The 72,089-nt window shown below is 42.3% G+C and overlaps 2 protein-coding genes and 1 pseudogene across 2 annotated transcripts; 1 reads left to right on the plus strand and 2 right to left on the minus strand.

Moving 5' to 3' along the window:
* Positions 1–36,446: 36,446 nt before the first annotated feature.
* LOC147449006 (uncharacterized) lies at positions 36,447–36,971 on the plus strand (annotated as a pseudogene).
* A 2,210-nt stretch (positions 36,972–39,181) lies between these two features.
* On the minus strand, positions 39,182–42,731 carry LOC147449007 (pentatricopeptide repeat-containing protein At2g03380, mitochondrial-like). Its single transcript, XM_086521391.1, has one exon. It carries the CDS (start codon positions 42,307–42,309, stop codon positions 39,529–39,531), a length of 2,781 nt encoding a protein of 926 aa, XP_086377517.1. The 5' UTR covers positions 42,310–42,731; the 3' UTR covers positions 39,182–39,528.
* A 6,216-nt stretch (positions 42,732–48,947) lies between these two features.
* LOC147449008 (uncharacterized) lies at positions 48,948–50,015 on the minus strand. Its single transcript, XM_086521492.1, has 4 exons — positions 49,884–50,015; positions 49,484–49,679; positions 49,090–49,422; positions 48,948–49,003 (listed from the first exon to the last, which is right to left on the minus strand). Exons 1-4 carry the CDS (start codon positions 50,013–50,015, stop codon positions 48,948–48,950), a joined length of 717 nt encoding a protein of 238 aa, XP_086377618.1.
* Between the last annotated feature and the right edge of the window lie 22,074 nt (positions 50,016–72,089).

A 72,089-nucleotide genomic window follows, 5' to 3' on the forward strand; every position in this document is an offset into this window, starting at 1 on the left:
TTGGGGACCCTTAAGACCGTGCAAACAAGCTCTCTACACCTTGTCATGTCATCCTTTGCCCGTGCCACTGTTGTTTGCCGCCCGACAAGGATCACTGCTACCATCTACCACAAAGCTATTGCATGCGTCCCTGACGATGCCCAACAAGGTCGTGCACCACCATACGCAGCATCGAGCGCTGCTATCACCATGGCTCGCGAGCAAGTGCTCTCTCTCTCTCTCTCTCTCTCTCTCTCTCTCTCTCTCTCTCTCTCCCCCCCCCCCCCCCCCCCCCCCCCCCTATTTGCTACAAAGGGCTCACGACCCACTATATATACATTGAGATACTAGCTTATGTCTTTGCATGTGGGTTCAAGGCCCCCTACCATGTGGCATTGCCACGGTTTCCAACCCTCAAGAACCCCCATGGTGGTGGTGGTGGTAAAAAACCACTTCTAAAGTTTTACAAAAATCAAAATTTTCCTTTTACTTTGGGGAGCCACACTTTCCTGCTCACAAACCCCACATCCAAACTGTAAATCTCAACTAGGAGCCTTCCTTTCCGACCTCAAGCCGTAATAATCCTACCACATTCTAACCTTTCTCGGGACTGCCAACCAAGGCACTAAAAAGAAGCAAAAGTCATTAGACACCGTCTCCTTGGTAACTGCATCCATCTTTGACGGGTTTACTAATCGTGGCTCTAAATGACGAGCCATGAAATCTTGTTGACTCCACACAATGTTCCCTACCACTTAGATCTCTGGAAAGGCTAAAAAAATTCCAAACTAAATGCCTACCGAGGCGGTCAACTTGTTACAAAACTAGCCCTCGACAACCCTTCAACTAGCCATAACTTGTCCATTTGAGCTCCGATTGACAATCCATATCTTGAGCACTTCAAGCCTATGCACTAAAATTATCTCTGACCATCATTCTCTACTTGCCCTGTCCGTCGAGGTTCTGCAAAGCCTTCCATGTTTGAACTTTGATATCCTTCACACCATAGCTCCATATAAGGGGCCGTCTAGACTGGCCCATAAAGAGCTTCAAAGATCACATTCCAAGGCACAATTCTAGTCCTTTAATCACCTGGATCTGTCATCCCAATTGTCCCCCTTTAAATCCTTCTTGGCCTAGAAAACCACATTAAACATATATTTTTACCTGCCTGCCCAGTTCCTCCATATCTTTGATACAGCTTCCCATCGGGTGGTTCCTCTCGATTTACACCTCTCTACCTCCCTACCCATTGATTAGCACCCTGCCTCCGTCGTGTTCATGTGGAAAATACACATCTCTCTCTCTCTCTCTCTCTCTCTCTCTCTCTCAACATCCTCGTCAAGCTGTGAGGACAACCACCTGATCATGAGGAACACTGATATGCACACGTCGAAATTAACCACAGACATAAAGAAGAGGTGGGGAATCTCCCTCACCCCCACTGTTCCGGGCCGGAATAGGCGAGGCGAAGGCCGAGCTTGTTCCGTGTTCCGGAACAGTGGGGGTGAGGGAGATTCCCATCCATCATGCCCAATCTCGCATTTGACTGGCTAGAATTATATGTTCGTGATATGACTGGCTGGAATTTCCTCTAGGTGAATTCCATTGGTGGAATCTTGTTGACTGCACTGTTTTTGTTCTGTTCACTGTAAGAATGTTAATGTAATGGACGGCTGAGATTGCTTGATGTGCTGGAATGCAGAGGCTCAAGGCATGACAGATAACGAGGGACACGAAGCTGTATGTGTCAAAACAAGACCACATTGGAAGAGAAATTAAAGAGATTGATTTGTCTCTAAGTTAGATGATAGTCTTCCTTACAAAACGAAACGAAACAGAAGAAATCGACCTTTTACTTTTCCCTGGAATCCTTTCGTTTTCGAAAGAGCATCTCCTTATGATTCTCATTTTGGGCTACCTGCTTATTCCCTCCACTGTTTTTATTAACTAGCCTCGCTTCGTTCCACATTAAAACTAGTGCCTAACAATTTCCTCCGTTTCAACACAATGTAAGGGATCGCTCCCACCGCCCACGCAAGCATTGTCGTCCGCAGGTTGGCTGTCGGTCCCCTTGGCACCACACCTATGGGCCTTGAAAGGCATCGCTGCAATAGTAGCTCACATTGGATGACAACAATTGCAGGCCTTGAACCTTGGCATGGGAGAACATCACACCGAAAAAGCACCGTTTCTTCTTCCTGCTCACAAAAGAGAGGGAGAGAGAGAAAGACTTTGCCTCATGGTTTCCTCTTCCTCTTGGCACCACAGATACAGAGACACTCCCTCGGGATGGAAGTCTAGCAGCCAACGAGAGAGAGAGAGAGAGAGAGAGAGAGAGAGAGATATCTGCTCCTCAGCTCTACTGACTATGCGATCCTGGGTTCTCAGGTGTGAACGCGCTCTTCATCTCCCAATTGCCTTTCATTTGCTTTCCGCCCTCTGTTGTGCGCCACCTACTAGCTGCCATCGCCCTCGCCGTGCCTGCTCGATTGTACTGAATGAACCCATTACTCTAAGATTTTCGAATCTTCATTCATTCCTTTTTGACAATTGAGGTCCCTTTTTGAGTGCTCAACATAGCACATCACCTCACAAAAAGCCAATTATGTCTAAAAATAATGAAACGATTCGTCTCCAAAGATTACATAATCAACTCAAATTCTAGTTTTAGCATCTTTGATTGATTGACATTTTTCTTTTTCAAAACTCACAATGGTGAGTAGATTATATTAGCAAAATCGTAGAATTACAAACATTTTTTATTTATTTTTTGCAAAACTCACAATGGTGAGTAGATTATATTAGCAAAATCGTACAATTACAAACTTCTGCCATGCTCGTCACGAGATGTCATGGCTCGTGATAATCAGTCTTCTTATGAAAAGCTACAATTTTTTATATCTTTGGGGAAATTTAATCGCACAACCAAGGGTATTTTGGGAATTTTGGAGAATTTGAAGGGCTTTTTAAGAATTTATGACAAAATATTGGGGGTATCTTGGGAATTTTTGAAATTTGAGGGGTATTTTTGAAATTTTCACAAATTAGAGGGGTATTTTGGTAATTTTCCCTAAAAGAAAAGCATCTCCAACTCCCTTGGCCATCGCCTAGTGCTCGTACTTCGAAGCCCACCAAATCGTGTCGTGTGTACTACCATGCCAAGCCATGCTTTGTTTCCTATGGCGTACACTGCATCCTCATAGGTCCTTGTCCACCATCTCACAACACCCTTTCCTTTTGCCCTCTCCCCTTTCTTTCATTTCTTTTTGCTTTCATTCACTAACATCGCAAGAGGATCTTGCCACATACCCATTAATGAGACATTTTGGCCTCCCTACTCATCCCTTGGTCTGTCACCCACCACCTGCGTCATCTCCAGCTCGTTTTTGTGTACGCACGTGTCGCCCTCCCCTTTCTTTCATTTCTTTCTACAAAGTGAGGTATCTTGTTTGTGGAGAGAGAGAGAGAGAGAGAGAGAGAGAGAGAGATGGGGTGGCTAAAGGAGAGAGAGGACATTAGGAAGAGGATGGGGTCTAGGAGGGCCTCTTTATTTTCCATGAGATTATGGAGGTAATTAACATTTTGACAGATAGATGCATGCCATGTGTTAGATTATGGAGGTAATTAACATTTTGACAAATAGATGCACGCCATGTGTGCAAGAACGTTGGGTGTGCAAGAGAGGTGTTCGAGTGGTCAAAGGATGCATTTCCCCCCCCAAAAAAAGGGACTGGACAATTTTATGATTTTTGGCCTTCCATAACTCCTACATATGATCTCCAATTTGAGCAGAGATTATGAATCTATAATCTACACGCCGAGCTCTTTTCGTAGATATGTTACATGATATGGTTTTTCTCGGTAGATTTTAAATTTCATTTTGGAGGGAAATTTGAATTCAAATAGACTAGCCGTTTTGCTTGTTTGAATTCAAAAGATATCATTTGATTGCTTTCATAACACTAAAGGTTTGACTCCCTTAAACTACCAAATAAAGAGGTTCCCGATGAGCTAGGGTTTGGATGCCTCCCCTGTTTTGCTTGTGCGCCGCACCGAGCAGCTCCAGCAATGCCGTGTTGTTAGAATGTGTGCGTTCTAGCTGGGAAGGTGCAGAACCTCTAGCTGTGAGAGTTCGTGATGAGAGTCATAAACACTTTGTGAGAAAGTGTTTGTGGAGAATCACCAACCCTCTTTCTAAGGGTGACAGAAAATCTAAGAGCGTTCGTAACAGCAAAGTCACAAACTCTCTTTCCTATCGTGCTTGGAGTTTGCTTGTTCTCGTAGTCGAGATTATGATGAGAAGATCACCAAATCACATTCAATTTCACTTAAAAAGACCATTGAAAAACACTAATGTTTCAGCCATGAAACCTCGATGCTCATACAAGTATAATTCTCAATCAAAACCCAAACCTCTTTCATGGTATCATGTAGCCTCGCCCCCAATTACATAGTCGTAATATCAAACAATTGAAAGGAATGCTCCAGCTTCCACCTTCACAACGACAATTTTCTGATTTTGCAGAGATTTATGAGCTTCTAAAGTGAAGCCCACACACCATTTTGATAAGGGGAAACCCTAATTCACTCCCTCACAAGCTTAGATACCAGATTGCGAAGAGGCGGGACTGCAACACACATATATTGGGCAACCATGGAAGCCATTACACAGTAGTGATAAATTGCAGGTTTTTTTTTGTAAAAAGCAGCCCTCTCTCTCTTACCCACGGCATTTTCAGCTGATGTGTCAATTTTTGGGCCATTTTGCCACTTTGGACCAAAACTAGGTCATTTTCAAGTCATTTTTTACCCAAAAAAATGCCATTTTTGATGCGAAAAATCCCAAACGGAGTTAAAAAAATCCCTAAATTTGTGGGATCACTCTCATAAGCATAAAAAGCATGGATATGCATCATTTTTCATCAATATATCATTTTGAATCACTTTCCATGCAATTTTGCAACTGCGCTTGTTAGTTGCTATTTGTGGCAATTTTTGCTCGCATCAGTCTTTATAGGAGAGATGAGTGTGCCACCATGAAACACTTGGACTATGTACATTGTCAAACCAAATTAATCATCTTATCAAGTGAAAAAGGACGCAAACGTGCCACATCCAGGGCCACGACTCCCCTGATAGGTATGTACATGATAATGACCGCAATAGACACTTCAACATATATCACAGTATGTACATGATTGCTTTTATTTGTATACATTGAGAGATGGCGGAATAGAACCATGAAACTTGTTGTTGCTGAGCATCAAAAATATTGAGGGATGGGAAGCTAGAGCTTGTTAGCCAGTCTGGAATTGTTCCGCTGAGGCTATTGTAACTCAAATCCAAGACCTCCAAGGACCGACACTGTCGCATCCCATCTGGAAGAGCACCATTAATTTTGTTGTTGTGCAGGATCAAGTCCTTGAGAGCTTGCAGATCTTGTATTGTTGGGGGGATTTGCAAACTTAACAAGTTTTGGGCAGCATTCAAGTATTGAAGGCGTGTTGAAGCCCCAATTATATGGGATAGTGTTCCACTGAGGCCAAGAGTGAGGAGAATGTTTTTATTTCACACTATGTATGTGCCACGGCACGACATCCGCCCCCTCTGAACCTACACATCCTCCGGTATGTGCCACAACAACATTTGTAGAGCATTAAAACTCATGGTCAGACGCCATATTCTCACTTTCATCCTCAGTTTGCATATAGTTGGCTTCATCATCCTCTTCACTTGGTTGTGCATCAAATGGATCAGCATTCCCTCTTCTTTTGAATAATTTAATTCTTTTTCCCACAATGGGAATTTTCAGTTCTGTCCCATCCAGTTCACGCAAGGTGTAAGTTGCATTTCCATGCACATGTTTGACAACATAAGGACCAAACCATGTCTTTGCAAGCTTCCTTATTGTAGAGTGCTTTTCTTCAAGGCTACTATCGTACACCAACACCCAATCACCTTCTTCAATGTCTTTTGGTATAAGCCTATGTCTCTTGTCAAATCTATCTTTGTTTTTCAACCTTGCCTTCTTTAGTCGAGCTTTTACAAGCTCAATGTCTTCAGGCCTTCTTTCCAATTGCCGTATGCGCAATGCAAGAAGGTCTTCTCTAGTCATTCCATCTTCCCATGGCAATAAATTCCATGTAAGAACTACATCTTCAATTGGCATCACATGTTTTTGACCATACATCAATTCAACAGGCATATAGCTAGTGACTGAACTATGTGTTGTACAATCAGCCCACAATGCAAATGGCAGTAACCTTGGCCACTCTCCAAGCTTACCTTCACATGCCTTAGCTAAAGCTTTGATTATTGGAGGATCCCCTCTTTCACATTTTCCATTTCCCTCTGGGTTATAAGCATAAGTTAAAGCTAGTTTGATGCCCATTCTAGAGAAGAATTCCCTTTCTTCATCAGCATCCAATTCTCCTCTATCTGTAGTTATCTCTCCCACACACCCATAGAGATAGATCACATCTTCAAGAAGTAATTTACATACAGCTTGTGTACTCTTTGTCCTCAATGCACGCCCTTCAACTTGATTAGAAAAATCTTCTCTTGCAAGCACCAAGTACCTCATTTGTCAAAGTCCCAAAGGCATTGTAACAAAGTCCACAACCCATTTGTAATGCATGGCTAATGGATAAGTAGGATGTAGTCCATCACGATGCCGTACATTTGAATACATTTGGCATGTCACACGAGACTCCACAAACTCAGCCACATCCTTATACATCCCTTTCCACCAATACCTTTCTTTTACCTTGGCAAATGTTGCCCATACACCTCAATGTCCTGCCCATAAACTTTCATGGAAATCCTTGATGATTTGTTGCTGAGTAACCTTATCGCATACTACGTGCAATGGTATTCGATATCTTCATTTAGGATGCTTCCATAAGTAGCCATCCCTCAAGAAGTATACATATGCTTTTCTTCTTATCCTCTTAAATTCTTGCTCAGTCCAATCATCCTGCTTCTGCAGAGTACTTAAGTAGCGACCTATCAAGAGCCATTCATCCTCATATAGTTCCTCTGAAAAGGACTCAAGTGAAGACACACAAAACATGCATGACTACTCTTTGCATGATCAATAGTGTAAAACTTTGCGCCTACATCATCTCCCTCAATAATCATGTGCTGCTCATCTTCATACCTTGGCCTAGATAGCATATTTGTCAGGACAAGGGTCCTACAGGGCAAGGCCCAATCTAGGGGGTCAGGGACCTAGGCCAAGGGCCGGCTGGACCAATGCGGACTGGGGATCCTCTTAGGGCAAGTGCTAGGAGCTAGCCTATATAAGGGGCGGTAGGGAGGAGGATCCCAGGTTCAGTTACCCTAGGTCTTATATTGGTATCAGAGCTAGGGGAGAAGGAGCCATGGAGGAGGGGGGAAGGTTTCATGAAGCATGCAGCATCTCTCTCTCTCTGTGTGTTTCTCTCTCGCAATTGAAGCGTAAGGCATGGTCTCCCTCTGCCCAAAGCAACCCTCTCTCTCCTTGGCGTTGAGAGCTTCCAGGGAGGGGTGAATTGAGGGCAGAACCGCAGGAGGGACCCCTTATATGGGGATTTCCATGGCGGGCTCAAGAAGCCGAACCAGGCCATAGGCAAGAGCCCTTAGCAGTCGAGGGCCGCCGACAAGCAGGCCGCGGGAAGCGACCCTTGCACACAGCGAAGCAGATTTCGACATGCGAATTTCTGCGCCATCGTGGGATTGATGGATGTGCCGGGCAGCGAAGAGCGTTTTACGCTTCTGGAGCGGGTCAAGAAGCCCAACGTAGCGCGAGGGCTAAAGGATTTTCCTCACGGCGCAGCAGACGCTGTGCTGCCGCCATAGCCAAGTGAGTTTTTATTTTTATTTTTCATTAGGTTTTTCCACACAAGGGGGTTGTCTCACCCAAGGGGGCCGCCTCAAGTAAGTATGGCCGGGTGGACCGCCATGGGCATGAAAAGACATGCATGCACCTCCTACGCTTTGCTGCACCATTGGCTAGACAATACACAGCCGGTCGACATGCAAACTCGACATGGTTTTTGGGGTTTTTGGTGGCATCTTCCTCTAGTTCCACAACCCCAATACAGTGGTATTTGTCAGCACCGCTTGAAACTCGGCAGCAGGGAACATCTGCACGGAGATGAAAATTTTAGCATGCATGCTCATGCATCATGCAAAACTTCGACGGCACGGCATGTCGAGTCGCATGATTAACAAGGCTCTGCAAGCCATCCCAGGTGCAGACTTTTTCCATGGTGGGCTCGAACACAAGCTGCACGAGCACAATTGCCACTCATCCATGGGTTTCCATGGCGGATAAAAGAGGCGGGAATTGAGTTCATGGCTTCAAGGAATTTTGGTCGAAAATCGGTACATGTTGAAGGATGTTTGTATCTAGGAGATACTTCACGGTGCATCCTCATATGGATGGATTATGAGGTTCGAGTTTTACCTTCTTGTCTTTTCATAGCTTTGTGTATATGATGGTATTGCAGGAGCCTATAATTATCTTGACCATGGTGCCTAAGTGACTACCATGGTCAGTTCATTCCGTCCAATTTAGTTGGTCGTTACCACAATTCAGACTACAAAGTAGGTCTCCAACAACACTGCCCAGACCAGGAATGTTATGGGCTCCAACAAGGAAAGGTTGCCTAGGAATATGTTTTGGGGGCAGGATTTCGCCCAATAGGTATGTTAACTTGTTGCTTTTGATCAAGCAGTATTTCATAATAGCTGACATTTGATAGCTCAGCGGTAGATCAGCATCGAGCACTGTTACGATTCTCAATATCATATCTTTCGGCAAGGCCCTTGACAGCACGAAGTAGAGTAGTTATTGAGCATGTGCTTGATAAACTCTCGTATGCAATGGAATGTATGATCATGGCTATCATTCATATAACCAAGCAGTTCTGAGATGCATAACTTGTGCGTGTTCTACTAATTTTCACTTACACTTACAATTCGGCACGGTCGACTTTTTGTGCGTAAACGACAAGGTCATCTCTCTTTGCTATGACAGTTGTCGTTAATAGCATTTGTCGGCAACGAGAACAGACAGAGTTCTATGAAGCAAGGCTTCAATTTCTACATCTTTCATTGAAGCTGGCCACGTTTGGCATATTCTATGAGCATACACAAGGGGGAAGGAATAGAAAAAGTGTTTGTAGGTGGATTCAATTTTGCAGGCTATGGCTTTTGTACCAGACGAGTGTATAGGACATACGAGGGCGTCTGTCCAGATATGGCTATGGCCGTTTTGGAATGAGTTTTTCTCCCAACTTCCATGACAACTGGTTGCAGCAACAACGACCAGGTTAGCCAAGTTTAAGTTTTTCCTGTTTCTTCCTGTTTACACTTTACTTGGCAATTACTGTCATTATGCAAAGCAAAGTGCTTTGGCAATTTTATAGGAAGCACGGCTTCAGGGAACTAGCAAAATAGGGGATATCATCTCACAAAATCCCAACCAGTTTAAATCTGCAAGATACTTACAATGTTGGTTCTCACGGTTGAAGCCATCACTCTGCGCAAGGGCTTACCATTCTTTATGCAAGGCATGCTAGTGACGTGAATTCAATTATGCCGCTTCATGAATTACGCTTCCGCTAACACACTAGCAACTCTGTCAAGGACAAAGTACGGATGGATTGTTGGTTTCTATCAACACTCAACAATACTAAAAAGAACCTATAATTGCGTCTAGATTCACCGGCAAGGTGCCCCTTTAAAGTCATCCTCATACAGTCACGACCCTACACGGTAGACAGTCAAGATTTAACTTGTGTTTTCTATTGCCTCTCTCGATGAGAGAGTCATACAGACAGATTGTGGAATGCTTATACGATAAGCTACAATTCAGGCATAAGATGTCTAAGAGCACACATTCTGGGCACACACTCTACAAATTTAAGGAAAGTTCCTCAGCCCAGCATGCTCTTCTTTTCTCTCTTTTTCTTATTTATTTCAAGAATAATGAAACTCTTCTAAGAAGATTTTGCTACACATTCTGCTCGTGCGTCAGCTTGAGCCAAGGTGCTCTAACTCACAGCTAGCACGTGGCTAAGATGCTACTCAAATTAGTCATCATCGGTTCATTGATTAAACACTATTATGCATAAGGGCTATGAGCCAAACAGGCTAAGGGCCGATGTCAGGACAAGGGTAAGACCCAACTATTGGCATTCTTTGGGTGATTGTTTTCAAGACATACCCAAGGAAGTACACATCGACGTTAATGGACACGCAAGAGTCTTGTCATTACGGATGTTTAGGGTGTCATTTTTGCACTATTTGTTTCTAGTGCAATGCTCAAGTTGAGTTTTTGATACTCTTGCACTTACATCAGCTGATCTATACCATGGAGTCTAGAGGCAGCACACAGTTGAGACAGCATGGCTGTTAATACAAGCTAGACATCTGACTTATGTGGATTTCTTGCTCTCACTATAGCACTACGGTGTGTCTATGGACATACTGTTTTGGGGTAAGACCCGTTGCTGCATCACCCCATAGGCATTAAGGATCACAGTTTGATCTGCACAGTTGATCTCTCCCAGTTATACTTTCAAGGAAAGAATTCCGCAATCTACCACACGGTTGACTATGTTGTTTATCGTTATCTGCTAGTTGAGCAGTTTCTACAAAGAGTCTTACCAAGGGGTTTGACTACGTAGATTCTAATCCAAGGGCTTGGATTGCAAAGGCAACACCCAGGGTTCCCAGTGCAATGCTGTTTGTTTTCTTTCAGGTAGGGGACATGCTCCTCTCCATTTGAATACATGTAAGTGTACATTACGTTCAAATCTCCAGGTACGCATCTATTGATTTGGTGTTATTCCATTTTTAGTATGCTTTGCTTGGTTTTTCAAAACGTATAAGTACGCTTGACTATTACAGAGCCATGCCAAGGGCATGTCGCACAAAGTATTTTGGGCCAAGTGTCCAATCTATCTTTCTGTCTTATGCTATTACGAACCTACTCGTAGGATTCAATTTGGCACATGTTGTCACATGGGATACAACATGGTCCAGGAACTCAAGGAGTTCGGTTTAGCCAGTGTGGAGCAAGATAATGAGGGTCCCTCTCACTCTTGTCGCGGAGCGTTTTGTAGTTCCTCCACACACAAGTACATCTTGTACTTGAAGGATGTTCTTTTTTACACATCCTTACATGAGACATATTCCACATGTGGAGAATATGAGTCTCTGGACTGACACTGGCGCCATTATTTCAATTATGTGTCACGACAAAGTCCCTAGGTGTTGGTGTTGAGCCGAAGGACAACACGACCACACTTTTGCAACTATTCATTGTAATAAATTTCTTGCCGACATTATTTTTCATTGAGCCAATCATTTGTAATTAGCGGGACTCGATTGAGTTTCCAAATTGTATTCCATTCAAGTAGGCAAGATAGTTGTGCCCGCATTTGTAAGTAGAGATGATTTCACACCTCCAAGGCTGAGGTATAAAAGCCAACTTTTGTAAACCTAAAGGAAGACTTATCATTAATCAAGAGTTGAGTTTTTGAGCGCCATGATTGTGTCTGAGAGAGAGTGACACAGAGAGAGAGAGAGAGAGAGTCTTATCCTCTTGCTACGTGAGCTACGGAGCTGCCATTAGAGAAGCAACACCGCCATTGTGTTAGCAATGGCGATAGATACGCACGGATACCAAGCGTGCGCGCATTCGGCTTCTACGCGAGGTGAGCTCCCACAAGATTCTTTGTGAGTTTTCTCTTGATCTTTGTGTCGGAATTCAGCGTGCTATATATCGATAAAACCGTAGCGAGTAGAACTACACATTAGAACCACCGAGGTCAAGATTCGGTGACCTGTAATTTTCGATCTGTCTTCATACGCGATTACCGCACGGAGTGTTTGCAAGTTGATATTATAGTTTAAATTCATAGGGTACTGTCCTTACGTGGTGTATAGACTCCCCTTTGAGTTTGAGGCTGATTCGATGACTTTTGATCATGTTTCGGATAGCGTTTGCTCGTAGGACGGATTTCAGTCATTTGTGTTTTTAGAACTTAGATTTGATTTCCTTAGTAGTGATTGTCTCTAGAAGGTCAAGTAGGTGATTGACACCCATCTATTTGTTTCCATGCGCCTACGGGTCAAGTTCCGCCTTCTTCGTCTGACATTCTTGTTTGTTGGTTGAGTTCTGGCTATTACAGCATCCGCTAGCGGCGTAACCGCCCAACATTTGGCGCCGCTGCTGGGGATGAGAGCCTTAAGTAGGTGACCTTAGACTAATCCTACAAGGTGATTCGTTCATTTACTTTGTATATCTTAGTTAGGAAGGATCTAGGAGTGGTGGTCTCGTATGATCTTAGAGAGGTTCTAGGGAGTGTGTGGCTTGTCTGGGTCTTTCATGATAGACAGTTTAATTTAGATTAGATTGGTTTTGTTGGAGTTTGAGTGGTTGTTGACAGGCGACCACATTGGGCTTTATACCCCAACAACCTCCCACTTAAAGTCCAATGTGGTACTTTAAGTGTGAGAGAAGCTACTATACAAGCTAATATGAAAGAGATGTAGAGAAGTGATGTACTACCCTACACCTAACTGCTTGCGAAAATGCGCAAAGCTCTTTGAGGGAAGTCCTTTTGTAAGTAGATCAGCAGGATTTTCTGTGGTGTGAACTTTGACAAGCTGAAGTTCTTATCCTCGAGCATTTCCCTGATGAAATGATACTTCACATCCACATGCTTTGTCTTTGAGTGATAAACTGGATTGCGAGCCAATTGTATAGCACTTTGACTATCACAATATAACACATGCATCTCTTCTTTGATTCCCAAATCTGTTACTAGTCGATTAAGCCAAATTGATTCTTTGCATGCCTCTGATGCTGCAACATATTCAGCCTCTGTAGTAGACTGAGTAACACAATCTTGTAATCTAGAACGCCATGATACTGCTCCACCAGCCAATGTAAAGACATACCCTGACGTAGACCTTCGGTTGTCTAAGTCACCTGCATAATCTGAGTCTGTAAAACCCTTTACACTTAGCTCCTGACTCCCATAGCATATACGCATACTCTTTGTAGCTTTCAGGTATCTCAATATTCCTTTCACTGCCTCCCAATGTTTCTTGCCTGGGTTTGACATGTATCGACTTACTACTCCCACTGAAAATGCAATGTGTGGGCGAGTGGCAATCATTGCATACATCAAACTACCCACTGCAGACGCATATGGAATCTTATCCATTTCAGCCTGTTCTTCCTCAGACATAGGACAATCTTGTTTGCTAAGCTTCACATATGGTGGCAATGGAACACTCAATGCCTTTCCCTTCTCCATATTGAAACGTTGCAAAACCTTGTCAATATACTCTGTTTGAGATAACCAAATCAACTTCTTTGATCTGTCTCTCTCAATGCGCATACCAAGTATATGACTTGCCTCACCCATGTCTTTCATGTCAAATGATTTTGCCATCTTTGACTTCAAAGCTGAAATTTCTTCCAAGTGCTTGCCAGCAATCAACATGTCATCCACATACAAAATAAGGATCAGCCAACTACCATCCTTAGCCTTCTTTGTATATAGACAGTGATCGAACTCACTACGTTTGTAGTTTGAGAAAGCATAAACTTGTGGAATTTATGGTACCATGCCCTCGGTGATTGTTTTAAGCCATAAAGACTCTTTAACAACTGGCATACCCAATGTTCCTTGCCTTTCTCAACAAACCCTTCTGGCTGCTACATGTAAATTTCCACATCTAAATCACCATGCAAGAACGCTGTCTTGACATCCATTTGGTGCAACACCAAATCTAATATGGCAACCAATGCAAGAAAGCATCTCAATGTAGTCATCTTGACCACCGGAGAGAAGACTTCATCAAAGTCAATGCCTTGTTCTTGCTTAAAGCCCTTGGCAACAAGCCTTGCTTTGTACTTTGGCTGACTATCATGAGCGGTGATCTCATACCTGTAAACCCATTTACAAGGTAGAGCCTTTTTGCCCTTTGGTAATTTAACTAGCTTCCATGTCTTGTTTTTATGCAGAGCTGTCATCTCTGACTGCATGGCCAATTGCCAATTCCCGGAGTCCTTCATTTGCACTGCTTCCTTGTAACATGAAGGCTCATTGCAATCAGTCAACATGACATAGTTCATAGATGGAACAAACCTATCAGGAGGTCGCGTGACACGTCCAGATCTACGCAGAATAGGTGGCTCAGGCTCAGCCACAACCTGTGGTTCCACTCTATCCTATCCTTGCTCCTCTTGAGCCTTGACATTTTGTCTTGCACGTGCAGGTCCATCTTCTTGGAAGACAACTCTTCTAATCTCCTCAACCCTCTCTGGTTTACAATGATATTTGGATTCATTAAAGTGAACATCATTGCTGCGGACAACCTTTCTGGATTTGGGATCCCAATGTCTGTACCCCATCTCACCAGAATTACCATAGCCTAGAAAGATGCACTTTCTACTCTTTGGCTCAAGTTTGTTCCTAAATTCCTTTGGAACGTGAGTATATGCCTCACAGCCAAAGACTCTGAGATGCTTGTATGAGGGCATTTTGCCTGACCATACCATCTCTGGCACTGAATCCTTTTGCAAAACCTTGCTAGGAGATCTATTTACAAGATGAACAGTTGTTGATACAGCTTCATCCCAAAACCCATTTGGCAGTTGTGCATTAGACAACATACTTCTGACCTTCTCTTGTATGGTCCTATTCATCCTCTCAGCAACACCATTTTGAGGAGGATTGTAAGGAGCAGTAAGTTCACGTTTTATACCTTTTGACTCACAAAAGTCCTGAAAGGCCTTTGAAACATACTCTCCACCATTGTCAGTGCGTAAGCATTTAAGCTTCTTGCCACTCTGATTCTCCACAAGTGTCACAAACGTTTTGAAAACACTAAACGCTTCATCCTTGTGCTTGAGAAAGTAAACCCATACTTTCCTCGAGTAATCATCTATAAATGTCATAAAGTAAGAAGCTCCCCCTAGAGATAGGTTAGGCATAGGTCCACACAAATCACTATGAACAAGTGCCAAATGTGTATCTCTTCTACGGCTTCTATGCTTATGTGGCTGCTGTGTTTGCTTACCATACAGACAATGTTCACAGAATTCAAAATCATTAAATGAAAAGCCAGGTAAATAACCAGAATGAGACAAGATTTCCATTCCCTTCTTGGACATATGTCCTAACCGGCTATGCCACAAAGAAACGTTCGGTTGCTCGGTTACATTGATTACATTTTTAGAGACATTTGATACAAAAATCATGTAAAGTCCTCCAGACTTTACTCCATGTGCTACTGTCATATAACCCTTGGATATCTTCCACATGTTCTGTCCAAAAATGGTGACGTAGCCAGCATCATCAAGTAAACCTGTGTTGATCAAGCTCTTTGTAATTGCGGGAACATGTCTCACATTCTTCAGCGTGAAAAAAGAGCCATTCTGAAACTTCAATTGAACATCTCCAACACCTAAGATCTCACATGTCTGCTCATTGCCTAGCCGAACATGATCTTTAGTGGTCACATAAGAAGTAAACCACTCCTTGTTTGGAGACACATGAAGTAATGCCCCTAAGTCTATAATCCAGTCACTCAGTGCATTTCCATCAGATGCTGTAAGAAGAGCTAAGTCCATTGTATTCTTCAAGAAGTAGATGTCTCCTGACACTAGACTGTCATCCTCTGCAACAGTGTTTGTCACATTTATTTCTTGAATCTTCACTGAGGACTTGTTCTTCTCACCATGGTCTTCAGCTTTCTCTTTGCCTTTTTCTGCTTTCCATTCTCTGCAGTCTCTTTTCATGTGACCCTTCTTGCCACAATGATAGCATTCTATGTCACTCTTGCCTTTAGCACTGCGGGACTTGCTACGAGACTGATTCCTCTTTCCACCTTTGTACTTTTCTTTGGTCCTTCCCCTGACAACTAAGGCTGTTCCTTTTCCTTTGTCCATTGTCTTTCTATTGGTTTCTTCAGTAAGCAGACTTCCTTCTACACCTGCTATGTTCAAACCATCTGGAGGTGCAGAATTACTCAAAGCTGTGCGAAAAGTGTCCCAACTTTTCGGCAATGTGATCAACAGGAACATAGCTCTAACAGGTTCATCAAACTTGACACCTTGAGCTGACAACTGACTATAGATTGTGTTGAATTCATTCAGATGATTGGACATAGGTGTCCCTTCTTTCATCTTCAAGTCAACAAGATTCTTAAGCCAGTATACCTGTGAAGCTGCACTCTGCTTCTCATAAAGATCACTCAGTTTTAACCATGCTTGATAAGCCGACATCTCGTCTGCTACATTGAAGTAAACGCTTTCTGCCAAAGTCAGCATAATGGTAGAAAGTGCCAATTCATCCATTTCGCTCCATTCATCTTCGTCCATATCTTCTGGTTTTATCCCCTTGAGCTTTATAGGTTTTATCTGCTTCTTTTGTACCAACACATGCCAAATCTGCTTCTTCCACAATGGGAAATTGGTTCCATCCAGCTTCTTGATATTGTAAAGAGCAGTGTCCTGTGATCCAGCCATAGCTACGCTTCACAGTAGTTTACTTTTCTGGGAAAAATTCGGCAGAGTTTCCCCTGTAAACTGACCTCTAAACCAATATCAACCTATCAAATGAACCAAGAAAGCTTCACATTCTGCAAAAATTTTGGCAGAGTCTCCTTTGTAAAATGGCTCTAGTGTACGAAAAACAGACCAAAAAACAGCTCAAAAAACACTGTCTCTCTGACACTGTAAGCTGTGGGTAAACCTGTCCTGCACATGTACTGTCTCTCACTGTCCTGTCACTGTCCTATAAGCATAGACTGCGACAATGCCTCAACGGCAGTAAAGCAAAGATGCAATCCCAATTGTCTAACTCACAGTCAATACATCCTAGCTGACTATCTAAGGGTGCTCGAGGGATCGCTCCAAGACCTGTATCACCGAAAGGATCTCAACATTCAAGAATCCCCCAGCTCAATAAAACCTCACTCGACCCTCAAAAAAGGCTGCAGTAAATCTAACAGTACATAGACTTCCCACAAAGTCATACATCCACAAATTTCCCACTGTATGTTGTAACCGCTGCGGCAGTTGTTTGCTGCGTGACTCACAGCTAGCAAACCCTCAACAGACATACATCATCTCTGACAATACATCCCATGTGGAAGTACCTGCAATGTCAGGATGAAATCTGGAATATCAAGCAGCAAACACAAGCTACCTAATGAACTAGTGGATGTCGCCTACAGTCTGTGTGTAGATGCGCCCGTGTCGTATGTGACACGCCTCCAGGAACTGTGAGCCGTCCTTCGATGTGTAGACAGCCACAAATCAACACTTTGGGAGTGTCGATATCCTCAGCACCTGCAGTCGTAGGCCGAAAACCCCAAATTTGCAGAGTTGGATCTGCACCCGTCGAGACCACGTAGTCGAAAATGGCCTGCGCAGACCTTTGTCGAAGCCGAACGGTGGCCGAGATGACCTCAGAATGAAATTTTGACAACACCGAGCCCTTCGGGTATACCCACGAGATTTGGGGCCGTGTCTTCGCCTGTCAAATTTCACTCCAATCTGAGTTGGTGACTCTAGCCTCCTGCAGTGCTGCCCCGAGCCTCAATCTGAGCTCTGATACCAGTTGAAGGAGTACGAGCGGAAGTGCGACACGAGAGAGAGTGCGAGAAGAAGAGCACGGCGATATGGTGAATTCGCTCTACTGTAATGTGTAGAGCATAGTGAGTTCTTATTAGGTTTTTACAAAATAATATGTGTACATACCTGGCGGCCCGCCCACTTACCTGGGCGACCACATTGGGCTTTATACCCCAACAGAATGGACACGCATTCTCGCTACACTAGATGTCTGTGCGATTCCAGATGGTCCCACAACAAAGTTTTGCGACAAAGCCGGATACGATGTAGTTCCGTACTTCATGATGGGAGTAGTGATTGATAAAGAATCAGATCAGAGTGATACACGAGAGAAAAAGGATGAACGAGAAAAGATAAATGAAGAGGATATGTCTCACAACATTTCGGATCGTCTAGATTGGGAAAATGACGCAGACAAGGAGTCTTCAGACAACTCTAGTGCACAAGAGGAAACAATCAAGGTGTCAGTGAGCGGAGCTATCGACAAAGTCAAAGACCAGCAAGAAGTTTAAGAAGTGATGCTTACACAAAGCTTTAGCAAGTGCGCAGAATCTGCTAAACCCAGTGAAATGGCAGAGAATCTTAATCTACAAGAAGCTGACACAAGATTCAAGGCACAAGAATCAAAGATTACTAAAGCATGCAAGGAGGACATGAAAGACCTGGTAGTGAATAAGAAGATCAAATTCTTGATAAGTACGCATGAAGGAGTCAAGCTAAATTTCACAGCAGAGATTGATCACATTGCCACGACGAATGTTATGTCATATGACATGTGGTTACTTTTAGGTAAACCAGAGCTTTATGAAATTCAAGTAAAGGTTTTTATCTCACCGGGAATAGAAGTCATATGTTTGGGGATAGCAGAGGCGACCCTTAAACTACAAGTTAAAGAAGTAAAAGACAAATTCCTAGTGGTGGACTCTCAAAAAATGAGTACACACTTGATTTTGTCCAAGCAATGGGCGAAAATGTTTGAAGAAGCACCTGTATCTTCAACAGTGGTAAGCCTACAACAACTCAAAGATCTTCGGCCACTATCGACAAAGGAAAAGCTAAAGCAAGTGAAACAGTGTTCTGCAACCAAAATCCTTCACTTCAGTCAAAGTCTTTAGCCCAACCAATTCACGTACACGAAGAAGCCTCTACATCAAAAGCCAAACCCTCGACAACAGAATGAAAACCAAAGCGCAAAGTCTATCAACCAAAGTTTCCATCGCAACAAAGCCTCCACAAAAGAAAGAAACAGGTCAACCAAGTGTTAGTATCCAAGGAGTATATCAAGGACAAAGATCCAATTTGGATACCAGTATCAAAAGAACCACGACAAGCAAAAGTCACAGGTTGGATAGCATCAAATAGTTCAATCACTGCTCAAGGCTACTATGACGAGAAGATCAAAGTATGGGTCAAAAAACCAAAGGTAACAGCTTGGACATACCTAGCATGTGGTATCTCTTCACAACAAGATCAACAGGGCATCAAGAGCAGGTCTAACTGTTCATACACGAGTAAAAACAGGTACAGGAAGAAGAAGCAAAGACCTTCCAAGCAACAAACATTGAAGCAGTTGTGGGTACCAAAGTCAGAGCTCTACGGTGAAAATACCCCACAAAGTCAAGCTAAGGTTACACAGCAAGCAGTACAACGAATGATCCCAGTCAAGCTAGTGGAAGCACAAGGATACTATACAGGTAACACTCAAATTTGGTTGCCGAAGATTAAAGCTTCCCCTGAGATCATGAAGAAAACTCATGTAGCACAACGTGCCCAACAACGACAACCCAACTACACAACCATGAGTGCTACAACTCCAAGGTGGATCCCTCGTCATTTACTACGGGAGCAAGGCTTTTACAAAGGTAACAGCAATATTTGGACACTGAAGCCAAAGGACCATCAACTCGAACAAGCAACAAGGCAAGTGGAAAAGCAGGTCACACAAGGACCAAGGACAACTTGGATTCCAAAACCGATAGTCGGAACTCAACAACAGAAGCCCACAACTAGTCTACAGCCTCTTATCAACAAAGGTAAATCAAGGATACAAGAAGAAGTCATAGTTTTAAAGAACACGGTCTGGAAGAAGACTTCATCAACCATTGCTTTAACCTCAAAACCTGTCTCACCACGCAACGTCAGTGTGCTACCAAAGCATGAAGAGCACGTATTTGTCAATGTATTTGACAAAATGGCATCACAAAACCAAACCAAAGAGAATGGCCTAAACCTCAATAACATATGGAATTGGATTTCAGGACGTGATCAGGTAGGTCCAAGTCGCCATTAAAAATACATGGCATAAGTGTCTAGAGTCAAGCAGCTGAGCCACTAAATGAGCAAAGTGTCAGACCCAAGCTTCAAGTCTAATATTTTCTCTGTGGTCTATGAGTCTAGCTAATAGATATAAGCTCAAGCTGGAGAGTTGAGCATACATAAATTCATGTCTCTCATGCTGGAAGAGGTGAGCATAAGAGTCGAAGTCTATTATTTTGTACGGTGGAGAAAACGGAGTAGTCCAAAAACACTCACGCACTTGATGCAGTGAGGAAGAGTGGAGAAACCTCGTCAACAAAAACCCTTCTTGTGCGAAGTGATAGGTTTTGCTACACTTGCTCTAAGAAGAAGCCCTCAATACTCTTCTCTGGCACCGCATCTTGTTTAACATGCATAACTTTGTGCAAGCATATAGATGTCCTCACATTGGACATATGCATCAAACACTCTTTGGTGTTCCACCCATGCACTTACACAAAAACAGGATGATGACTCGGAATGCAATGGAACTTCACAAGCAGTTTAACCTTATAGAGATCAAAGCAACCATGGAGTATCTCCGGGTTTGGACAACCAAAAGTGGGTCTAAACATCCGATTCGGCGGCAGACACACAAAGTGTCATTTTGGCATAACTGCCAAATTTGGCAACCATTCGCAACAAAAATTCGCGAAAAGCTTCGAATGACCATCAACGACGAATGTCAACAACCAAAATCCAAGGCAGAGCCATTTCACTTACCAATGTGGAAAAAGATGCTTTCGGGCAACTAAATGGCAAAAAGTGTCCGATTTTGACCCCCGGACAGGTCTATTTTCAGCTAGTAAAAGGTGGCGATTCAGGTCAATTCCCGCAATTGCTAACCGTTTTTGCGAGATCTACAACTTTGCAGAAGAAACTTTTTGCAAATTCCTCACTAATTTTCTGATATTCACAGAATATTTGAGGTTTACTGAAAATTTCAGGTTTTCCGCTTTGGCGCAGTATGCGAGTTTGATGCACTTTTGGAAGAACGAGAAGTGCTCAAAATTAAGTGCATAAATTATGAGCTAAAAATGTAATTTCAGCTTCCGTAGAGCTTGTGGTTTGAGATTTTGTGGTAGATTTGGGCAAAGGATCACGGAGACGTATATACACCAACAGTGGTCTCTTGAGAGACGCGGTTTTTCGAAACACACAGATACAGCTTCTTTCACAGGTTTCGCAGGACACTTTGGCAAAAAGTGGTGTAAAAACAATCAAGGTCAACCTGAACCACATACATGACTTCCCAACAACTCACACAAGCTCGGGATACAACTCTCGAGGACTAAGATAAAGAAAAGTCTACTTTGAAACCAAAGACAGACTCGAAGACTGAAATGCCTACAAAGGGGGCTTTTAGCTAAACTTGTGATTTTTAAAGTTGAAAACTAGCTACAAGGGCTTAGGGCACAAGCACAGCACAAGCCTTGCATGAAAAAAGCATTTTTGACAAATCAAACATCGTACCCATATGATGTCTCACAGCATTTTTGCACATAACACTCCACTTCTGAGTTCATATTCACTATATACATGCTAAGACCATCCAAAATATAAAGTTATAGGAGATTTGGAGCTAGTTAATCGATTGCAAACCCAAAAAATGCAAAGAAGGGCATAAAACCGACATATGACCCTAGACTTGCAAAAATAGCTCCAAATCAAGTGAAACTTTGTAGGAGTGGTGTAAATAACATGCACAATCCATCTGGATATCAAAAGTGCAATTTGGCCAAAAAAGACATCATACCCATATGATGTCTTTTCACTCATTTTGGGCTAGAACTTAATGTTTTTCATCATATTCTCATTATACACATAGAATATAAGCCACACAACAAGTTTGGTACCATTTGGACAAGTATATGGCCACATTAGTCCACTTAGCGGAAAAATCCCGACCTAAAGCCTATTTTTATCCAAATTCATCCATATTCAACTTCAAATGATGATTTGAGTACAAACAGTACTTTACCACCATGTAAGGAGCTCACAGAACCAAAATCATGCAAAAAATCCACAAAAGACATTATACCCATATAATGTCTCATGGAGCAATTTTGACCCAAATTCTTTTCAAATTCCGTAAGATCATTGCAGAAGCCATTATAAAGCCAAATCCAAGCCAAATTGGGCCATATGGACATTATATGGGTATGATGTCTCCAAGGCACTTTGGTACATTTCAGAGCTATTTTGACCATGCAGAATTGTTCAACATGTGATATGAGAGCCATCTACAAAGTTTTATCCCATTTGGACCCCAAAATCCAATCCTCACTCAATATCTCAACAAAAGCCTAATTAGGACTAAAGTGGCCATAACTTGACCAAATGAGATCCAATTGCCAAATCAGGCATATATCTATGATGTACATGCTATCAACTATATGCATATCAAATATCAAGTGATTTTGAGCACTTCGACATCATACCCATATGATGTCTCTAGCATGAAAATGCACCCAAAATTCATATCTTTCCATATGCATTGCATCCTTAGGCCCTGAATAGCTTATGTTTCAATTTTGAAGTCATTTGGATAGTTAAAAGCTTAGTTTTGGAAATCAGTACGAAAAAGACGCTAACTTTTGAAATTGGAGTTACAGAAGCTATGGATACAGGAAAGTCGCCTACAAAGTGGAAAAGAACCACACTCAAGGAAAAAATAGCAGAAGCAGAACCCAACACTGAAGCCTACGAAGACATGGATGGAAGAGGCAATCCTTGAAGAGCAAGGAATCAAGGTTTATCAAGGGACATTCAGAGATCCTAACCATCGGCAACCAAAGAGCCATCGGGATTCCACTGAAGCAAAGTTCAAAGACGTCATGTCAGGGACGACATGAACGCGTAGGGGGGGAGTGTTGAGCCAAAGGACAACACAACCACACTTTTGCAACTATTCATTGTAATAAATGTCTTGCTGACATTATTTTTCATTAAGCCAATCATTTGTAATTAGCGGGACTCGATTGAGTTTCCAAATTGTATTCCATTCAAGTAGGCAAGATAGTTGTGCCCGCATTTGTAAGTTGATGATTTCACACCTCCAAGGCTGAGGTATAAAAGCCAACTTTTGTAAACCTAAAGGAAGACTTATCATTAATCAAGAGTTGATTTTTTGAGTGCCGTGACTGTGTCTGAGAGAGAGTGAGAGAGAGAGAGTCTTATCCTCTTGCTATACGAGCTACGGAGCCGCCATTGGAGAAGCAACACCGCCATTGTGTTAGCAACGGCGAGAGCTACGCACCGATACCAAGCGTGCGTGCATTCGGCTTCTACGCGAGGTGAGCTCCCACGAGCTTCTTTGTGAGTTTTCTCTTGATCTGTGTGTCGGAATTCAGTGTGCTATATATCAATAGAACCGCAACGAGTAGAACTACACGTTAGAACCACCGAGGTCGACATTCGGTGACCTATAATTTTTGGTCTGTCTTCATACGCGATTACCGCATGGAGTGTTTGCAGGTTGAGATTAGAGTGTAAATTCATAGGGTACTGTCCTTACGTGGTGTATAGACTCCCCTTCGAGTTTGAAGCTGATTCGATGACTTTTGATCATGTTTCAGATAGCGTTTGCTCGTAGGACGGATTTCAGTCATTTGCGTTTTTAGAACTTAGATTTGATTTTCGTGGTAGTGATTGTCTCTAGAAGGTCAAGTAGGTGATTGACACCCATCTATTTGTTTCCATGCGCCTGCGGGTCAAGCTCCGTTCTCGTCTGACATTCTTGTTTGTTGGTTGAGTTCTCGCTATTACAGCATCCACTAGCGGCGTAACCGCCCAACAGTTGGTCACATCTGTTTTCTAGACCATTTTTAGCACGACGTATCAGGAGCAATTTCGTGGCCAAAAATTGTCGGATACTTAGAATGACTTGTTAAGGTACAAGTACTGCTAAACAACATTACAGATGGTTGTTTATACATATAGCAAGGCTATAAGTTCTTAATGAAAAAGTTTCATTGTCTGTACCTAGAAGTGATCAATGTTTCACCTTCTATTGTGATTCAGACGTTTCAGCAAGGCTTGCAAAAGATTGCAACTAAAAGTATTTAGTTTCTTTTCAGAACTATTTACATTCCTTTTAATGCGTGCTAGGTGCATCACATTTTCCATAAGTATTGGCAAGGATCATTATGGATATACAGGTTCGGGTTAGTTTTTGCTAAATGCATGCACACTAGGTGTTATGGGCCCTAGTGTTTAGCAAAGACTGATTTGGAACGGCATGCATATTCCTCAGGTTGTTGCTTATGAAGCATTTTGCACTCTATGTGCACTATCTCTATGAGATTACTTTTGGGTCTACTAATCACTGATAGAGGTCATGGCTCGGTTTGGGTGTTTGTGGATTTTTCAAGTTAACCACGACGATTATTCCGCACATTGTTGATTCCTCAACAATGTTACACACTATTGTGATTCCCCGTTTACCAGTCGTCTGGGACGACTGTCTATAAATCGTGAGGAAAACACACCTCAATACTGTCAGTTATCCAAGGGGATAGGCAGATTACAAAGAGTAATCTTGTGCTAAAGGATCTGCTAAGAGCATACGTTAGCACACCGCATTTCTGAATAGAGGATCCCTATTCTAGAATTTGCTTAAGTACGATTTTCGACTTTGAACACCTCTTGTGGTGGGGTTGGAGCTTGTGTCAATACTTTCATATGTCAAGGACTTACTAGGTATGCCGACAAAGTATGTTGGCAAGTAACCTTCATTAGGGATGAACATGTAGTTCTTTGTGTTCCAAACTATTCAAAATTCTAACAGGAGGACATTCCCTATCTACGGACTTTTCAAGATACTCAGGCGAGTAGGAAATCTAGCTCACAACTGCATGGAAAGTTACGCCAAGGTTTCCTTGCATTATTCCAATACCTTCAGAAGATCTGAAAACTGGTTATGCCTTTGGACAACTCTTAGTTGTGCTTACTCCTTTACAGTACTCAAGTGAGTTATAAATGGAGTTACCATTTAGACCCAAGTGGTTGCAAACGGACAACAATGTTGAAAATCAAGATATTGCACTTGGTTTCATTGAACCTCCTCACTGCACCAATTATCGGTCATACAGACAACTGGCTCACTTATGGGACGTCAATAAAGAGAACATCAGTATTCTTAAGAAGACATTACTACTTGTGTTTTCGAGGATGAAAACTCTTCCTTAAGGGGGGAGTAATGTCAGGACAAGGGTCCTACGGGGCAAGGCCCAACCTAGGGGGTTAGGGACCTAGGCCAAGGGCCGGCTGGACTAGTGCGGACTGGGGATCCGCTTAGGGCAAGTGCTAGGAGCTAGCCTATATAAGGGGCGGTAGGGAGGAGGATCCCAGGTTCAGTTACCCTAGGTCTTATAATATTTTCCATTGGATTGTCTTTCCCTGCAATATACTTGAACTCAGGATTCAAGGACTTTATGTAGGCTATCCATCGCAGCATTGCAATATTAGGAGTCGAACAGTTTGTGATCATTCCAAGAAGAGGCAAACAATCAGTTTCCACAACCATTGGTTCCCCTATCAAGTACTCCTTGTCATACCTCAATGTTGTAACCACCCCCCATAGTTCCCTTTTTACTTGTGCATAATCTCGTTGGTGAGAACTCAAACTCTTGGCTCCAAATCGTACCACATACCTTTTTCCTTCATCATCATCTTGCCCTACTATCCATCCTATCCCTGTAGGACTCGTGTCCACTCTCACAATGATAGGTCTCTCACATGCATAGTCTACCTTTTCTCAAGGTTGGTGATGAAAGAAGTAGCTTCTTTAGCTTTCTCATGGCTTTTGTGTGCTCTTCTTCCCATCAAAACTTCTAATTCTTTCTCAATAACCTATAAAGGGAATCTGCTACATGTGCATAATGTGGTATCCAAATAAAAAAGAAGACGCAAGCACCAAGAAATCTTTAAACTTCAGTTATAGTTGTACATGTTTCTTTCATGTTTTTGATTGCATCCATCTTGTTTGGACAAGGCCTTCTACCATAAGGACCACACATATGCCCCACAATCAACACTTCATTAACACCAAATACATATTTTTGCCCTGACAGGGTAAGATTAACTTCTTCCAGCTTTGACAAAATCTTCTCACAATATTCGATATGGTTTGCAACAAACTTACGGCACCCCCTTGAATCCATAGCTTCATCTTTATCTTTGTCTTCACATCCTTTGATGGACACATCATCAAGAAATGGCATTGTGATTTGAGGTACGAAGTCACGTAGAACCTTATTCATCATATGTGCAACTGAATTTTTTGCTCCTTGCGGTAAGGTACACATCCTTACCAGTCCCAAAGGTGTTTTCATAGTCGTCAGATATCTACTCGCAACTGAATTTGTTGCTCCTTGCGGTAAGGTACACATCCTTACCAGTCCCAAAGGTGTTTTCATAGTTGTCAGATATCTACTCTCAACATCTAGCTGAAATTGATCGTACCCTGAATAGAGATCTCCCATTGAGTAAATTGACCTTCCTGCAAACACCTCTGTAAATTCATCCACTATAGGTCCTGTACCCACATTCCTGATGGTAACCTTGGTTATAGGTTTCATATCTTGCATGAACCGCAAAGCTCCATTCTTCTTAGGCACAGTGAACCACGTGTTTGAATATGGTGCACAAGAAGGCTCCAAGATACCCATGCTAATCTTTTCATTGAGTAGCTCTATTAACTTTGGCAAATGTGCTTTTGGAACCGAATTGGGCGTAGATTCCAAGGTACATGAGGGATAGTGAAGATCACCATAGGTGCAACAACATTAGGATCAACACACCCTATCTCATGTGGCTGGAAAGCAAAAGCCTTACCATGTCTTGAAAGCATTTCTTTAAAACTCTTCTTCTCTTCTTTTGTTAAAAACTCCTCACGGTCAACTTTTATCTATTTTAGGGATTCCATTGTGAGCTTGTGTCCAGTTCTTTTTGGATCCTTGAGACTCGGCTGCAAAGAAGCTTGCTCTATCTTTTTCTTGCAATCTGATGGTAAAGGTAAGGTCACTGGTCTCACTTTCTTTGCCACCGTTTTGTACTTGGTCTCCACTTCCGGTCCTTCATTAGCATTGAAATCTTTTCGATCTTCAAAAGCCTCAATCACATCATACATTTCCATAGAGCATACTTCCACAATGTGGGTTCCATCTTGCATGCTAGAATCCATTATAGCTTCAAGCTCAAGCATATTATCTACATGAGAAACTTGTTCAAAGAAACTTGAAATGTATTCACTATCCTCTATGACACCATTTATTTTTGTACACTATATATATATTGTCGTGCACTTCTTTTCATATCCTCAAGCTTCATAAAACATACTGCCCATGTTCTGTTAATCTCTGGAAACCTGTAGAAAAAGCTTCTTCTCACTTTGGGTCAGCCGAGAATCTTTTTCTTCTTGTATCATTGCAATCCCACTTCACAATGGTACATGGCCAAAACCCCTTGTCTCCATGTATTCTTTGAACTCTTTGTTCGCTTTTGGTAGAGGATACTCACGAAGATTATTGCGTTTCCTCTCGTGATTCACACACAGAGTCAAAAATTGCACATCTCGCTTCCCATCTCTGCTCTTTACCCTAGCATAAGCAGAACCATCATCCAGACCTTTGTTTTCATGCGAACGGTTGTGATGTATGGCTCCCCAAGGATAAGAGGACAGGTAGACATCTCCTGCACAAAGAAATTTTGCTCATCCTTCACATTACCAATCGTCACTTTCACATTTGGACAAGCCCCATACAGCTCTCCTGATGAGTTATTTGCATCTCTAATCATACACCCATGGTCTGTGTCTATCGGCCACTTACCCTTCATGTAAAGACTCTTGGACATAAGATTGATCTCAGAGCCATGATCTATCAATGCAACATATGGCTCCTCAAGATACCCACCTTGACTAAGGTTTTTGTTGTAGCTCTTGTCCAATGACTTTTGGAGTAGTGGCTTTTATAGGAGGCTTCATCATCATCATCATCATCATCATCATCTGCAAATCTAGCATGTGCATCTCTTTGAGAAGACTGGTAGCATCCTACCACATTTTCATCACAATCACTCTCTTGGACATGTATTCCATGTGCCTTAAGTGACTCCCCTTCACCCTCAGACTGTGGAGGAATAGACTCAATGAGAGTTTGCCTCTTTCTTTTTATGATATCTATGATTTCTTCATGAAACTCGCGTTTAGCAATGCCAAGAACTTCACCCAAGGTAAACTCAACTTTGTTATTCAAAATCCTTTCCTCCAATACCGCTTCAAGTTTGTGGTAGCTTCAATGTCAGATTGTAGTTTGTATGAAGGGCCTTTTGCGTTAGCTTTTCCTCGCTCTTTCTTCTTCCCTGTAGATGCCTCCTCCATAGGAATCTCAGGAGGAGGAGACACATGTGGTGGAGCCTCATAAGAAGGTCCTGGATCCTTTCTTCCACCAGCTCTTGTAACCCTCTTTGAAGTAGAAGGACCTGCATCTCCATTCTCACATCTGCTTTTCTCTTCCACAATTGCTTCATTGTTATAGCATTTTGCAAGATAGGCATGCACTGATAAAAAGTCCACAGGGTCATCCCAACCTGTTGTATGGCGTATGTAATCACTGGCTTCATGTAATACCTGTTTAGTTACCTTCCCTTTTTTGGCTGAGGCTACTGCATATGGTCACAAGCTATCAACCTCCTCAAAATCATCTGGAGTATACTTTAACACTTTCTTTGGAATTAGCTCTATCGTTGCCCCATAGGTAGAAGCCTCCACTGTAGAAATAGCATGACTAGTTGCAATATCCTCCACTAACGTCCGCATACCTCCTTTTCCAAAGTTAGTTCCTAATGGCATACCTGTCTCCCGCAATGGATCTTGCCATCCTTAAAAAACACAAGATCTCTTTTTAAGGCATCACTAAAGCTATCACAATCCCTTTTGCCATGGTCTGTGCCATATCACCATATGCATCTATGCACAAATCCTTCTTTGCTTTGGGATTTTTGTCTTGCAGCAGGTTGTCCTTTCTCTTCAAGCCTTGTTAGCTTTAACTTCATTTCTCGCATGCCCTTAACAAGATCATCAAGCATTGAATTATCACCTTTTGGACTCACAATAGTAGGCTTTGGTGGAATCTCTGACGTGCTAGGAGGAGAAGTACTACCATTCACCACCATCTTGTCCCTACGACGTTGCCCTCTTAGCAAGCAATGAGACTGCGTCTTCAACCTCTTTCCACTCAGCCTTTAGACCCTATTCTGTATTCTTGTCTTCAAGGAGTAGCTCTAGCTTTTCTTGGATCTCATGACTTGCAGCTTGAAGGAACAATTCGGTCTTTTCACTATCCAAAGTAGCCCGCTCTGTTCCTGACAGTTGAGCATAGCGCCGCTCAAACTCTCTCAACAGTTCGGTGATGAAAGTCCTTCTTTTGGATTTGCAACCCATTCCAAGAAGGTCCTTTTTGTAACCCTCTCAGAGTCCTCCTTTAGGGCTAATTTGAATTGCTCCCAACCTTCTCCATGCTCCTCCCTGATTCCCCTTACATGGTCTCTAATCTCGAGGACCACAACAAACTATGAATCATGTCCACCTCTGGAACCCATTGTAGCTCCATCTCCTTTAAATAACCATGAAGAAACTTTTTGACATATTTCCCTTCAAAATTTTCCATTTTGTTCACAATAGCTTGAAGGGCTTTCGTTGTTGACACCTCCCTTCTTTCTGCAGCCTGTTGTTGTTGCATAAACATGGCGAATGCTTGAAACGTTTTCATTGTGCCTTGATCAAAACGCATGCCTTGTTGCTCTTGTTGGTCCATAGATTTAATTATTTGTAATTAAACCTTTCAAAACAAGTTCTTGAACCCCCATCCCAGCTGCTTCACGTCGGGTTCACCAGAAATGTCGGAATGTGTGCGGTCTAGCTGGAAAGGTGCAGAACCTCTGGCTATGAGAGTTCGTGATGAGAGTCACAAACACTTTGGGAGAAAGTTTTTGTGGAGAATCACCAACCCTCTTTCTAAGGGTGACAGAAAATCTAAGAGCGTTCGTAACAGCAAAGTCACAAACCCTCTTTCCTATCGTGCTTGAAGTCTGCTTGTTCTCGTAGTCGATATTAGGATGAGAAGATCACCAAATCACATTCAATTTCACTTAAAAAGACCATTGAAAAACACTAATGTTTCAGCCATGAAACCTCGATGCTCATACAAGCACAATTCTCAATCAAAACCCAAACCTCTTTCATGGTATCATGTAGCCTCGCCCCCAATTACATAGTCGTAACATCAAACAGTTGAAAGGAATGCTCCAGCTTCCACCTTCACAACAATAATTTTCTGATTTTGCAAAGATTTATGAGCTTCTAAAGTGAATCCCACACACCATTTTGGTAAGGGGAAACCCTAATTCACTCCCTCACAAGCTCAGATACCAGATTGCAAAGAGGCGGGACTGCAACACACATAGATTGGGCAACCATGGAAGCCATTACACAGTAGTGACAAATTGCAGGTTTTTTCTGTGAAAAGAAGCCTTCTCTATCTTACCCATGGCATTTTCAGCTGATGTGTCAATTTTTGGGCCATTTTGCCACTTTGGACCAAAAGTAGGTCATTTTTAACCCAAAAAAATGCCATTTTTTATGCGAAAAATCCCAATTGGAGTCAAAAAAATCCCTAAATTTGTGGGATCACTCACATAAGCATAAAAATCATAGATATGCATCAATTTTCATCAATATACCATTTTGGGTCACTTTCCATGCAATTCTGCAACGACACCTGTTAGCTGCTATTTTTGGCAGTTTTTGCCCGCATCAGACTTTATAGGCGAGATGAGTGTGCCACCATGAAACACTTGGACTATGTACATTGTCAAACCAAATTAATCATCTTATCAAGTGGAAAAGCACGCAAATGCGCCACATCCAGGGCCACGACTCCTCGGATAGGTATGTACATGATAATGACTGCAGTAGACGCTTCAACATACATCAGAGTATGTACATGATTGCTTTTATTTGTATACATTGAGAAGTGTCAAGAGTGAGGAGAATGTTTTTATTTCACACTATGTACGTTCCATGGCACGACAATGTGGGTTGGGGGGCCCTTAGGTGGGTTGTCTGGGGGCTTGGCAATGCATGCTTGCAAAGCGTTGAATGACCTGCAGGTTGAGGGTCTGCCGAGCTGGGGTTCCTTGAGTTTGAGAGCAGGAAGGCTTCGGAGATGGAGGCTTCGACTGCTTCTACCCGGCCTCGCTGGATGGGGTGGCTCAGGTGAAGCTCATATTTTTATACCCAGGCTGTGCGGCTACCTGCCCCTCTTGCAGGGGAAAATCATTTGCAAGGTTTGGTTGGGGAGGTCTTGCAGAGATGTCGTGTGGGTTCATGGCTCGGTGTTGTTCACCTGGCTTCTTTTCGACGCCACTGGCAGGTTGGTGGTCATTTGTGATGGTCGTGCTTTGGCTCGGGATGGTGCACTTGATGCATGGATTGTGTGGCTTGTCAGTTGTGGCAGTTCTAGTTGTGGGACTTGATCCAGTGGGCTCGTGAGGGTTCGATCTGATGGTTGCAACTTGATGGGATTTTTTTTAGGGTTTGACATATGATGGTCTGTTGATCGGGGTCATGGTGTCTTCCAGTGGCAATGGGAGTCTCATGGTGGAAACCCCTATCGGCCTTTGGTGATGGAGGCTAGGACTCCACCCTTTTGCGGTTGTAAGCTCTTCTCTTTGCCCTTTGCTTGATAGTCAGTTCTGTTGTGATGCGATGGGGTGGCTCCCCTTGTTAACCGATGTACCTTGGGTCTTTGATCTGGCCTCTTGGTTGGTGGCCTACTGGCTCGAGTTGAGCAGGTCCGGTGGTTTTTTTTTTTGGTTTTCTTAATATAATCTTTCCACCCACCTATTGTGGGTTTTGCTATTAAAAAAAAAAGAGGTCCTCCTAGAGCCCATTCTCTTCCTAATGGGAGCGAGAATGATTTTTTTTTTCTAGATTAAATATTACCATGTATATTACTGCGCATATTATTGCAAATATTACCACAGAGATTACCACACAAATTTCAAAAAGGAACAGAGCACGGTATGCCGCGTTTTTTGTAGCATACCTTGCTCTTCTACTCCTATTGCCATCGCACCTGCAGCCATATTCTCTCTTTCTCTCCCTCTCAAAGCTCCCCTCTCTCTCTCTCTCTCTCTCTCTCTCTCTCTCTCTCCCCCCCCCCCCCCTTCACACACACATACACACGGGTAGAAGCATGTTAACGTGTCACTGAATATGTTGTCTCAAACAGTGCTAGTTACTTGTGCTTGTTAGCATATACTGAAAACAGATGGGCAAGTCCTTTGAATTTCAAATGTTCCATAAAAAGTTTATTTTCCCTCCTCATGTGCTTCTGTTTTCAGTTACTGAAGACGACATGGGGAGTCTCTCTCTCTCTCTCTCTCTCTCTCTCTCTCTCTCTCTCTCTCTCTCTCTCTCTCTCTCTCTCTCTCTCTCTCTCTCTCTCTCTCTCTCTCGTTCGCTCCTTACATAGAGAATCCTGCCTGAGAGATGAGTTGTCAAAGCTGAGCTCTTTCTCTCATTCTTACACAAACCTACAGAAATGGATATCCAGCAACCAACACTATTGCCACTAGCTCCAATGCTGGAAATGGAGCCGTACTGTAATGTGATGGTAAGCAAATCCTATGTGTAGCCCACCCACTCCAAATGAAATCATTGTTTTTGTTGGTCACATCTATAGTTTTGTGAGGTCCTTTGTTCATAGTATGTGTGTATTAAAACATCAAGTGTTGACAGCTATACATTTAAGTGATTTTAAATAAGTAACATATTATGCACGTCTACAGTTCTCAGGAAAAAGCAGAAGAGAGCCACTACAGGAAATGAATTACAACTCCCAAGATCCAACTCTTTCTGTAATCAGGGAATATGAGAGAGTAAGAAAGAGGAAAAAACGGGAGTTAAAACAAATGAAATTTGAGCGACAACATCATGCCCTCAACAATGAGCAGAAAAAGAAAATCTCCTTGGAGATTGTGAGAGCTTTCAAGAGTAGGACTGGAGGTTTTAGTCCAGAAGCAAAGTGGAAAATCTGGAATCTTGTTGCTCAACACCCACATGTTTGGGTGATTCATGATGAGTATTTCGAGGAGGAGGCTGCTGTACAGACCGCAATTGTCTCCAATGTCCGCAGCACACTGGCTACCGTCAAGCAGCCAGGTTCCAATGAGGAGTTGTTTTTTAAGAATGCAGCATTGCAGATGATGTTGAATTCAAATAAAAACATGCCTATTGCAAAAATTGTCAGGGTCCTAAATGTTAATCATCGCGCCTTGCACAAGGCGAGATCACAACAGGCGAAGCCTGATGTTGATGGTCGATTGTTTTCATTGGTTGCATGTCACAAGCAACACCATCATAGCCCTATCACAGATGAAATTAAGGAATTGGTCTACACATTTTGGAAAGTGGAGACTCGCGTTTCACCGAACAAGAAGGATGTTTGTCGAAAGAGGATGGGGAGGAAAAGGTATATAGAGCACCCTGTGCACCTCCTAGACGAGCCTCGGGTGATCAATCAAATACTTGTACCATAACTTATGCATTTTATGCATTGCATCTCTAGTGCTTAGTAACTTGTATATGATGATCAATAGCATACTGATCTGTAGACTTTTGCAAGTTAGCATATGAATTGTGTTGGTTAGCATATTGACTATGCTAGTTAGCATATGGAGTATGCTAGTTAGCATGTCTTGGGTTCTAAATAGGGTGCAGAGCTAGTTGGTTAACACAATATGTATGCTAATCAACATACCTAGTATGGTAGTTAGCAAACCTAGTATGCTAGTTACATACCTAGTATGCTCAATTGCATGATAAGTACGTTGTTTAATAGAAAGTGATTATGCTAGTTAGCATATGGAGTTTGCTAGGTAGCATATAGAGTATGCTAGTTAGTAGGCCTTCAGTTCTAAATAGCATACAGAGTTAGTTGGCCAACACAAAAGGTATGCAAGTTAACACCACTTATGCTAGTTAACACCACTTATGCTAGTTAACACCTAGTATGCTCACTAGCATGATGGGTATGCTATTTAAGACAAGGGTTATGCTAGTTAGAACTAGTAGTTGGGCTGGGTATGCTAGTTAGTTAATGGAGTATGTTGGTTGGCATAAGGAGTATGCTAGTTAGCATGCCTTGTGTTCTACCTAGCATACATCTTATGTTCTACAAGATGTATGCTAATTAACATCATTTATGCTAGTTAGCACCTCGTATGCTCAATAACATGATGGGTGTCCTAAAGCGTATACTAGTTAGCATAGTGAGTATGATAGTTAGCATTTGGAGTATGCTAGTTAGCATATAGACTGTGCTAGTTAGCATATGGAGTATGGTAGTTAGCATGCCTTGGGTCCTAAATAGCATACAGAGCTAGTTGGTTAACACAATATGTATGCTAATTAACATACCTGGTATGCTAGTTACATACCTAGTATGCTCAATTGCATGATAAGTACGTTGTCTAACAAAAAGTGATTATGCTAGTTAGCACATGGAGTTTGCTAGGTAGCATATGGAGTATGCTAGTTACCAGGCCTTGAGTTCTAAATAGCATACAGAGCTAGTTGGTCAACACAAAAAGTATGCAAGTTAACACCACTTATGCTAGATAACAACTAGTATGCTCACTAGCATCATGGGTATGCTATTTAAGACAAGCTCTATGCTAGTTAGAACTAGCAGATGGGCTAGGTATGCTAGTTAGCATATGGAGTATGCTAGTTAGCATGCCTTGTGTTGTACCTAGCATACAGAGTTAGCTAGTCAGCAAAAGATGTATGCTAATTAACATAATTTCTACTAGTTAACACCTAGTATGCTCAACACCATGATGGGTGTCCTAATGAGTATGCTAGTTAGCATATGGTCTATGCTAGTTAGCATGACTTGTGCTCTACCTAGCATACAGAGTTACCTGGTAAACACAAGATATATGCTAACTAACACTCTTTATGCTAGTTAACATATGTTGTTGCATGCACATTAGGATGTTGATTGTGCTATTTAACACTATGATTTGTTTTTCAAAAATTGTTGGATGTCCTAGTTAGAAATCTGAATACTGATCATCATTTGGATGTTGCAGGTTGAGTTATTTCATAGATTCAAGGAAAAACATCCAGATTGCAAGATTGGCATGAGAATGTTTGAGATGTTGAAGCCATTCTTTTGTAGGCGGTTGAAGGATGGATACACATGCTGCTGCGAATACCATGTGCAAATGTCTTTTTTGAAGGACACACTGGACACACTGAACCACATACGCTCTCATGCTTTTGGGCTGCATAGAGCAGGTTGTGACTGTATATGCAGTATGTGTGCCCCAGGTGAGAACCTTAGCAAGGGTTGCTTGGCTTCACATCACACATTCAAAGGTGTCACACATATGTGGGAATCTGTTCTCTGTCCAAAGCCCGTAGATGCAGTTCTCCATAGAAGGGAATGCCTGATGGGAGAGTGTTTGACATGTGGAGTGAATAGGTTGGAATTATGCTGCTTGGAGACAGCAAAGCCAGGTAATAGAATTAATGTGAAAGTATTTGCATATGTACAAGATCAAGACAAGCATGGAAATAATAACAAAAGAAAAGATCTTTTGCACAAAGAAATGCAGTGCTGGGAGTTTCTTCAACTCTTGAAGACCAAGTTGGAGCTCTTTATCACTCATAACTATGTGGCTCGATGGCAAGGACAACAATTCAAGGATTGCCTTCTTCGATTCCCGGGCGATGTCATCGTGTCAGTTGTTGATTTTGTAGAGAATTATGCCTTCAAGGAACAAAATGAGATTCAATCAATGCATTGGCACTTTAGTCAAGTAGCAATTTTTGTACACATAACATACTACCGCAGGAAAGGGGAGGTAGTCAAAACCATCCACTTCTTCATATCAGATGGCAAGGTGCATGACACGTTGTTCGTGCAACAGTGCTTCATGCTACACCGTGACTGGTTACAACAAGAGGGTGTTGCTCCTAAGCAACATTGGGCATGGTTTGATGGTGCGGCCTCACAGTTCAAGGGAGCCAGGCCTTTTTTACTTCGTTGCAAGATATGGTGGACTCACAGAGATGGGGATGAGCTGGTTCTTCTTTGGATCAGGGCACAGCAAGGGAGAGCATGATGGTGCAGAAGCACTTGTGAAAAGAACCTTGACCCATGAACAACTAAAACCTAATGGAGCTATTTTGCGGTGTGCAGTTGATGTGGTTGCTTATTGCCAAGCCAACCTGTCGCAGGGAGCACCTTCACACTATCCTTCAAAAGAAAGGGAATGTGCCCGTGTGTTCTGGGAGGTTAAAGAGGGGGAAGTGAAAAGGGAGGTGAAGTGGAATTGTGCCACTGTGGCAAAAACTTGCTCTCTGCATGCTTTTCATGGTCACAACCCTAGGGATCCAACTGCCCTTGCAACAAGAGCCTTGGCATGCTTCTGTGATTCATGCATGCACAGAAGATGGAATCGCTACGTCAATAAAGCTCACGTGCAGCCTTGGGATTATCATACTCTACTGCCATTACCTGATGAGGCTGTGTCAGATTCTGAGCCGGAATATGAAGCAACCACCTACGATGACTTCACATACAAAGGTCATCATGATGTGTTGAGTAGCGCTCTATGTGTTGGCGACACATTTGCTGTAAATCCGGATGCTTCGACGAACGTTGAGGATGTGGATTTCTACCTGGTCAAGTGTGTTGCAGCAAAGGAGAAGGTGGAGAAGGGGTACCTCGATGAGTGGGGCAATGCAATTGATTGAGGCTCATATGTTGTGGAAGGTCTGTATTACGAGCAATTGGATGCATACACCTTCAATCTAGACCACAAGCAGCCCATCGTCCACGTACTTTCACATCTGGTACGGTGTATCAAAATACCCATGGAGCACATCCCAAGGAGACGACAAGTGTACACAATCAACACAGAAATCTATGAAGCAATCTATAATAGCATGCCCTTCAACTTTTAAGTTGTAATCACTGCATCTTCAATATACTTCTTGCTTGGAGATAATGCAATTTTATCAAAAACTTGGGTATCTTTTGTCTCTTGTGTGCTTTGTGTATACATGGCTTTGGTGTCTATCACAGTGGGGTCTAAGGATCTAAGCTCATCAAGAAAATGTAGAACTTTAGATAGGTGATCAAACAAGCTCAAAGTCCGCCTCCTTTGGTCTCTTACAATTTACGCTTTTAACAGCAGGACTCCATATGGTTTGGGCAGGTAGCCCACAAATATAAATGGAAACTGTAAAAGAAGGCACACCCAGCTTATAAGAAAGGCATCAAGGTTTGGAAAGATGTGTATAAAGAAGGCCAGTGGCTTTCACAATATGATAATAAGAAGATATGCTAATTGTGTTCTGTGGCTATGCTAGTTAGCATAAATGGTATGCTAATTAGCATACAGTTAATGCTAGTTAGCATACACAATGTTCTAATTAGCATACCTTTTGCTAGTTTTCAAGGAGAAGAGATGGCATCTTCTTGTATAATGTGTATGCTAATGATAATTAGCATACTGTTTATGCTGATTAGCATAAACTTATATGTGCTAGTTAGCATAAACAATATGCTAATTAGCATAACTTTGCTGGTTTTCAAGGAGAAGAGATGGCAGCTTTCTGTATACTATGTATGCTGATTAGTATACTATGTTGTGAGTGGAATGCTAATTAGCATACCCTTACTGGTTTAGGGAAGAAGAGATGGCAGCTTTCTGTATATTGTGTATGCTAATTAACATACCTTGCTGGTTTCAGGAGAAGAGATGGCAGCTTTCTGTATATTGTGTATGCTAATTAGCATACCTTGCTGGTTTCAGGAGAAGAGATAACAGCTTTCAGCTCACTGTGTATTCTAATTAGCATATTGTTTATGCCAGTTGGCATAAACAATATACTAATTAGCATACCTTTGCTAGTTTTAAGGAGAAGAGATGACAACTTTCTGTATACTGTGTGGTCTAATTAGCATACTATGTTGTGAGTGAAAGTTAGCACAAACAAAAATTCATAGTATGCTAATTGAAGGTATACTAATTAGCATACATAGTATGCTAATAAGCATACTGTTTTTGCCAGTTGGCATAAACAGTATGTTAATAAGCATATCTTTGATGGTTTCAAAGAAAAGAGATGATAGGTCTCTGCATCCTGTGTATGCTAATTAGCATAGTTAACTGGCATAAACAGTATGCTAATTAACATAGGTTTGTTGGTTTCAAGGAGAAGGGATGGCAGCTTTGTGTATATTATGTATGTTAATTAACATACTATAATGAGTGGAAGTTAGCACAAAAAAGAATGTACAATAGGCCAATTGAAGGTATGCTAATTATCATACTGTCTATACCAGTAGGCATAGACAGTATGCTAATTAGCATACCTTTACTGGTTTTAAGGAGAAGAGATAACAACTCTTTGTATATTATGTATGCTAATAAGCATATCATGTATGCTAATTAGCATATTGTATGCTGGTTTCAAGAAGGGATGGCAGCTTTCTATATACTATGTATGCTAATTAGCATACTATGCTGTGAGTGGAAGTTAGCAAAAACAAAAATCCACAATATGCTAATTGAAGGAATGCTAATTAGCATAGCATGTATGCTAATTAAAATATTGTATATGCCAGTTGACATATTGTCAGTTGGCATAGACAATATGCTGATGAGCATACCATTGCTAGTTTCAAGGAGAAAACATGGCAGCTTCCTGTATACTGTATATGCTAATTAGCATACTATGGTATGCTGTGAGTGGAAGTTAGCAAAAAAAAAAGCTCAGTATGCTAATTAGAACAGACAAACCTGATGTTGCATTACTCTTTATACTTCAACCTGTCAAATAGAATGAGTCAATCTTGGTTGAGTTAGATTCCTTTTGCTTATTATGTTTCTAGTTATGCCGTATTGAATTGTGTTCTCTCCTCTAGTTTACAGATTCAGACGGTGGTAGGTCTTGCATTAGGTAAAAACTATTTGACGACGTGAACCTTTCAAGAACTTGTCTTTTTTCGGTGTTTTTGAGCTAAATAACTTTCACTACCCAATTTCATGCTGAGGTCACCCAGCGTGCAATATTTGGGAAAATTGTGCCTCATCCTACAATCGTGCCACTTGAAAATTCGAGAATGTTGGTTAGGAGCAAAATTTGCGTAAAATAGTGAAAAAATGAGACTAAAATTTCAAAAATTCCACCTATATGAAGGAATTTTGTATGGTTGGTATAATCATTTTTACCAAACACTGCCAACATGATACAAGCACATGGCCAAAAGGCCATCAAAAGGTTCCCCTCTCACATGTGCTATCATAGTCACATGGAATGGCCATTTTTGGCTTTCCACGTTCCCTTTACCTGTTCCGGTCCCCCTTCCATGTGACAATTGTATGTCCTCACAAGGGATGTTCCGATTCCCTGTTCGCCACTCTCATTTTGTGTTCCATGTGACCATAAATTCTATGATACAAAGTGCCTCAATAGTGAGAGATAACTAGTGTGATAATTTGCTGCACACAATTCATATCAGCTCCTCAAATACATCTTCTCCCATGCTTGCAAATTCTCTCATATGGCTTAAATCATTCCTAGCAGTTACTGCAAAAATATTGCTCAGACCAACAGAATATCCATCATCAGCTTCATGCAGCTGCTCAAAAGCCCTCGTTCCAAGCTTCATGTTAGCCCACTTGCGACAAGCACCTAGCAATGTATGCCACATTGTGAGGGATATAGAGACAGGCCACTTCTCAATCACGGCAAACGCTCTCTCCAAATGGCCTGCACGGCCATATAAATCGATCATAATGGTATAATGCTCCACAGTTGGAAGAATTCCAAACACTTTGTTCATAATCTCAAAGTACATTTGACCAGTATCCAAAAGGCCCCTGTGACTGCATGTATTAAGAATGATGGTGAATGTGACCGTATCTGGTTTAATACCCTCTTCAATCATCCTATCCAACAAATCCAAAACTACATCTTCCTTTCCAACCTGGGCATATCCTACCATGAGTGCACTCCATAAGACCACATCCCGCACCGACAACTTGTCGAAGAACATCTGGGCTTCTCCAATCATGCCACAACTGGCATAGAAATCAATCAATGCAATGGCAACAACAAGATCATGTTCTAATGTTGCACTTTTCGCAATCTCAGCATGAACATCTAGTCCTCTATAAGCAGCTCCCACGCTCCCACAAGATTTCAAAATGGATGCAAAAGCAACAGCATCTGGATAAAACCCCTCTACTTGCATTTGTTCAAAGCAGCTGATAGCCTCTTCATGGAGTCCATGTTCAACGTAGCCTGCAATCAATGCAGTCCACAAGATTATGTCTCGCATTGGAAGCTCATCAAACACCTCCCTTGCCAATGCAAGCACACCACACTTAGCATACATGTCTACAAGAGCATTTGCAACGACAATATGCTTTTCTAGAAGACGCTCTTTCATTATGTGACCATGGATCTCTTGGCCTCTATCTAAATCTCCAATGTCACCACAAGCTTTCAAAATGCAAGCATAGGTGGCCACATCAGGAGACACATCCTTTGATAGCATTTGCTCATACAAAGTTATAGCATCCCTACAACGTCCATATTGGATTAAGCCTGACAAAATAGCATTCCACGAAACAACATTACGGTTAGAAAGCTCATCAAAAACATTTTGTGCGCTTTCAAGCTCCCCACACTTTGTGTACATGTCTATGAGTGAATTGAATACCACAAAATGCTTCTCCAAAGATCGCTGTCTGACGATCTGAGAATGAATTTGTTGGCCCTTGGCTAAATCTTTAATGCTGCCACAGGCTTTCAAGCTGCAAGCAAAGGTCACCCCATCTGGGGAGAGGCTCTCTATTTGCATTCTTCTAAAGCAATCCAGTGCTTCATTCCCATACCTATGCTGAGCATATCCTCCAATCAGTGCAGTCCAAGCAACTACATCTGGACATGGAAGTTTGTTAAACACTTCCTCCGCTTTTTCGAGAGCCCCACATTTTGCGTACATATCAATAAGTGCATTGGCGACTATATCATTCAATTCTAGTGGATACTCTCTCACAATTTGAGAATGAATTTCATGGCCGCTGTCTAAAGCTCCTATGCTACTACAAGCTTTCAAAATGCACGACAAAGTCGCTGCATCAGGAGGGAATCCCCCTAATTGCATCCGCTTGAAACAGCTCAATGCTTCCTTTCCATGCCCATGTCGAGCATAGCCAGCAATGAGTGCAGTCCACGTGACTGTGTCTCTAAATGGCAGCTCTTCAAACACTGTTTGTGCTTGTGCAACTGCTCCACATTTAGCGTACATGTCAACTAGCGCATTTGCTACTGCTACATTTTCTTTCTCCAAATTGTCTTTCACAATGTGAGCGTGTAACTCTTGACCTTTATCCAAATTTCCTACATTGCCACAAGCTTTCAAGGTGCACACAAAGGTGACAGCATTTGGAGAGAACCCTCCTGATTGTATTCGTTCATACAATCTCAAGGCTTCCTTACCATGACCATGTTGGGAATATCCTGCTAAGAGTGCATTCCAAGAGACTAGATTGCAAACCAGAAGCTGACTGAAAACTTCATGTGCTTTGTCGAGTGCGCCACATTTCGCATACATATCTATCAACCCATTGGCAAGTACAATATCTTTTCCGAGCAAACCCTCTTTTGCAATTTTCTCATGAATTTCCTTGCCCATATCTACTGCTTTCAAGCTGCTACAGGCTCTCAATACACAAGAGAAGGTGAATGCATCTGGCTTGAATCCCCCTGCTTTCATCCGTTCGAAGCATTTTAACGCTTCCACACTATGCTCGCGTTGAGCATAGCCTGCAATTAGTGCATTCCAAGTGATGGTGTTTTTAACAGGAAGCTCATCGAACACTTCTTGTGCCTTTTCAAGTGCGCCGCATTTGGAATACATACTGACCAATGTACTACAAAGAAAAACATTGTTTTGAAGCAACCCTAATCTAACGATATTAGTGTGATTTTCACTTCCTTTTTGTAAATCCTTTTTCTGGGCACATGCTTTAAGGGAGGCCACGAAATCAGCAACTAAACTGGCATAATTTGATGAGTTCTGGCTTATGTTGCTTCTGCTAGGCAGCAATGTTGTCTTCACATCTGGCTGTGCTTCAAGGCACATCCATCTTTGATGAAGTTGCATGCAATTCCCTACAGTTTGCGACTGGCCCTGGGTTTTAAGATTCACCTCTTCTTTCAATGATGCAATGTACGGAAGCCCTCTCTCAATCGCCACCTTTCTTCGAACCAAACTCTGCATTATCTTCTACAGATGATTCCTCATCTCTTCAATCAGAAAGGGGGCCTATGTGATTCCGGGATGAGGGTGTAGGGTCCTGTGTGATGTAGGGGTGTCAAGCACCCGCATCGATTCCACAAAACAAAACAAAAGGGGCTGACAGGTCCAGCTTGCTGCTCCTCCATCCTCGAGAAGATTATCGGTGGGTGGTGAAAAAGCTTTGCTTCTCGTTTCCATCTCTCTGTGTGTGTCTGTGTGCCCAGAGTGGCGCACGAGAGATCATCTAAGAACCCCATCACTGAGAGAGAAGAGAGAGAGATAGAGAGGGAGAGCGTATAATATTTATGCTGGTTACAGATCGCCAATTTGAAATGGCTGCCATATTTTGGGCGCTCGCGCTCGCCCAAAATATGCCAGGCTGAGGGACATTGCCATTTCCATGTATATTCTCTACTAGCTCGCACAACACGTCTACCAGCACGTCTCATTCGCTCTTACCACCATAAAATGTGTGTGTGTGTGTGTGTGTGTGTGTGTGTGTGTGTGTGTGTGTGTCTTTATACATCTTTCCAGGACACACACGATCGACACTATCACCAATAAGCTACGAGTATTCATTTACTCATTGTTCACATGCAAGTTTTTGTCTCACTCCGTCTTTGGTCCCTTAAGACTACTCCTGTTACATTTAACATTTTTGCATCTTTCTCTTCTCCTTCCCCCTTTTGCGCGCACACGCACACACACACACACATTACATAAAAGCACATCATTAAAAAGACATATTTCAAACAAAAAAAGATTTTGTTTACATTATTATCAAAAAGGCTCAGAAATGTATCTGCATAGCACTCTTAGTCGTGCTATCTCAACAGGATCAAGATATTTCGATAGTCCAAAAAGACTGACTAAAACACTTAGCGAGCGATAAATTGACTTGCCAAAAGTAAAGGAGGTGAGGGGAAAGGATTCTCAAAGGGTGGAAGGGAGGAGGGAAAGGGGGTGAAATTTTGCAAAAAGGTTTACACCAAACGCGTTTCACAATTAGCTCTTCAGTGACGTAAGCCATACAATAGGTGTAGGAGGGTTTAAATAGGTATCCAACAAAGGCTGGAGGAGTTTCCAAGGTAGTAAGTACAGAGTTTAAAGAGGAGGAAGCCTCTTCAATAGGGAATTTATCTCTTTGCTGGGGTAGGAAAAGGAGGGAAAAAGGGAGGCTTAAAGAATGCATTTTTAAGGGGACACAAAGAGATGGGGACAGTGACCAAAATTTATGGAGAAAAGGGAGTGGGGGGGGGGGAGGGGGATTTGCTGTAAAAAATTCTTATGGTTGTACCTTTGGAATAGGGCAAGGGACCAAAGCTATGGTAGGGGAGAAGTAGGAAGGGGAAAGGGAGATGAAGGTACCGTTTTGGGGGTTTTGGGGGGGGGGGGGGGGGGGGGGGGGGGGAGAGAGAGAGAGAGAGAGAGAGAGAGAGAGAGAAGGGTGTGGTCGTTTTTTTAAGAAAAGAGGGGGAGACAAGGAGATGGGGGAGAAGGGCTCTTTATTGAGAGAATGTTGCCAAGATTGAGTGCATTAAGCCAACAAATGATTGGTTTGGAAATAGGGGGAAGCTCAGAGTTGCTTTCTAAAAGCTTAGAGAGAGGTTGGTTAATGGAACGGGCTAAGTTGAGTTTGCGGATAAAGGGTGAAAAGGGGATTTTGACAATGGAAGGCGGGCATTCTTGTGGTTACCCTTTAAAAGGAGAGAGGGCCTGGATGCATAGGTTACATAGAGAAAACATGCCTTCAAGAAAGGTTAAGGGTAGCCTTTATCCCTAAACAGGGAGAAGAAAAGGTTACGAATAGGGATAAAACCCTCAAGCGAGTTTTTCCTAATGATAGACCTCTTGAGCTCCGATAAAATAAAGGCAATTTTCTGGTGGATAGGGTGCCAAGATTTCCATAGGATGTAGTTGTAAGAGTTCAGAGGTTTTTGGTGGCAATGTGTGTCCAAAATCCCCTTAGAGCAGAAAGAGGGCCCTTTGAAGAAGTGTATGTCCAAAATAAAAGCTTCATGTGAGGAGATGAAGGGAGTGATCTTTATGTACTCTTGGAGAGGATGCCCCTCAAGGAGGAGCTTTTTTAGGCTAGAGGGGGGGCCATCCCAAACTCCAAAAGCATCGTCTATGAACCTTTTAAAGTAAAGGAGAGAAGGGGAAGAGACAAGGTTCCCACCTTCTTCCAAGGAGCAAAGAAAAAGACATGCATACACCACCACAAAATTCGACCCCATAGCGATGCTTTTAACCTGATGCCAAAACTTATCTTTGAAAGAGATGTAATGATGGTTGAGAATGAGAGAGACAAGGGATAGAATGAAGTTGACTTTAGGATAGGGAGAGAGACCTTGGATAGAGTTTCTAAGAGCGTAGAGACCTTCACGGATAGGGATACTAGGGTAAAGCGACTCAACGTCAAAGCTAAAGAGAGTAACATGGGCGGAGAAAGTGATAGAGGCTAAGTCTAAGATAAGAGAATGAGAGTCCTTGAGGTGTTGTATTTTAGCTAGGAGTATCGGGAAGAGTTGTACATGTAGCCATTTCGAGGCATTTTCTAAGATATACCCCCTTTTAGGAACAAATGGGACGGCCTACAAGGATAGGTTTATGAATTTTGGATAAAAGAAAGAAGGGACAAGGTTTGGGAAAAGATTGAGAGGAGGAGAGGGTGAAAGATCTTTCTTTGGAAGGGAGGAGACGAAAGTGTGTACAATGTAAAGAAGAGTGGATTGGACAAACGGCAATGGAGGTGACGAGATAGGAGAGTAGGTGAGAGGGTCCAAGAGGTGGCGTAGAGCTTATTTATTGCACCAAGATTGGGAGAGGATGATAGGGCCAAGGTTCTTATCAGTCGGTTTAATTATAATCTTACGATCATTTTTGAGAGAGGACATGGCATCTAACAAGAAGGGTTTACCAAGAGAAGGCAGAGAAAGATTAAGGAGGGGTTTTAAACGAGAGAAAGTACAATCAAAAGCAAGCCTAAGGGTGGTGGAGTGAGAAGGAGGGTTCCAAGAGGGATTGGGGAGAGAAAACAAAGGAGAGAGAATTATTGAAAAAGATCTTGAGTTGTAGGCTCCTCTCGAGATTGGCATATGCCCCGAAGATAGAAGAAGAAGGCGGAGGAGGGGAGGGGGGAACGTAGTTGAGTCGAAGGCGAAGGAGGGTTCCAAGAGGGATTGGGGAGAGAAAAGAAAGGAGAGAGAATTATTGAAAAAGATCTTGAGTTGTAGGCTCCTCTCGAGATTGTCATATGCCCCGAAGATAGAAGAAGAAGGCGGAGGAGGGGAGGGGGGAACGTAGTTGAGTCGAAGGCCCAAAATTTTGCGCTCTGAGGAGGAGAGAGAGCGATTGGCCAAGTTGTGAAAGGAGAGGTTAGTTATTTTATGCTCAAGAGTAAAAATTGTTTGCTTACCCAAGGCTAAGATTTTGTAGAGATGTGGGTTGGTGAGGGGGAGCCAATATTTCGACCTTTTTCTATTATTGTGGTAAGAGAGGGGAAGAAAAAAAGGAGTTACATGGAGGAGGGTCCAAAGGTTAGGAAAGAGAGGGGTTCGGGAGGAGCAAGTGGACCCAAGAGGAAGGGTGCTCAAAACCTATTTCTTCCTCCTCCATTGCAAGTTTTTTGACATTCTAGGATTTTTAGGGAGGCTATGGCTTTGGATCGGGATGTTGAGGGTGAGGGAAAGGGGTGGAAGTAGTACAAGGGCTCAAAGGGTAATTAGGTGTTTTCAAAAGGGGAGGAACAAAGGTGAGGTTGGGAAAGGGGGAGGAAGAAGGTGGCTCTAGGGGGAAGAAGTGTGGGGAGGTTTACAAGGGGTGGAGGAGGAAAAGAGGATCCCCAGGGAAGAGGATTTGGGTTTTTTGAAGGGTTGATGCATGACCTCCTCATGAGAGGCTCTTCCCAAAGGGAGGGGTTTTTTACAAGTGGACTAAACGATGGGAGGCTTCTTGGTAAGGCGGCCTCTTTGGGGGAGGTGAGAGAAGGTTCTTCATTTGAATGGTGATCTCATGATGCACCAATTCTCTCACCGTTTCCTCTTTGGGTAGAGACTCCGCTTCTTCCAAAATGGTAGCTCGTGCCCTCTTCCTTGCATTGTGTGCCGCCAAGTTCAAGGAAGAGGCCAAATGGGTTTGGAGAATCGCATTTTGAAATAGAGCATCAAATTCATGAAGTGAGGAAAGATTCCAAGAGAGGAGTTGATTGGCCCAAGCCAAAGGTTGGACTCTTGGAAAGGAGATGGTAGCAAGCTTCTTGGTGAGGTCTAAGATCCTTTCTTCTACAAGGTCGCGGTATGAATCAAAGCTTTTTTGAAGGTTGTTGATAAGAACACTTTGGGCATGGATGTAAGCTTGGGTACAATCCAATTGAAATTGGATATTAAGGGTTTCAATCTTGGCACTCAAGAGTGCTTGTGCTTGAGAGTCCTCTATGGAGAGGCAGGGAGGCTTCATGCAAAGACTAAGTGGGGCCATTTGGTTGGCGAGAAGATTTTGCAAAATGAGTGAGATGCGAAGTGGCTTTGTGAAGCTTATGGTTAAGGGTTTTAAACTCTACTAATGAGAGTGATACAATCTTGTCAAATTCCAAAGGCTTGTTGATGGCGGGAACAATGGGTAGAGTTTCAATATGTGGATTAGTGGGTAGGGGTGGGGTAAAGGCCAAGGAAGAGGAGCTTGCGGAGAGAGAGCCCAAAGCGGTCGGGAAAGTGAGGGGGGGCTTGAGAGGATGCCGCCTTGGTTTGACTTGGAAAAGGCACCATTACGTGATACAAAAGCCGCACTAGCGGTGCCAAAGGCTTTGGTAGAGGGGAGGGAGAGTCGATCAAGATCCTCAAGGGGTAGGTTTGTCGTGAGGCCCCGTAGATCCTCCGGGCCAAAAAGAGATTTCTTAGATGAGGTTAGGGTAGAGAAGGCGGGTAAATCGGGAGCGTGTTGAAACCATGAGGGCGGGTTGACGAGGGTTGCCGCCGAGGTGAATCTCGAGAGAGAAATGACAAGGTTGGGAGGGCCAAAGGATGAACGGGAGCTTGTGGAATAGAGGGTCGTTGAAGGGGTTGTCGTGCTGGAGGCTTGAAGAAAAAGGGGGCTCAACAGGCTGCCGACGGGCGAAGGACCAACCGACGGGCAACCCAACTCAAGTAAATCTTGTAATGATGAATCAACCCAAGTTATTGCTTTAAGAGCATGAGCCTAAGATTCGGAAAGAAATAGGGATCAAGAAACCTTATGTAAATCGTGCCCAACTCTTTATCTACATATGACCCCCATGCAATGTAGTTTTTCTTGATCACTTCCCATGTCTATTGCCATCCCCATTCAACAGGTAACACACTTTTTTCAAAGGCATCAACAATAAGATTTTTTGCAGTTGGAAAAATATTCACACTAGCCATTCAAGCATAAAAAGTAACAACTTATTTAGCGTCATATGGATTCAAGTTCAAGCTAGATGCACCGAAGGATCTCAAAATCGAACAATATCCTCAACATGTGCAGGACCCCTCCACAATGGAGGATCTAGAAAAAAATGTTACACGTGTAAATACACAAAATAAAGACCATAATTTTCTAAGTCATGGTAAAAGTAGATATCAAAGATAAGATTTTTCATACCTCTAATATAAGAAGGTACATCATTGAGGGCGCACGAAACCATGATGTATTGTGCCATCTTTATCTGCTCTAACAATGGAGATTTAAAAGTTTAAGAGGAAGAGAGATAAAATAGAATAAAGAAGACTTTGACGATCATACCGTAGAGCATTGTGTTCTTCTTTCTTTTGTTTAAAAGAAGGATTCAAAATATTGAGAGAGAGAGAGAGAGAGAGAGAGAGAGAGAGAGAGGGGAATGAAAGCAATTCAAAAGACTTTGAAATTTCACAATTTCACAAAGATGCGTTGAATATTTTGAATGTAGTAGAGACAATACAAAAGATTTAAATCAAAGTGTAACCTTCGAGAGACCACATTAGGGATTCTATAAGTCCAAGGACTATGGCTTCTCAAGAAAATAATAGGTCAAGTAATACTCTAATTTAAAAAAGAAGATAAATACCTCGAATGAATTCAATGATGTGATTAACTACATAGGATGCACTATGTCGAGGATCCATTTGTGGCCAATGCTTTGATATAAGAGATATCAATAGAATTTAATATCAAGTGGGTCTGACTTTAAGTGAGAGCCACAATGTCAATTTGAACTTATTGTTATGAGTTTGCTAGTTGTAATACTTCCTTGAATACAATGTTTGGAGTGTAGTAACACTCCTCTTGAGTGTTTTCAGTAGACAACAATCCTCATAGTAGCAGATGCACTTCACACATGTGACATTGCAACATATAATTGTCTGTGAGAGAAGATTGATGATGCAAGATATAGACTGAGAATTCCCAATGTTTTCCCTTGTGCTTTGTTGATAGTTATCCCAAAAGTTAGCCTAATAAGAAACTGACGATGCTTCAATTGAAATGGAAGCCCCTGATGGTTTCCAAAAATAAAGTCGATCCTTGGAATAAAAACTCTCTCTCCAATATTTGATCATGTAACTATCTCTGCCTCAATTACCTTATGATGAAATTGCTTGCATATCAATCTGGTTCTGTTACATAATTCACGTCTTGGATCCAAATTTTGCAGCAACATTAATAGGAGCATTTTCTTTCAAGACTAAAGCATGAGGTGGAAACCACCACCAAGAGTAAGGCTATTCAGATATTCAATTGTGTACAAATGTGTGTTTTCCTCTGACATACAAATTGAATCTGCACTAAGATACTCTTTGCAAACTCCATGCATTCTTTGCACTGCATAGTCATTGATTAAATCCATCTCTTTATTCCGCGGAGCAAGTATTGCTCGATCTTTAGAAAAACTTGCATGATCTTGCACATGACATAAATCTCCATATATAAAGCTTAGAAGATCCACCAAACTATTTTCTGGAAGCATCATGTGTGAAGGTATTTTGACTCTATCTAAGTCTCCTCCATCATCCATGTCCCCATTGCCAATATCAAGCACCCAGCGTGAAAAATTGTGTTGAAGTGAATTTGAACCACATTCAAGTATACACATATTTTTGGTATCTTCGTACATTCCATATGTGAGAATGACACAATGAAGCATTTATAATGTTTGTACGACTACCTTTTGGTACAACAGATAGTATTTGTTGAAAATCGCCTCCAAACAAAATGACTTTTCCACCAAACAAAGTATCTTGCTGCATAATATCTCTTAAAGTTATGTCCATTGCTTCAAATGCATAGCGATGTGTCATGGGAGCTTCATCCCATATAAGTAAAGCTGCATTCCTTAGAAGTTCTCCAAGTTGACTATTTACCTTAATATTGCAAGTTTCTTTAGAGTGAAGCTCCAAAGGTATCTTAAACCTAGAATGAGCAGTTCTTCCATTAATCAAAATCAAAACTGCAATACCTAATGATGCACATGCAAGAGAAATTCTACAACTTCCTCGCTCTCGTGAAAGAAGTGCAGTATATAGGTAAGTTTTTCATGAGCCACCATGACCATCTAAGAAAAATACCTTCCATGAATATGTGTCAATAGCTTGAAGCACTTGGTGGTAAGCATCTCGCTGATCCTTGTTTAAGGAAGTCTCCATACAATCTACTATATTATGGTGCTCATCAACATTAAACATTGTTTCTTTAGCCATAGCATCGGTTTAACTTAAGGATACCATTTTTGAGTCTATTGCAGGCAACATATAATCGCAAGCCTCTTCCCATGTTGTTGCAAAAAGCATTCTATATGAAACAAAGTTTGATTTTTTGCCACATCAAATCGTACACTTGCATCTGAAATAAGCATCCTTAGGGCATAAACATAGTCTTCACAAAATTCGGTACAAAATCTATCCCAAAGAGCAACCGGATAGAGTGGCTCACAAAAGACTAATATGATTGCAAAGTGTCTCAACTGCATTCCATTTTGAAAAAAAGACGCCTCTTGGAGGCAAAGTGACCATTCTTCATTGTCTTGCAATAGTCATCTAGCTATTGTTAACCCTCACACACATTCCTATCACCTACAACAGACGTCGTATTATTTATTTGGTAGAGTCAGGTACCGTGCTTGTCGATGCAATAGGAAAAGGGTAAGAGTGATCGTCGATGAGGAGCGCACTCTAAAAGTGGAACGTATAACGTTTGGGTAAGATTGGCTAAGTGTGGGGGCCAGTCAACTAAACCTAAAATTCACTCATTCTCTCATTTGTGCAATTGAAGAGTGCTCTTGCTCCATCTCCATCTTCTTCTTCTTCATCTCCTTGTGTGTGTGTATGCGTGAGAGAGCGAGAGAGAGAGAGAGAGAGAGTGCGATCGAGCATTGCGGCGGCACGACGGCGACGAGGCGGTTGAGCGCGGCGTAGCGGCGTCTCCCTCTTCTTCGCGGCAAGGAATCCTCCACGAAGCAAGCGTAGAGCGGTGAGTGACACACCATCGTCATCTTTGAACTTACTAGTTTAGGCTTGTTGTGTGCTTGGAGCCATTTGTGGCTCGCACGCGGTGTATCGGCAAGTTCCTTGCATTGACACATGCGACATACGTGCACATTTTTGGCGCCGCTGCCCGGGAATGCCATACACTAAGCTTGAATGGCACTCTGTGCTTCTTTTGTGGTGCAATTTTAATTGTAGGAAAGGTAAGGAAGGAGGGGGTGTGTTTTGAGAAGAAGGATTTTGTGTTATACTGTGTATGTTTTTTTGTTAATGGAGTTTTCAAAGGTACCGTGTTTATTCTCTGTGTATTAAGGTTGTTAGTTTTCTTTGTTAATGGAGTTTTCAAAGGTATTGTGTTTATTCTCTGTGTATTAAGGTTGTTAGTTTTCTGTGTAATGTAATGTACAGTAAGTAGGAAGTAGATCTGTGAGAGCTAACAGAGTGTGTTAGTGTGTAACAGTAGGTGTATTAGTTAGAAGTAGGTAGATAGAGTGTGTATGTGCTCTCGCGCAGGCCACGGTGACTTTATCCTTAAATTATTAAAAATAAAAAATAAAAATTTTTTAAGGTAAGGACCGGGATCGGGAATATCTACCAGACCCAAGCCCAGACCCAAGCCCAAGCTCACGCTCATGCATAGGCCTCAGTCGCCTTTTAAAATTACGAATTTTAGCTTCACACGTAGCTAAAAATCGATTTTTTGAGGACCAACGGGACTTCAGATGCCCGAAAATTGTGCTATAAAGCACATAGCGACCCTCTAAGTGATACACTCATTTCGAGCTATCACACACTTTAATCAAAAAAATCAAATATTAAAAAACATTAAAAACGTAAAAAACACGAGTGAAAACGGACGCTTAAAAAAGTAAGCGGTTAACCTTCGAGGTTATTCGCCGACGCTTGTAGGGTGTCAAAGGCACATGCATCTGCGCTCTGGTCGTGTGCTAGAGATGGAGCAACTAGAGAGAATTTCGACTTACGTGAGTTCTCAATATCCACCTACTTTAGGTTCCGGGTCCTCAGCAGGGACCCAAGGTAGTACAAACCAACACCCGAACGTAGCGGCTAGTGACTCTTCCTCTGACTATGACTTCATGGAGGGTTGCCCAATGCCTAATCCCGATAGCTCAAGCCAAGACATGCATGCCATGGGCCCACGGTCCGGGCCGAGCGTGCTTACCCGCCTGAAGGAAACCTTTAGTAGAGCCACTCGCTACGAACATGGAGCTAATGATGTAAATGAAGGGGGTGGGGAAGTAAATTCTCCATTCGTGACCAACACAGACCCTATACCGTTAGATAATGTGCACGTGAATACTTCATTCAGTGCACCTCCTGACTCTTCGGAGTTATTTCCCTCCGAGGTCATATTACCCGATGGTAGAAGCCTTGCCGAAGTGCAAGAGGTTGAGCGATATATCCTTGCAGCAAGGGAAAAGGAAGTTGAGACCTTACGTAAGGCGGAGCAATGAAGAGAGTTAAAAGCCAAAGCCCCTATGTCAATATCCTTGCTAAGAGAGCAATCGAGTGCTCCTGACTTAGCAATCGCTAAGGGCCAACCCCTAGAAAGCAACATTGCATCTAGCTCAAAGGACATCCCTAGCGCCTCAATCCTAGATAGAGTGTTCTTAAATGAGAACTGGGAATACGAATTACAAACGGAAACTCTGACCGACCTATACACATGTCACACCTATCACGTGGGTTGGTTAGATGTCCTACAATCCACAATGGGTGCTACTAGTGTGGAGGATCAACAACAAAGAGTTTGTCAGGTCATCCATAGGGTCATTGAGTTAGAGAGACAGAAAAAGGGGATCAACATGTCTTCAACGGGTCTCATGAGATTCTTAGATACAGGGAAGGCTAAACAACCGACCTTATCGCAAATGGAGACTCCCTCAGTAAGTCCGATGGATCCTCTACATGTTGTTTCTCCAGGGGTCTCAGTGCAATTTGAGCCCACAAGTGATAGCTTCACCTTTCCAAGTCCACCTCATCTTTCCCTTGATGACACCATGGCTACCATGCCTACCCCAATGATGGGCATTCCAAGAAACACGCCATGGACCTCATTTGTTAGTAAAGCACCACTACATGGTAGCTCAATGCCTGCAATAGTACCTACAAGTGTGTACCAATCGTATACACCCATGGGTTATCGCACTCATGTAGTCCCTACCCCTCCCATTGTTTCAACTACCTATGCTCCACAACCACAACACCCAAGTCCTTATTTCCATGGGACTATAACGGCTAGCATTAGCATGTCACATCCGACATCTGCTATGCCTAGGGCCACACATATGAACTATGGACCACCACATGGCACAACATCATACCACACATGGAACCTAAGGGCTTCCTAGGCGCCAAGCCCAATGCCAATACCTACTCCACATGTAGTCTCTAGAGCGCCTTCACCCACGGTGCCTGCTCACTTAGGTGACTTGGCAACATTTGCTCAAGCTATTGGTCGATTTATTGCTGAGAATATGCGTAACACACCTGATAGAGAGCCTAGAAGTAAGGCAGTACAAATAGCCAAGCTCACACAAAAATTTAGTGGAGACGGGGATGTGAGAAAGCATATCGAAGTGTTTGAACAAATATGCGATTCTCTAGGAGAACACAATGACCTGCATAAGAGTAATTCTTTAAGCCTAACCTTAAGTGGAAAGGCTGGGGATTGGTATAGAACCCTAAGGGTGGAAGAAAAAACGATTTACCCTACTCTTAGGAGAGTGTTCTTAAAAGAATACATACGAGAGGGAGTGCTTTGGGGTGTAGCCTCTCAGCTCCAGAAAGCCCAATGAGAGGAAGGAGAGTCGGTGAGAGACTTTATAAGTCGCTTGAAGCATTTGAATTCTCATTGTAATCCAAACGAGCGCTTCAACAATAACCAATTGCTTGATAGATTCATTAGGGGATTACGACATGAGGATATCTACAATGGCTTAGTCATTAGAGGTATCACCACTTGGGAAGCAGTCACCACCAATGCGATCCAATTGGAGGATAATTTAATGATTCAAGGAGAAAGAGTGTGTGTTGAGTCTAAATCTATTAGCTCACAAGCATCGGGGCATCAGCCAATGACCCTAAAGCCTATTGCTAAGGAGCCAAAGGTATCTGAGATGACTTTAGCAGATCTCACCAAGGCTATTCAAGAGAGTCTTAGAGACAATCGTGCTCCGCAAAACAATCATATGTATCCAAGAAGGGAGCAACAATGGTGCTCAGTATGCTATGGACCGCATAATACCAGTGAATGCCCTACTTTTAGAGTAAAATTCAATGCGAATTGCAATGCATGTGGAAGGTATGGTCATCAAGCTAAGGATTGCATAGTATTTAAGCACGCGATGGCCAATAGACCAACCTTAGCATGGATAGACACACCTCGAGTGCCTGCATTGATGCCGGCCCCACCTCTTGAATGAACAGCACAACACATGGTCCCTAGGGCCCAAAATGTTGTTCAAACAACACCTTTACCACCTCCAGTGCTAGGACCGCAACCACCACATCCGAGAATCACTTCTGTGATTCAAGTGGGTTGTGAGTCATCTATTGCTTCATGGAGGACTATTAGGGACAAGTCAAACCTGTATATCAAGTAGCTGCTCTTGCGGCAAGAGGCCAAAATATCAATTACACTGCTAAGAGACCACGTCTTCAATGCTATGAGTGTGGAGGTCCACATCGTGTAGCCGAGTGTCCTATTAGGCTACAAAAGAACGCCACACTAATGCAAACTAATCAAGCGAGCACGTCTACAATGCCAATACTCATGTGTAATCGATGTGGCATAGATCATTTGATTGCCCAATGTCCAAATAATCCAAATGCACCGAAGATCACGCCATTGAACTTGATTGAAGTTACCGAGGAGCCATCACAAAGTACACTTGTGGTACCAATAAACGTACTCACACGATCGATGCTCCAAAAACAAAACTATATTCTTGAGGAAAGAGACACGACATCAATTGCCTAATCTCAGAAAAAGAAGAAAATACAAAGAAAGAGATCGCAAAAAGCAGCGAAGTCAGACCCCAATTCAAAGACCAACATAGGGACTGGTGACGACCCCGGTATATATGAATGACGCTGAAGAGGATTCTGATTCAGGAGAAACCATGGAGACCAAAACGACCACTAAGATAGAAACCAACAAGGAAGATCTTCATGAGCCACAATGGCCAGGATCCAAGAACAAGACATGAACTTATCCAAACCCTACAGAGGAGATTGAGCGAGTCAAGCAATTAAGGATTTTGGTAGAAGATACCCAAAGGGATCTAGAACCAGCACCTAGGCAGATCCAGATTACAGACACCATGTTCCCTACGCAACATCAACCTCACCAAGTCCATAGACCGTTAGCCATACCTAGTGTCATCCAAGAAGAAGGTGACTAAAAATTGTTGGGAAACTATGGGAAGACCTCACCTTGTGACCACAACCATAGTAGTGAAGATGGCCCATGGGTCTATTGTTAAACCTATTAAGATGCTAGAAGATCTCAAGATCAAGGTCTTTGGACATAAAATAAGGATTACCTTCATTGTTATGGATTTCTCCAAACACACTATGGCATCGGAGATGATCTTAGGATGTCCTTTCATGAGGGAGGCAAGAATGGTGCATGACTGGTCTAAGAACCATGTCTACCTGCAGTTCCAAGATTCTGTCATTTGAGTGGATCTTGTGACGGGTCGAGCACATCCTCTAGGAAACAGGTTTATAATTGATCATAGATCTGACACCACAGTTCATTCGGCCCCATTGCAGTATTGTTACACGTGTAAAGCGGACACTGATGTTGGGGAAGATTCTCCTTATATGGATGTACTACCTGGGATGACTGAGTCAGACAATGTGGATTGGGTCCACCTAGCAGCAACCGTAGACACTTGGGGAAATAGGGGGACAACCTGGGTAACACCTGAGGGGGATGAAATGCCCGTACCCTTAAATATGCTACAAGCAATGCATATAGCTTCTGACAAGACTTATCCTATATTAACGAAGAAAACATATAAGTGGGTCCCTAAAGCTTCTTTAGAGACCATAGCTAGTGCTAAAAGACACGAGTCTGGTAAGAGACGTCCCATTCGTCCCAAGAAATGTTGGATTCGTAAAAAAATATTGGAAGCCCAAGGCTACTATAAAGAAAATGAATTGTGCTCTTACTTGTCACCTGACCCATGTGAGCCCAATCCCGTAGCTCCAAAACGAATTAACGATCGCGGAAAGAAAAAAATCACAGAATGCTACACACCCGCTCCAGAGCTAGTTTGGGTACCGAAGAAAGAACGATTTGTTCCACCTAGCTTAGGAAGGGGGGAGTCCCATGAAGCTTGTAGCTTCTCATGTAATGCATCCATAGAGGTAAAAGCTTCTCCACAGCCTCCACCTTCAATAGTGGACCTCCATGAAGCTACAAAGCAATCCACACCTCCTAGTGTTCAAGAATCACCTGATGAACCACTTCAAGTTCGATCCTGGGAGAGTACCTTACCACCCTTGCAACTAGATGAAACGCATAGGGTGGTCGAAAACTATTGGTTAAAGCCTTCACCTATAACAACTTGGAACAACTGGTTTCAAAGGGTGATGACATCATTTCAAACGGTATGATCTACCCAAGGAAGGGGGGAGTGTTTGCTGACAGTCATCATTCACTCACTCCCCTCTCAACCTTTCTCCCTGACCTCTTAGTCTCCAATCTTAGGGAATGTATATATATAGCCTTATACTCACAAAAAACAAAAAAGTAAAAGAGCAAGATCCATAACACAAAATCATAAAAACACATTATACACAAGAACACGACCCTTGTAATATTTGCACTCTAACCATCATCTATTTGTGTGTACAGATATGGCTAGTAAACTAGAGTCATCCACTCTTGCCTTGGGTGAGAGGTACCCTCGTTACTTTTCACAAATGTTTCACATGGTCTTTTCGGTGCTTGCATGTGAATGGGATTTGGTAGGTATGCTAGCATGTGAGAGGAATTTTGAGGAGTTAGAGTGGCTTATACGTCTCTTGACCACGACTGATCCATACTTAATAGAGAGCGTTTCTCCCATTGCACAAGCCTACCCTTTTGACCAAGATGACTATAGGCGTCTAGTGACCTTCTTAGTGAACATGGGTACCTATGATGAAGAAGAAGATTTACATGACTACACGGATGGCACATATGGTCTCATGGATGATGACTTTGTTTATCTCGACGACGAGGATAGGGTTTTAGCCTTAGGGTTTCCTCCCAATCTCTACAATATCCTATTCCCTTGACTCTCTAGGGGGAGTGCAAATAATTAGGTTAGGGTTCCTTATGTTTTTTTGTCGTGTTCAATAAGTGTTGGTACCTTTTTCCACTAATGTGCCTCCTAGAGGTGTTCTTTGTGTTTCCTAGTGTGTACAGGAGCGTGTTGCTGTTGTTAGGATCTGGACCTTCATGGGATCTTTCTCTCATTCACACTTCAAATCAAGCGCGATCATCAACACAAACAGGTGTTTCTTGTCCATTAGCATTGCCCCTTATCTTTTTTGCATCCATGTTTGTCTGCTTTGATTGTGATTGGTAGCATAATATTCATCGCATTTGCTTAGTATCAAACATTTAATTCAATGTAATTTTTTGTCATAATCACTTGTCTAGGTTTAAAAATCAAGCAACTCCGACTAAACTAGTTTGACCAAGTTAGGTGAGATCTTCTCTTAATACCGTGGGGAATGCCTTCCTAATAATCAATGGTTACTTAGGTTCTTAATCCGATTTAGGCAGCATTGTGTGAAATGTACTAGGGCTTTCTAGTGGGCTTAGTCCCTATTGACCTTTAGCTTAAGTATTATAAAGGGAGTTTACTAGTGTGATGAGCCTGGGAAGGGTAACAGTGTTATATGACCCCCCAAAGTTACAAAATTAAAATGCTAAAAACGAAAAACAAAAAAATCAAGTGCCACAATGTAAAATCTTAAGCTGGAAGAGAAATCTTAGCTTGATTGGGTACTTCACTCACATGTATCGCCTATGGTACTAGAGCCCTAGAGGTTCCCAGTGTGGGCGCTTTTCCGTGAAAAGCAAAAAACCCAAGGCATACAAAATAAGCACACACATCAAAATTGAATCACTGTGAAAAGACTTTGGGGGGTCAAAGAAAAGGTAATCAGTCAGGCGATGATTTCATGAGAAATTCCTTTTATCGTAACTTAACTACAAGGTCTTCTAGGTATAGCCTCTAGTCAGCCCTCGAACATGAAATACTTGGCTCTCGCGATTAAACAACTTAATTGACCAGAGAAAATTAAGAAGCTTACCCATGGTATTAATAGTCGATCTTTAATGCCTTTCGACTGTTAAATTAGCGACCCCCGACTTGTTTAATTTTTTCCCTTTACAACTGTTTATGCGTTTGATTATATTGCAATTTAATGTTTATTGCTGACAAAAGGTTTAAAATTCTGTTACCAATCAAATTATCTACCTACAACTGCATATGCTTTTTAATTCCTTATGAGAATGCAATTACTGTGCCAATGTTGTTTGATTTTGCAGTGACTGAAGGAGGCTAAGAACATTCATCTCAGATGGTCTTCCACCTCGACGAAAGAGCTTCAACTCAATGGCTTCCAAGGACGGAATCTACAACAGGAAGGGGGGCATGTTAACCCTCACACACATTCCTATCACCTACAACGGACGTCGTATTATTTATTTGGTAGAGTCAGGTATCGGGCTTGTCGGTCCAATAGGAAAAGGGTAAGAATGATCGACGATGAGAGGCGCACTCTAAAACTGGAACGTATAACGTTTGGGTAAGATTGGCTAAGTGTGGGCGCCCAAGTGTGAATGGGGCAAGCTCATATAAAAGTCAACTAAACCTAAAATTCACTCATTCTCTCATTTGTGCAATTGAAGAGTGCTCTTGCTCCATCTCCATCTTCTTCTTCTTCATCTCCTTGTGTGTGTGTGTGTGTGACAGTGAGAGAGAGAGAGAGAGAGAGAGAGAGAGAGAGAGATAGATAGATAGATAGATAGTTCTATTATCGTCCTGGGAGGTCAAATATGACCTATGGGACCAAATGAACATGTCACGTGGTGTGAGTGGAGTTCATAAGTGACTCTCGATGCTCAAAAATGGCTGAAATGAGCGTCGCAATAGAGAGTCCACATCGTGGTTGGGAGAGGAAGGTATGTAGGGAGAGCTCATGGCTGAATATATGGGGAAAAGAGGATCTAATGTGGTCAAAAGCTGAGCACTCAAGTAGTGTGTGGTACTCACTCTCTCGCACTTGACGAGGGCATAAGGTGCAAAGTCGATGACACTCCTCGCCAGTGCCCCAACGTCCTGTCTCGCAACGTAGAGAATGGGAGCTAAGACGAATGGAGGCAATGGTGCGGATCGCACTCAACGAGATGGGCTCAAGGATGTAGGAATGGGTTCGGTTACCTCGTTCCGAGAAGAAGAGAGATTTGTAGTTTGGGGCAACGTGTGTGGTGTAATGGCTGAAGCGAGAACCTCCGGATTTCTCCCAAGCCATGATACATTGGCGTTGTAAGAAGGCCTCATTAACTTGGGAGTCGATCGACGCATCCTTGACCAAGTGACATGCATCCCATCTTCCAAACCATTTCTTGATATCAAGCATCCACCCCGAACTTAGTATTTTGCTCTTGCATGTCTTTTGAACCTTTTGACTTGCTTCATATGCGATTCTAGGAAGTCGATGCAAAGGGCTACGTTGTGTCTTACGCATGTACTCCACAACCCTTTCCATGCCCAAGACCTCAATGGGAAGCGATCCGGACTCAAGAAGTAAGAGCATGTAGGGTGTTTGTGTCTTGACTTGGAGAAAGTTGGTGAGAAAACGCTTTTGGACATTCTCAAACTCTTTCCAAGTAGACTTCCCGATGCTTCCACCCCACACCTCCACTCCATAAAGAAGCACCGGTGTCACCAATGTGTCAAAGAGGTACTTTTTGAGAGCCCAACACTTGATCTCTCCTGCATTGCACATGTTCTCAAATGCATAATAAGCCCTCTTTCCGGCTTCCAAGCGACGCATTGCACAATCCTTCCATTTATGATTGGATGGAACCTCAAGGCCAAGGTACTTGAAGTGATCTACCACTTCAAGTTTCTCATTGTTGTATACAATGCATGGATTTTCGTCATTGAGGGTCTTTACAAGCATAACCTTGGTTTTGGATCCATTCACGATCAGCCCGCTATGTAGGCAAAAGCGTTCCAAGACACTCATAAGCTTTTGTGCATCTTCTAAGGTATGTGCCAAGAGCACTACATCATCGGCATAAAGCAAAAGCATGATCACCGCATTTCCAATCTTAACCTCTTCTATGCCTTCTTGCTGCATAAAATCAAGAACCATGTATTCCAATTCATCAATGAGTAGCCCAAAGAGGGTTGGGGAAAGTGGGCATCCTTGTTTGACACCAATAGTGCTTGCAAAAAATTCTGAAATTCCATCTCCCATACGTAATCGACATATCACTTTTTGGTAGATGCGAAAGACTGCATGCATAAATTCTCTCGGCACTTGAAGGCTTTGCATACGTCTCCAAAGATTTCCTCGTGGTACCATGTCAAAAGCTTTCTTGAAATCCACAAAACAACAATACAACTTTTTTCCTTTCAATCGAGACGCTTCCATAAGAACTCGAAGAGTGACAAGGTGATCAATAGTGCTATGATGCTTTCGAAAACCTGCTTGGCCAAGCGCACGTTTGCCATTCTTTTCAGCCCATTCACTTATCTTCATCTCCATGATACATCCAAATAACTTTGCCATCAAAGAACCAACCATTATAGTGCGATAGTTGTTCACATTGTTTACATCTCCTCCTTTGTGCAAAGGTTTGATCCAATTTGCACTCCAATCATGAGGCATGCCATACTGAAGTGCAAGGTTAAACATATCGCATATCCAATATCGTGTTTTTTTGCTTGTCCATTTAATCATTTCAGCCTTGACACCTTGAAGGTCACCTGCCTTGCGAGTAGCAAGTTTCTCAAGCGCGCGGCATACATCTTCAATGGTAAAGAAGGGAGACATAAATGGAAGGGAGCTACAATCCTCCATCTTATCAACATTGGGTTGCTCATAGAGGTTCTTACAATGCATATACATATCCTCAAGAGTCAAGTCACCAAAGCTCTCAACGCGCTTGCCTTTTAGATTTTGCCAAAACTTGCCACATGCATGTGCTTTCTCTTGTGCTAAAAGAAGTTGTTTTTCGACTTCCCACCTTCTCCTCTTCTTTTGAACAAGTGCTTTGTATGTGTGTGAACATTCCAAGTAAACTTCCTTGTCTTTGATTGCATCCAATCTTAGCAAGTGTTTTCGGGCTTGACTACATTCCATGTCAAACCATTTCTTCTTGGTGCTACCCTTCTTAGACCTTTTGCAAGACATGTGTTTCGCCGAAAAGCATTCCTTCGCACAAGAGAAAATTACTTCTTTGAAAACTTTCCACTTGCATTCTAATGTTGGGCTCCCTTGATGCTCTATCATGCTTAACATTTGGTCCACCATATCAGCATATATAAGTGCTCGTTTGAAGTCTAGACGTAGGTACAAATGATTCACATCATGATTGGAGGCTACATGCTCGGGCCGTTTACCACACTTGAGGTCAATACATAACATCCTATGATCCGATTCCGGATTCCATTCACCAAGTGTAAAGCTTTGTATGCATTCTAGAGTGGCTTCTGAGAACAACATATAGTCAATCACGCTAGCACCATTGTGCTTTCTACATGTAAAGTCATTGGTGCCTTGCCATAGAGATACACCATTTGCAATGAGCATTCCGGTACTATTGCACATATGTAGAAGTGACTTTCCATAGTGATCCACTTCTTTTGCATCATTAGAACTTCGATTATACATGTATGAGTCATCCACTCTTCTTGATACATGCGGCATGTCGACTTGTTGTGTGTCGTGTTGTAACATATTTGTGCGAGCATTCATGTCTCCAAAAACAATGACTTCACCTTGATCCTTGTAATGAGCAATGTCTTCCTCTAGTTCAACAAAGGGCTGATCTCTATCCATATTCAAGCGAGCATAAAAGTTGGAGTCATAGTGAGGAATGTAGCAGCCGGCCACAAACATGACTTGACCATTTGGTGGGCTGATTTTCAGCCATAAGTAGCGTTTATACTTATCTTCTTTGACAATGGAAACATCTTTCAAACCCTTTTTGGTCATACATGCTATGCCTCCTTGGCCTCTTCGTTGCTTTGCATTTTTGGCCCACATCAAAGAATGTACATCGTATTTGTCAAATCCAAGAATTCGTTGCGCATCATGCTCCCATGTTTCGACAAGAAGTATCACATCGGAGTCATTGGTAAGCTCATCAATGCCAATTCCCGCATTCCATGGATACCCATTACAATTCCAAAAGCTTATTCGCAAGCGTGAGTTGGTCTCATAGATCATGTGTCCCTATTTGTTGGGTGGACTTGCATCCTCCTCAAGTGCCTTTTCTTCTTGAGATGATACCTTAACCTTCTTGCTTCTTTCCTCGTATGCTTTGCGACGTACATTTTGTTGCATAAGAGTGCGATCCTCATATACATTACAACCCGTTCCTTTGAGGTAGATCCAACCATTGTCAAGGATGATCTTTCTCTTTACCTCATCAGCCATGGTACATACAATAGGTCTTTCTCCCGAGCGAGGGACTCCTTGTTTTCCAACTCGATGTGCACCATAAGCCATGATTCCTGACATGCCAAAGTGTGTAGCAAAAAACTCTTCAATAGCAACCGCAAGAGATTGGGGTGTTTCCATGCTTTCCTCCTTGATTCCACGAATGACGATGTTCTTTGAGCGTTTTTGTCGTTCTTGCAATTCTTGAGTGTCCACATTCTCTACATTCTTTGCTTGGACAACGGCTTGCGTGATAGGAGATGTAGAAACCACATTATCCTTACATATATCAGCCCATGATTTGGATGCATTTCTCATCTCACATACATCATGTCGTATTGTATCTATCGTTTCCTCTTTCAATACATGATCACTCTCAACTTTGCTCAAGCGCTCTTTCACTACATTCATGTCCACAAGAGAGCGTTTACATTCTTGAACTTCATTCTCAAGATGCATCAAGCGTGTTGTTTGCATTTCAAGAACCTTCTTGAGGTGCTCATTCTCCACAACGAGAACTCTTAAAGTACCATTCTCCATTGCAAGTGCGCGCAACTCTTCACCTTGCTTGTTGACGGTTTCTTGTAACGAGATCAAGTAAGCCATGATCATTGCTTCCGTTGTTGTAGACGATGTGGTTGGATTAGCATCCAAATTCCTTGGAGATTTTGCATCATTCTCCATGGCGAGTGTGGCTTTTCCACCCTTGCGAGTTTTGTCTGACATTGCCTTCAAGTCGACAACAAAAACGCAAAGTTTTGACAGTTTTTTCAGTTCTGAGATGCTGTTACAGCAAAGCCTTCCATTACACAGAAAAATTCTGTCTTTACATCAATGCGTAGAGGGAGAGAGAGTGCGATCGAGCATTGCGGTGGCACGACGACGGCGAGGCGGTTGAGCGTGGCGTAGCGGCGTCTCCCTCTTCTTCGCGGCGAGGAATCCTCCACGAAGCAAGCGTAGAGCGGTGAGTGACACACCATCGTCATCTTTGAGCTTACTAGTTTAGGCTTGTTGTGTGCTTGGAGCCATTTGTGGCTCGCACGCCGTGTATCGGCAAGTTCCTTGCATTGACACGTGCGACATACACGCACAACTATACATGCCTCTTTATATGTATCATAAATGTGACCATCATACATACACAAATCTTCAAAAGATTTACATCCCTTGCAAATATTGAGTAGCATTCGTAGTTAATAAACCTCACCAGCAGTTGGAACAATATTATACATTCTTCCAATCGAAACACCAGGTTGTCGTGGAGACCATGCCTTTTGACTTTTATTCCATACCCAACCACTTGGAAAGTCATTATATGTGATGCTATTGCTTCTACATAGTTTTGATTTGCAACAAACCATTCTGTCAAGGTAGTTTTTATATTTTGCTCGTTATCCAACAAATTTGATACATCATCACTATCTTGAAATGTAACCATATTTTGTTGTACTTGCAATCGTTGAATAGCTGGCCTTTCACTATGCATGTCAAAGCCAAATATTCTTCAGATAGCCTCGGATGCAAAAACATAACGTGCATTGAGATAACTCTGATCTCATCAATAGCTCCTTCAAAATCTTGAAGAACAACAGTGGCTCGATCATGTCCCTTGTAGACATGCTTATAAAGATATTTAACGGCCAATAACAATTGAGCAGGTCTCGACATTAATATAGGCTTTGTATCTTAGTGATAAGAGGTCTATAAGGAACAACCCAAAAATTATCTAAATTGTAATTTCTAGACTGAACAAACCTTCATCATCTCGTCTCATACACATGATATCCACTTTCATTTATAGTCGTAGACGTAGAAAATATTCGTGGAACCAAAATTTACACTTTCCATCAACCATACATGGAGAAATTGGGTTCAAAGGACCACATGGACGATGGACATTACAACGGCTAACTACATCAAATAATTCTGGAAACACATTCTTATCAGTGAGCTCTGCACAAACCAACTTGTCATAGTGGAATGTATCTATGGGATTATATTGGAATGCAAGTATCAACAATATATGATCATGAGGAAGACCTTTCTTTTGAAACTCTATCATTGAAACATGTCCAATCACCTCCCCAAATATGGCTTGCTTGATAAGTAAATGCATCATATCTTGGAACTTCTAATAAAACACACTTGCAATCACATCAGGATGATCAACAACACTTTGTCCAGGTAGTAAGGCATTATCTATTTCCTTCCATCGTGGATTACATATGAATGTGATGAAGAGATCCGGTTTACCCCTACTACGAACAATTGTCATTGCATCTTGGAATAGATGGCACATATATCTTGGACCTCCAAAAAAGGAGTTAGAACAATTCTACGGCGAACATTTTGACCTTCAGCCCTCTCTAAGCCATCTCTTGCCTCAACCATGTAAACCAATCCTTGGTACACTTAAGCATGAAGTGTTCTTTGGTTATTTTGCATCCACAATAGTCGTCGTGACTCCTCTATAGTACTATAAGAATCCATGACATATTGTTGTAGTAGTCTACCCCCTCGAAGAAGACACTCCACTGTATCATCTCTTATTTGTAAGCGAAAGCCATAATATTGCTTTTGACTCAACTTTTTTCCATTGTAAGCTTGATGCATGCTGGATATTCTTTTCAAGCCCCCGTGTCAAAAATTTAGTATAATGTCACGATGGCCAATATTTCTATCATCCCCTTGTCCAGGAATAATTGCAGCAACTTCAGAACCCCTTGGAGCGAGAGATTGCTAGCCATCACAACGGTGCTCTGCAATAACCATCCTAATATTGGGTACAATAGCATCTCCAGACAAAGAAGCAGCAGATCGTAGAGCATTTGCAAAGGGATTTACTCTATGCATCATCAATTGTAAACACTCTAGAATACTACGATCTAAATTTGAAAAATGATGCAATCTGTTGCTCAACTCATGATTGGTATCAAAAAAATATAATTGTGCAAAGCGTGGAACTTCATTTTGTCCTTCTGTTGGCGCTAAAGAATCGATGCTATGATACACACAGCCATATACCTTAAAAGTGTATACAACTCTTCCACCACAATTGATAGTCTCATCCATATGGGCACCAAGAGACACAAATGCCAATGCATAATTATATCCCCGAATTTTTTGCAAGAACTGACTACTTCTTGTTGTGGTTGAACTCATCAAATATTTTGATTCATTTGGTGGCTCATTCAAAGGAAGTAATCTAACTCTTCCATTAGAGCAACAATATCTACCCACGAATGTTTGGATAGTCTTTCCTTCAGCCTTCCTAGCCTTTGCTCCACATTTGGAGAAAACAAAATATAAGCTTCCTAAGTTGTGCAACACACACTTTTTGGATAAAATAGGTGTCATAATAACCAATATCTAATTCTCCTAAATGATTTTCTCATGTTAAACTAATCATTTAATATGGGGAAGTACCAGGGGAGAAAAAGCTAGAATATTGGTTAGGCTGGCAGACTGATCACAATAGGGATCCAAAGGAGGGAAAATAGGGATCCAAAGGGGGGGCCATCTGCAAAAGACCAATGTGCATCAATGAGCTTCAAAGACCCTAAGGTTCAGCCCATTAAGACTTCCAAAATGCTAAGGTTCCAAAATTAAATAAAATCTTCAATGGTCAAACCTTAGGGAAAATTGGAGGCTTGTGGGAAGACTCAAAGTTATCAAACCAATACAACTTTTAGATTTGTTGGATTGTTTTAGGCTTTTAAGTTCAACCCCAAGTGGCGTGATGTATAGAACACCTAGATGTGGTAGCTTATTGTCAATAATAGGAGCTTGATTATTGCACTGCGCTCTTGACTATCATGCCTTTATTTCAAAACTCATTAGAATCCTCCGTGACTAATGGAATTAGTGCTAGTGTTATGGCACTTACATCCTTGGGATCTTTTGAATTATTTGTATGAGAGAGAAACCATATCTTCTCATGTCTGCGTGAGTGTGTATGTGTGGTAGAGTGGTTATGTTAATTGTCACTTGAATAGCATAGTTGAATTGCACCGCCCTATCTTTAGATAGTTCTTTCAATACTTCCATAGACAGGATGCTCAAAACCTCTTCCCATCTTAGGTGCCTTGAATTATTACCATCACTTAAGTTTATGGCACCTAGTTGTAGTACATTGTAGTGCTATTTTGAATATGCGAGTACCCTTTTGAAGAAATATTGAGTTCAAGGCCCATACAATAGATACACAAGGCCTCTTGGTTCAATACCTTGATCTCTTGGGGTTTCCTTTTGAGTATTATGCCTTGATTTTCAAGACTACTCAAAGATTTCTAAGGTCTACTAGGATTGCTCTAGGCATTTACATCAAGCTCAAGATCTTTAAAAACTCCTCGCAATGTATTCAAAAACCTCATCCACATAAAAAATACCAAATAAAGTAGGGGAGAATGGACAACCCTGCTTCACCCCAATAGTGGAGTGAAAAATCACAGATATCCCCTTGGGAGTGTGACCTAACCCACAACTGTCTTGTACAGGTCCATGATCCCCCAAATCAACTCTGTGGGTACACCCATTTCCTAAAACCTGCGCATCAGTTGAGTTCTAGGGACAATGTTAAATTCTTTGCAAAAGTCCACAAAAGTACATTAAATACTCCTACCATGTGATCTACCCTCCTCAATAGTAGCTCTGAGTGTGAAAATGTGGTCAAGAGTGGAAAAACCTCTCCTAAAACCTACATGTCCTGATGCTCGTATGCCTATTCTCTCTGTCCATCTACTTAATTTCTGCTCAATAAGAGAAGCATATAACTTGGTGAGTGTGTGCCCAATCATAATGGTGCAATAGTTCCCAGGAATAATTGGATCTCCTACCTTGAAAATAGGCACAATAGTCAATATGCTCCAAGTATCAAGAGAACCCTCACACATGGCTTGGTTCATGAACATCAACGCAAGAAGTTCTACAAGCATATCTCGGGCATGTATAAAGTTCTCTGATACCAATCCATCATGATCATATGCTCTCCTAGTCCTCATTCTGTCAACAGGTTTCTTCACCATCTCAACGGTAAAGAAAAAGCATGTCTTTGGACATGGCATCGGGGGGTCTAGTAGAGGCAGCTGCCCTAGAACTGTGTAAAGAGATGCTGCATACTCACCTCAAGTCTTAGTGGATGTGATAGATGGTGGGGGGGAGTGCTCATGAATAATCTCTATGCCTCGTTTGAATCTTGGCTCAAAAATAGCTTATACAACTCCTTCTCTAGCTGAGCTAGATAAGCCCTCTTCTTCTGTTGCACAAGTCGTCAAAAGGAAATTTGTGATTGTCTATGAGTAATGACTCCCAAAGACACCTCTCTATGAAGTGTAGCTCTCGTTTCTCTACATTCCTCATCATACCAACTATTATGGGGCATGCTCCCATAACGGCATATGTGCTCACATTGGTTGTGTGGGTATGTCTCTGTTGCAGCATCATGTAATGTCTCTGTCAATATTTGTGTGAGCTCCTCTAAGGAGCTAAGCATCTGTATATGCCATCCATGTAGACAGAATCAGTTTCTGTCATAAAGCTGTATTGGGTATTTGTGGATGTTTGTGTCAATTGAGATGTGCTGAACTAAAAAGAGACGGTAAACGAGAGAAGGGCATGATCTACTGCTACACCGATAGGCCTAGGCCCAACTATAAAATCTTGAATAGAGGGTATAAAACTGGGTCGTGCCAAAACTTAATGCACTGTGCTAGCCCCATGTCTGTGAGGAAAACAAGTGAACCCACTCGATGCTGGAAATCTCTATAGACCATTAAAAATGGCGAGCCTGTGTGCAATCCCCATGTCTATAAAATATCCCCTATAACCCGTGCTCTCCTCATCCTGTGAACTCCTGGCCAAACGCATATCAATGACATACAATTCTCTCAACATCTCCTCTGAGGTATCGTAGAAGACTGTCTCAGACTGGCCTTTCCTGGCATTGAAGTCCCCCAGAAGGATAACATTCCCATCTCTAGAGAAATCCCATATATCCTCGTCCAAAATCATATAGTGTGATTGACCCTTGGGGGATGCATAATGAGATGTGCTTGGTGGAAATAACATATTGCAATGAAAAGTGGCATCCTAGTCTCCACTCTCACCTTGACCCACATATACCTGGTGCATGCTCATCTCTACGAACAATACGCATGAGAGACTGTAACTCCTCCTTGAATAAAACTGCCACACTTCCTGACCCATGTCTATACTCTGATCTCACCTCCTGTCTACAAGTAGTCTCCCACTCATACCCCAACACTCTAGGCAATGTGCCATCGGGAGTCGGGTGTGTCTCTGAGTAGAAAATAATGTCTCTTCCTCTGAAGCTATCCTTAAAGGTGCCCATATCAAGCTTCAATGACCCATTGATATTGTTGAACTCCTTGATCACTTTGGGCTAGTCATCTTTAGATTCTTGTGTTTTACTTTTGCACGCTGCCAACTCTCTCTTGAGTTCTTCAACGTCATCCTTTTCATTCATACTCTTCTCCATTTGTGATTTCCAAACCGTAAATGTGGTGGTTTTTGCATCTAAATCCTTTCTCCAGAGGATTTGCGCTACCTCCCAAGTTCTTTTTCCATGTCTTCCCTTGTGAGTTTGAGCTCAACCTGAATCATCATCTGAAAATTTTCATACATGGTTTCATCCTTGATCTTGTTGAGCTTGCCTGCTCTTGTAGAGCTCAGTGACATCACACTATCCTGCATCTTTCATCAAAAAGTGGATGTTGCCTTGGGTGGAGTCCGATAGTTGTCACTCTCTTGATTCATAGCTAGGTCCATCTAAGCACCTCTACTAGGTATAGAGAGTTTTGTCCCCACGGTACGCAACAGGAGGTGTACAAGCCTTCGATTGCCTTGTGCGTGCCGTAGATCATAGTAGGTGGGGAGAGAGAGACAAGGGGGGGAAAGGAAAGAGAAAAAGGGAAAAATTCCTCCACTCTTTTGTATCACGATGTGAGGGGACTTATTTGCCATGCTTATACAATCATGCACTTGCTGTAGAGAAAATTAGAGAGAAGGGGCTTTATCCCTCCTCTCTCTTCTCTGCAATATTCCTTTCTTCTTGCCTTGATCCTCCACTTCCCTATTGCTTCTCCCTCCATCCTTCCTCATGCCCTTCAACTTTCGTGTCAGAGAGAGAGAGAGAGAGAGAGAGAGAGAGAGAGAGAGAGAGAGAGAGAGAGAGAGAGAGAGAGAGAGAGAGAGAGAGAGAGAGAGAGAGAGAGAGAGAGAGAGAGAGAGAGAGAGAGAGAGAGAGAGAGAGAGAGAGAGAGAGAGAGAGAGAGAGAGGGGACTTATTTGCCATGCTTATACAATCATGCACTTGCCGTAGAGAAAATTAGAGAGAAGGGACTTTATCCCTCCTCTCTCTTCTCTGCAATATTCCTTTCTTCTTGCCTTGGTCCTCCGCTTCCCTATTGCTTTTCCCTCCATCCTTCCTCATGCCCTTTAGCTTTCGTGTCTGAGAGAGAGAGAGAGAGAGAGAGAGAGAGAGAGAGAGAGAGAGAGAGAGAGAGAGAGAGAGAGAGAGAGAGAGAGAGAGAGAGAGAGAGAGAGAGAGAGAGAGAGAGAGAGAGAGAGAGAGAGAGAGAGAGAGAGAGAGAGAGAGAGAGAGAGAGAGAGAGAGAGAGAAAGACGAGAGAGAGAGACAAAGAAAGAGAGAGATACCTACTATAGAGAGAGAAAAATGAGGGAAGAGAGAGAGAGAGAGAGAGAGAGAGAGAGAGAGAGAGAGAGAGAGAGAGAGAGAGAGAGAGAGAGAGAGAGAGAGAGAGAGAGAGAGAGAGAGAGAGAGAGAGAGAGAGAGAGAGAGAGAGAGAGAGAGAGAGAGAGAGAGAGAGAGAGAGAGAGAGAGAGAGAGAGAGAGAGAGAGAGAGAGAGAGAGAGAGAGAGAGAGAGTAGATTGAGATCTCTCAGTGGAAAAGAAACTTGTTCTTGTGATTTTCTTGCCAGGCAACGAGATAATTAACCAAACAATCCACCAGATCCCACAGTGGAAGTATGCGGTGATAGCAAGCCCAGGGAAAGGTATTTAAGAAAAAGATAAAACTGTGTTGGTTCTTCTACCAATGGTGTCCTGAGGAGTGTTCGCTTTGAGATATATGATTTTGCGCATGTTGTGGGGAGTTTGATGAAATCCTTTTCTTTATGGAGCACATAGATGTATTTTTTGTTGATGAACATATCTATTTTTGTTGTGGGCAAGTCTATTGATGTCAAAAGTGAAAGTATATGCTAGCTTAGATTATTGAAACGGTATTCGTTGGTTGGTACACGTAGATGCACAATCTTTTGAGGGATGCTTCTTCGCACGTCATAGTAGGTAAAGAGAATGTATATATGCTTCATGTTATAAGGGGAAAGCACAAGATGTGTAATTGAGAATGTATGCTGGATGGATATACTTCATGGTACTCTCAATATAAGGGGAAGCGGTAGATGTGTAGGAAATCAATATAAGCGCGCGGATGTGTGTGTATGTTTTTAACCACGATGTATATATAGTAATATATAGTTATAAATGTTACATCCATATACCTTTGTGTTTTTCATTTTTATTTACACACAGGTTGAATGGAAATATGTATCTGCCTTACATTTCCCAAAATGGTCTTTGTTCTAATTTTTAGGCGTAAGAGCTCATAGAAGGAAGAGACACAAAATAGATCTAGAGTGTTTGTGTGGGTACCATCACACAACTTCCTCTTCACCGAAGTTTCTAAAAGGTTCAATGAAGAGAAATGTCGATTTTAGTGAGCCTTTGGAGATTCTTGGTATGGAAGCAAGGGAGCTTTTTATGAGCTTAGATGTGGATGCTACAGAGGTAGAGTCAGAACCTTCTGCAAGTGAGGAGGACACTGCACCCCCATGTGCTCAACTCACTAAAGAGGAAGGTGGATTTTTCAACCACTACCTGTGGTACTTAGTATATCTCTATATTGGGCTTTCTTGGAAAATCAAGAAGTCAAGTAAGCACCAGATGTCTCTAGAGGCCCTTGAATTAGTATTGTCAGATATGGGTCTCCATGGGGGTAATGCCAAAATCAAGTGGGACAAGAAAAGATCAAGCATTGAGGATGTGTCTTCCAAACCATCCATATTTTTATGGCACACATATTTTTATTGAAACCACTAGGCATAAAAGATGTGAAGCTTACAAAGCGTGGGAGGATATATCACTCCATCTATGGCAGCAAAGTTGAGTATCTACAATGGAAAAAGCTGCATATGGTAGTGAAGGACCAGAAGCCATCTCCTTGCGCTGCCAAGGTCGATGTCTGGAATTGCATAGATGCACTCTTTTTAAGTGTGATAGAGATGATTGGTCACAAGAGAATCTTAGCAAGTTTAGCAAGTTAAAAGAGAACCTCTTGCTTCTAAAGAAACCATTAAAGACAGCATGGACAGACATTCAAATTACTCATTACATGATACTCTCAGAACCATTCCTGTTATTAGAAACAAATATGTTAGTGTTCTGTGTGCTTACTAAATTTGGTTCATTTGCAGCACATCATTTTCAACCATTGCCATACTTTATTCAAAAGTATGAAAACCCAGGCATATGGAATACCC

This window comes from Adiantum capillus-veneris, chromosome 10, assembly GCF_014529385.1.
Source record: "Adiantum capillus-veneris isolate H3 chromosome 10, ASM1452938v2, whole genome shotgun sequence".
Classification (NCBI taxonomy): Eukaryota; Viridiplantae; Streptophyta; class Polypodiopsida; order Polypodiales; family Pteridaceae; genus Adiantum; species Adiantum capillus-veneris.

Excerpts from the sequence above, each read along its gene's own strand:
- LOC147449007 (XM_086521391.1), bottom strand. The coding sequence starts at position 42,309 with ATGCAGAGTTTGGTTCGAAGAAAGGTGGCGATTGAGAGAGGGCTTCCG.
- LOC147449008 (XM_086521492.1), bottom strand. The coding sequence starts at position 50,015 with ATGGCTAAAGAAACAATGTTTAATGTTGATGAGCACCATAATATAGTA. Across the intron at positions 49,423-49,483 it reads ACTATCTGTTGTACCAAAAG|ATACCAAAAATATGTGTATA; the intron begins GTAGTCGTACAA and ends GAATGTACGAAG. Across the intron at positions 49,004-49,089 it reads TCTTAGTGCAGATTCAATTT|TCTTGAAAGAAAATGCTCCT; the intron begins GTATGTCAGAGG and ends CTCATGCTTTAG.